The sequence below is a fragment of the Camellia sinensis genome, chromosome 6 (assembly GCF_055761805.1).
Source record: "Camellia sinensis isolate YWXY chromosome 6, ASM5576180v1, whole genome shotgun sequence".
In the NCBI taxonomy this organism is placed as follows: domain Eukaryota; kingdom Viridiplantae; phylum Streptophyta; class Magnoliopsida; order Ericales; family Theaceae; genus Camellia; species Camellia sinensis.
Genome location: NC_138966.1, coordinates 163,853,778 through 163,925,866, shown reverse-complemented (window position 1 = coordinate 163,925,866; position 72,089 = coordinate 163,853,778). Strand labels below are relative to the sequence as shown.

General features: G+C 35.5%; 6 protein-coding genes across 6 annotated transcripts; 4 read left to right on the top strand and 2 right to left on the bottom strand.

Annotated features, from left to right (window-relative positions):
• Nucleotides 1-8,097: 8,097 nt before the first annotated feature.
• On the top strand, nucleotides 8,098-17,391 carry LOC114300705 (protein NRT1/ PTR FAMILY 5.6-like). The gene is made up of 6 exons (XM_082876645.1): nucleotides 8,098-8,180; nucleotides 14,390-14,529; nucleotides 14,866-15,080; nucleotides 15,881-16,520; nucleotides 16,826-17,118; nucleotides 17,266-17,391. The coding sequence occupies exons 1-6, from the start codon at nucleotides 8,098-8,100 to the stop codon at nucleotides 17,389-17,391; spliced, it is 1,497 nt and encodes a 498-aa protein (XP_082732771.1).
• A 9,036-nt stretch (nucleotides 17,392-26,427) lies between these two features.
• LOC114300707 (F-box/kelch-repeat protein At3g23880-like) lies at nucleotides 26,428-26,892 on the top strand. Its single transcript, XM_028245562.2, has one exon. It carries the CDS (start codon nucleotides 26,428-26,430, stop codon nucleotides 26,890-26,892), a length of 465 nt encoding a protein of 154 aa, XP_028101363.2.
• A 5,419-nt stretch (nucleotides 26,893-32,311) lies between these two features.
• On the top strand, nucleotides 32,312-34,025 carry LOC114300688 (F-box/kelch-repeat protein At3g23880). The gene has a single exon (XM_028245546.2). The coding sequence runs from the start codon at nucleotides 32,647-32,649 to the stop codon at nucleotides 33,841-33,843; it is 1,197 nt and encodes a 398-aa protein (XP_028101347.2). The 5' UTR covers nucleotides 32,312-32,646; the 3' UTR covers nucleotides 33,844-34,025.
• A 1,578-nt stretch (nucleotides 34,026-35,603) lies between these two features.
• LOC145793773 (cytosolic sulfotransferase 12-like) lies at nucleotides 35,604-36,122 on the bottom strand. The gene has a single exon (XM_082876644.1). The coding sequence runs from the start codon at nucleotides 36,120-36,122 to the stop codon at nucleotides 35,604-35,606; it is 519 nt and encodes a 172-aa protein (XP_082732770.1).
• Nucleotides 36,123-36,618: 496 nt separating this feature from the next.
• LOC114300689 (cytosolic sulfotransferase 5) lies at nucleotides 36,619-38,275 on the bottom strand. Its single transcript, XM_028245547.2, has one exon. The coding sequence runs from the start codon at nucleotides 37,728-37,730 to the stop codon at nucleotides 36,738-36,740; it is 993 nt and encodes a 330-aa protein (XP_028101348.2). The 5' UTR covers nucleotides 37,731-38,275; the 3' UTR covers nucleotides 36,619-36,737.
• A 22,514-nt stretch (nucleotides 38,276-60,789) lies between these two features.
• LOC114300692 (RNA-binding protein) lies at nucleotides 60,790-64,880 on the top strand. Its single transcript, XM_028245550.2, has 5 exons — nucleotides 60,790-60,984; nucleotides 61,091-61,211; nucleotides 63,377-63,608; nucleotides 64,206-64,346; nucleotides 64,480-64,880. The coding sequence occupies exons 1-5, from the start codon at nucleotides 60,899-60,901 to the stop codon at nucleotides 64,599-64,601; spliced, it is 702 nt and encodes a 233-aa protein (XP_028101351.1). The 5' UTR covers nucleotides 60,790-60,898; the 3' UTR covers nucleotides 64,602-64,880.
• The last annotated feature ends 7,209 nt before the right edge of the window (nucleotides 64,881-72,089 follow it).

Below are 72,089 nucleotides of genomic sequence, written 5' to 3'. Positions count from 1 at the left end.
TACCCTCCCCAACCTCCATTTATATCACCTCCACCATCCTAATCCCCTCCCCAACTCTACAAACAAACACAACATTAAATAATACCTCCACCATCCTAATCCCCTCCCATCTACTTAACCCAAAACAAACGGGCCCTTATCTTCTAAAATTGTAATATTAGAGACCTTAAAAAAAATCCTAAAAAATTTCAAAATGCAATTCAAAATTATTTTCAAAACTCATAACCAAACAAGTTTTTCTTTTCAAAACTCATTTTAAAAATTTATCTTTTAAAACAAAACTCAAAACTTAAAACTCATTTCAAAAATTAAACTTAAAGGAAGCCAATCTTTTTTCTTACAAACTCTTATCCTTAAAAAATTAAGAAAATATTAAATATATGTATATTATTAAACCGTTATGTCAACATAGGTGACTACACTAAACCATTGTCCGCGGTGAATCAAAAAATAATAATAATAAATAAATAGACAGACCGCGTTTGACAAGTTCTTTTTATATTTTTTATGAACATCTTTTTATTTGGAAGAGATGAATTAGAGAATGTTGGGAAGTTATTACAAATTGAGCATAAGTATAAATAAAATTATTGGAATTGACTTGCAACTAAGCAAAGCAAAACAAAAATTTCACAGAGGCGGTCGTCCCGGATGACTGGGTGAGGAAAAATTATTTTTCAGAGAGAAACAAAGCAACAAAACACAATGATACTTCAAACAAAGAATTATGCAAGAAGATTATTCTTAATAATAAATCGGAAATTGTAACACAAAACAATACAATACCATCGAGACTTGTGTTGGACACAATTTCCTTAAGGTTTAATTTGCCCCTACCAAGGTGCTCAGCCAACCTCCTAAGATACAACAATTAAAAACCAAGACCGCAACACAACGATCTCAGATATAGCGAATCAAACTTGTGTTGCACTCTCTCTGACTCATAGACTCTGAAATGAACAATTATGAAGAAAACAGAGTAGAAATTCTGGAAAAATCGACGCGACCGTGTCTAATTTAGATTGTAATTTGATATGAATTTTCTTCTCTACAACAACTTAGGAAGAGTGGGGTATTTATAGACTTGAGATGGTTGTGTGAACAACCTCAAATCTATTCTAATTTCGACGATCTGACTTCTCGAAGTCATTGGAAACGCAGTGAGAAGCACAGTGTCCTGTACAAATTTCGGCCATGAAGTTACCAGAATTTTGCCTATACCAGATCAAACCTCCATCTAGAATTCTCAAGAAGAAGAGAGAATCCAAATCACAATTGAAATTGAATTTCAATTAGAACACTTCGGAGTTTCTGGACGAAACCAAAGATGAATTCAAATTTGAATTCGTTCAACTACCGTGTTGCCAAAGCCTTTTTTGGATTCAATTTCGCATTCACTCAGAAAATGGTTTGAACAACCATATATACGAAATGAATCACCACCCGGCAAAGAATGCGTTTCCACCCAAACACAGCTCAATCGGTGTCTGGAGCCCATATCATGGTTTCACAAAACATTTTTCCAACGATCCCCCATATGAATGGAATTGACGACGACGGACATGCAATAACATGCAGACTAAGATAGAATATATAAAGGTAACACACCGCATCGAGATAGGTAGTTTTTGGCTTTGAACCTTCCCTAGTGAAAAGCCTATTAGACATACTAACTAACCAGTAGATGCGATGCCTTGAACTGTTCAGCTGTTTTTGTATGCCAAGACAATAGACTACACACAGTGTATCACCAACACAGGTTGATTCTCACGGTTGTATTCATTATGGCCCTGAACAATGCCTAGTATTCATGAGTGCTCTAGAGAATTTAGCCTTATGAATTCTCATAGAACTGACCTAGTTCACACTTATATAGGTGACCTCGCTTATAAAGAGTATCTTGTTATACCCCAACTTGAATATTCAAGTTATAAAAGTCATTAAGAGCAAAGCTTACCATACAAACGCTGTAGGTATCACTTTTCTCATCATAAAAATGGGTAGGAGATAATCTCTAGGTAAAAGATAATTTCCTTTAGTGATATGGGAGTCATCCATAATTCGGTTGTCCCTTTGAACTTAGATCTTTAGATCTCCAGTCAACTAAGTTGGGTTGTCATTATGGTGACTTTAAATAATAGGCTTAAATGATAAATAATACAACTACTTTATGGCTAACCTTTTAGTCAATGGATTCTCTAACTTTATACACTCAATGAAAATAATTCCATGTGAAAGCAATTGTCTAATGGTATTGTGTCTTCAACGAATATATCTAGACTTTCCGTTATATATCACACTTTGTGCCTATCCTATTTTTGCTTAACTATTATAGTGAAATCATATAGTTAGCACAATTTTAGGTCACCTTGGAATTACTTCTAAGACATTTCGAAGCCACTCTACTTCTTCTCTAGTTTTATCCAACACGATAAACTCAAATTCTACTATAGACTTTTCTATGCATGTTTGTTTGGATAATTTCCAAGAGATTGCATCGCCTCCCAAGGTAAAGACATATCCACTCATGGATTTTTAGTCTTTCATATCCAATATCCTATTTGCATCACTATACCCTTCTAGTACTGCTAGATATCAAGTATACTGTAAGCCATATCTTTTGGTTTGTCTTAGATATCTAAGCTCCCTCACTATAGCTTGCTAGTGCTCTTTCCTTAGATTACTTGTATACCTACTCAACTTGCTTACGGCACCAAGCTTTCAATAATATGAGAGTACTCTAATTGTGATATACTTTCACTTGTATTTTTCAATAAATGAAGTCCAATCTCAACAGGTGTTTTGGCAAGATGATTGTCATGCTTACCAAATTTCTTCAAAATCTTCTCAACATAGTGAGACTGAGATAAAGCATATCTGTCAGAAGTTTTTTGTAATCTTCATTCCAAGAATTACATTTGCAATTCCTAAGTTCTTCATGTGAAACCTTTTGTTTAACATCTTCTTTGTGGACTGTATCATGTCATTATTACTCCCAATAATAAGCATGTCATCATAAAGATAAACTATGGCATAGTCTCTGTCTATTTTTTCATATAGACACACTTGTCACATTCGTTGATCTTAAACCCATCTGAAATCATGGCTTCATCAAATTTCTCATGCCATTGCTTTGGCGCTTGTTTCAACCCATAAAAAGATTTTACATGCTTACAAACTTTCTTCTCTTGGCCTGGAACTACAAACCCGTCGGGTTGTTCAATATAGATCTTTTCATCTAAGTTGCCATTTAAGAAAATTGTCTTAACAACCATTTGATGTATCTCAGAATTATACAACGTCGCAATTGCTATTAGCATGCGAATGGATGTTATTCTTGTAACAAGGGAATATATATCAAAATAATCTTTTGTCGATACCCCTTGACTACAAGTCTCGCTTTATACTTGTCAATTGAACCATCTGTTTTCATTTTTCTCTTGAATGTCTATTTATATCCAAGTGGTTTACATCCTAGAAGGAGATCAATCAATTCCCAAGTATGATTTCTTATAATGGATTCAATTTCACTATCAACAGCCTCTTTCTACAAAGGTACTTCAGGACCTGATATCGCTTCCTTAAAGCTTTAAGGCTCATTTTCTAATAAATACATTAGAAAATCAAGACCAAAGGATTTTGAAGTTCTAGCCCTCTTACTCCGTCTAGGTTCATTTTACTCTTGATGTTCTTGGTATTCACCGTTACTCATAACAGCGTCATAAGTCCTCTTGATAGAACTTATGTTTTCAGCTTTCGGAGTCATAGACTCTACAACTATCTTGAAAGGAAATATATGTTCAAAGAACATTACATTCCTTGACTCAATAATAGTATTCTCATACATATCAGGATTTTCAAATTTATAAATCCGAAATCGATATGCACTACTATTATTCACATAACCGATGAATACACAATCAACAGTTTTTTATCCAATCTTAGTCATCTTTGGACTAGGGATCACCACTTTTGCCAAACACCCCCACATTTTGTAGGTAGGCTTCCAACATTTCCACAACTCATATGGTATTTGACTTGTCTTCTTGTGGGGTATTCTATTTAAAATAAAATTTGTTGATAAAATTGCCTCCCCCCACAAGTTCTAGGGTAAACCTGAACTTATCAACATGGCATTCATCATCTCTTTTAGAGTTCGGTTCTTTCTCTCAACCACTCCATTTGATTGAGGAGAATAAGGTGCAGTGGTTTGATGAATAATTTCGAATTGAAAACACACTTTCTCAAATGGACCATTATATTCATCACTTCCGTCACTTCTGACAACCTTAATTCTCTTGCAAAGTTGGTTCTCAATCTCAACTTTGTATTGCTTGAAAGCCTCTAAGGCTTCATTTTTTACTTTTTAGCAAGTAAACATAATAATACCGCTTGCTATCGTCAATAAAAATAATGAAATACTTTTTACCTCCTCTTGTTTGAACAGATTTTAGATCACAAATATCTGTATGAATCAAACTCAAAGGTTCAGTACTTCTCTCTACTTTAGTGAATGATGCCTTAGTAAGTTTTGCCTCAGCGCAAACTTCACACTTGTCCCAATAATTTTGTCTCACAGACAATTGTACCAACCTATCTGAAAGGTTGTCAACTTCGGTCACAAGTGCTTGTGCAAGTCTCTTGCTAGAACCTCCATTGTTCTTGCGCTGATGGAAATTCATCACTCGATATCCATCTTTGCCGCACAAAAAACACTTGGCTTTAAACTTTTTGTTGTTCAACTCTTGGAAGCCCTGCTTGGGACTCTTTTCAGCATACTTCCTCTTTCTATTGTTGGATTTAGAACATTGTCCTTGTTCCACAACATTCGCTTTGGCTTGCATGATGTGATTGTATGCCTTCTTGTCAGAACTACGGTTATCTTTCTCAATAAAGAGCCGCACTATCAATTCCTCCAATTTCATCTCCTTGCACGTATGCCTAAGAAAATTCTTAAAATCTTTCCACGTCGGCGACAACTTCTCAATAATTGTCACAAATTGAAAAGATTCATTAAGAATCATTCCTTCAGCATGAATCTCATGGAGAATTAACTGAAAGTCTTGCACTTGACTACTAATAGTCTTGGAATCATCTATCTTATAATCTAAAAAATGTCCAATAACAAATTTCTTTACACCAACGTTTTCTGTCCTATATTTCAATTCTAAAGATTCCCACACTTCTCTAGTAGTCTCTTGCACGCAATATACATTATAAAGTGTGTTTGCGAGACTATTGAGAATATAATTCCAACACAGGAAGTCTACATGCTTTCCATGCTTCCACTGTAGCCACAATTTGTCGATCAGTTTCTCCATCTCTCAATACTAGTACAATTTCATGGGAATCTCGAACCAGAATTAAAATAGTAAGAAAAAATAAAATTTTTTGTTGTCATATTTAAAATCAATTCTTTCAAATTTTTCTGGTTTTTTTTTTTTTTTTTTTCCCTTTCTCCATGATTGGCCAATACTAACGAAGTCACTGTTGGCATCACAATTGTTAGGACAATAACAAGGGTAGGACGAGTCTCAACACTCTCCTTTTTAGTTATCATAATTTTAAACATTATAACTGTCACGACCCCAAACCGCCCCTAGTAGAATGGCGCCGTGATGGCCAGTAATCCGAGATTACCGAAGGCCAACTGACAAGGATCACACACAATCAGAGTATAAAATATGGGGCTTACAAGTGCGGAAGCAATATATATTGAATCTAAGTAGTCCATGAGAGCCGTGCATAAGTCTAATGAAATGACATACATGTTTACAAGCCTTACAACTTAGATACAATAAGGAAATGAGATACAAAATACATCTTGACCAAAAGGCTTCTCAAGCCGACATATACAAATACACATGAAATATGAGCTAAGAAGCATGATCTTTAAGATGTTACAAAATGCGAATCCAAAACACGTCGGCAATGCACCCAAAAACATATCGGCAACACATCTAGGCCTCATTGCCTTCTTGCTCGTCACCTACATATATATAGAGAGGGTGAGCTTGGATACTCAGTGAATGATATTAGAAATAAAGGTTTTGCATGATTGATATTCAAGATCTCTTCCAAAGCAATACATAGCATAACTTTACAATCAAGGGGGAAATCAAGTTCGTTTGCCGATCTTTCAAGTTCCTTGGATGTTAATAACATCTACATAATACATGAGGTGATGACATTCCAAGACAAGGGTGCAGTTGCATTATAGTCCCCTGGCACTAAGGACTTTCAAGACAAGAGTGCAGTTGCATTATAGTCCCTTGGCACTAAGGACTTTCAAGACAAGAGTGCAGTTGCATTATAGTCCCCTGGCACTAAGGACTTTCAAGAAATGTCATCAAAACAAGATAGTGTTTGATATACAAATAAGGATAATCATTCATGCTAAATCAAATACTTTTCGAAAACAAAGCAAAGCAAAGCTTATCAAAACGTATAACATAACTTTACTAAAATTACCACTCACATAGTTCTTCAAACGTCGGGGTCGAGACAAGCCCAAGTCCTACAAACACATGGCAAAGCCTATTGAATGCACTTTCAAACCAGCTTCATATGTATACAAATGATCTCGGAAAACATGTTAGGCACCAACCAGGTCTAGGCCGAGGTTCCACACCTCCTCCCCGAGGTGTCTTCCCGAGGGCCACATTCAAGGAAAAGAAGTCGGGGAAAATCTGGGTTTCCCTCTGTTGATGAACATGAACACGAAGAACATGAAAATACGAATGCTCAATCACAACCTATTATCACAAAATCTGGGATTTTTCATGCTACGAGTTCGAAAACATGGACCCAGGTACCCATACTTGAAGTTCTTGCGGAAACAAACACAAAAACATGATTCTCAATGCAAACTTTCGGATCAAAAAAAGACTTTTTCTTCAAGAATACATGAATACTATTTTCTCTTTCTAAAAACCAGCTTCAAATCAATGCATGTCGTGCAGAACAGGTTCGATCGTGCAATGCAGCTAGATAAACACAAAGAACAACAAGAGTAAGCCAAGGATCTAACCTCAATACACGAATCTAACGGCTCGATCTCTTGGAATCAAGCTCGAAGATTTACTTTCTCACTCTAAAACTTCTTCTTCCTCCTAGAGCTTCTCTCTCTAAAAGGCAAGGATATGATACCAAATGATAGGTTCTCTCGCTCGGTTCTGGGCTTAACCCTCTGCTGGGACACGTGGCGGCGACTGGTTGGGTCTTCCCTCAAAAGGTGGCTGACAGACCAGACAAAAGCATGGTGAAAGGGTGTTCAACAAGTAAAGCGGTATGGGCTCTCTGGCAAGGCAATGACATTGGCTAAGAACAAGGCGTCGGCAAGTAGGGTGACAGTGATCTCGGCTAGGAAGGACAACACTTGACCTAGCTGTGCCACACCTTGGCCTAGATGTGCCACACCTCGGTCTAGGTCGTACCAATCTAGGAATAAGATCACTTGGGTTCAAGGATAACATCTCGGCCTGGATGATACACATCTCGGCCTTGGTGATGCACACCTCAGCCTAGATAATGACATCTCGGCCAATATGTCAAAACAAAGGTAGAGGTCAACCAAAGTGGTTCCATGGTGGTTCTAGGCTTAGGATGACCTCGGCTTGGAATAACCTAGGCTTAACATGACTCAGGCTTGAGACGGCAAGGAAGAAACAAAGCATGCACATAACACTTAGGCAAAACAAGACAAGGTTCATGAATGTAAACTTAATAAGACAAGGTTATGCAAGTGCACATGAACATGACCAAGACATGAATGTGGGTTGTTACAATAACACAATATAATAGCATATTTTGCAAATAATGAAAAACTATATTTCAAAAAAGAAATAATTTTTCCAGTCTATTACACTAGTAATGGTGGTGGTGGCAGCAATGGGCATGGTGGTGGTGGTAGCAGCAGCAATAGCAATGGTAGTGGTGATAGTGGTAAAGGTAGCGGTGGCGGTGGCATCATGGTGGTGGTGACAGTGGCGGCAACGGTAGCGGTGGTAGTGGTGGCGGCAGCATGGTAGTGGTAATAACAGTAGTGATGGCACTGGTAGTAGTAGTGGTAGTGACATGATGATGGTGGTAGCGGTAATGGTGGTGGCGACGGGGACGGTAGTGATGGTGGCAGGTAGTGGTGGCGATGGTGGGGTGATAGTAGTAGCAGCGGCGGCAATGTTGGTAGTGAATTTAAAATAGTGTATACTGATACTTATGTTTAGTACTTATAAATTCAGCCAAAATAAAGTAAGTTTCATATGACTTAAAATTTTTTAAAGTTTTGGCCTACATTTTAAGAGACACCTAAATTTTTAAGTGATATCAATTGTGATTATCAAACACACTTAATTGATTGTCACTTACTATGTAACAACCACAGATTTTTAATTATTCTGTAAAATTTATACTAATATTATTTAATCTCAGTTAGGAAAATATATCATTTATTATATATTATTATGTGTAATTTTGTAAAATAATATAATTATTATGAATCTAGGGGTCAAAATATAAATAATAATAATAATAATATTGATAATAATAATAATAATAATAATAATAATAATAATAATAATAATGGGTGCAGTAGCAAAGTAAATAATTAATTTTCTGTTAGTATACAATAGAGTGTAATTTAATTAAGAATTAATTAATTTATATAGTTATATTAAAATATTTGGTCAAAATGTAATTATCTTAAATATTTATTAAAAGATAAGTATAAATCTATAAATTAATGAACGAATCTGCGGAATGATTTGGGCCTAGCCACGTGTTGGCGAGAGAATGGTTTCTCCTCCCTATTTAAGGAGAAGCGGGTTCACCTGGGCAAGAGAAAAAGAAAGAAAGAAAGAAAAAATGATGGAAGTTGAAAAGATTTTTGGTAGTGGAAAGAAAGAGTAAGGTATTAAAATTAAGGTGAGTTATATTATACCTTGAGTTACCATAATATATTTTAACTTATCATAGTTTATTTTATACAAGTTATGTTTTATAAATTATTATAAACTATATTAATATTTCAGTTACGTGGATTATTTTCTGAACCCTATTTGTTAAAAGGAAACCCATGGATATGTTTGTTTTATATTTTAAGAATATTTGACTATAACCTTATAAACAATTATATTTTGTAAATACCACAACGGGAGTCCCACGCCTTGGAGGACTTAAATAACCATTGGCCTCTAATTGATCACCTTGTGGTCCTCTATATGTCATGGATCCATTGACCTCTGTTCTATGCGGAGCAAAGTGCTGTACGGAGATAAGTGCTACACTATTGTGGCAACCACCTCTATAGTCCGTACGAGCCACCTCTTGGGTCCGTACCTCTGTTCTGTGCAGAGCAAAGTGCTGTGCGGAGATAAGTGCTACACTATTGTGGGAACCACCTCTATAGTTCGTACGAGCCACCTCTTAGGTCCGTACCTCTGTTCTGATTGTCACTTCGGTGACTTCTGTTCTGTTCTGTACCGTGGTTATGGTCATTTACTTACATAATTTCTATATTTCAGTTTCTGCCACTTAAATGATCTGTTTACCAAATTACTGTGGTTATGGTTATTTATCTACATAATCTCAGTTCTGCTACTTAAATAATTATTTGTTCCGACTAAATTATCTTAAATGTTTTGGCTGCATAACTATCCATGGTTATTTCGTGTCCCTTATACTCTTGGTATAATATTTCTCACTCTGCCATGTGCTTATAGCTGTTTACCAATTTTCAGGAAACATGCAATTCAGAAATAGCTTTTGGAAAGTCTTTGACGCGGGGCTACGGAATAGACACACACACAACACTTTTATTGATATTTTTCTATGTAAATATCGGCCTTTTTGGTCAGTATAATTTTGTAATAAAAATAGAACCTCTAATGATTATTTTGGTACCCTCATTTAAATATTACTTCCGCCCGCGTTTATTGATTTGTTTAAGAATTGGCCGGAGGTAACCTCAGTTACTGGCCATCACGATGCTTAACCCTTGGGTACGGGGAGCGGGTCGTGACATACTATATTCAATTTTAAGTGCTGAATCATGTTATCAAACACCCCCTTCATTGTCGATCTTGAACTCTGGTCTCTCGTCTCTCGTCATCGTTTCAAATTCATCAAATTAGTCATGTTCATAAATACAGAGTTGAACAAACTTAATGTGTTTAAAAATTTATATCTAAACACTGAATAAAAGCTTAATTTATTTTAACGAACTAATTTAGAATGTTCAATTTTTTATGTATAAACATTTAATATTTGGTCAATCTTAATAATTTGAACAAAATTATTTTGTTCAAATATAAATAATCGAACATTGTATAAAAGTTCAACTCTGATTATCCGAACACGACAAACAAACTCATCTTTCCAACATACGAACGAGATAAATAAAAAAAAAAAAAAAAAACTATAATAAACTAACATTTCAATGTTCAAATCAATGTTTTCAATGTTTATACGAAACCAACCATCTCAATGTCATCCATGGTATGCAAATATTCAAAACTAATTCATTTCAATATTCTTAAAACTTAAATTTTCAAAAACAATAATGTTTTAAGTTTGAAAAATAAGTACAATGGAGAAAAGAATGAAATGAGCTAATTGATAATGAATGATATCATAAGTATATGTCAATGGTGAAGATGATAAACAAATATAATATTTATATGTTAAAACCCTAAACCCTATAGGAATGATGGCGTATGAAGAGTATTTTATATTTTTAAATATGAAATTTTTGAATGAATAGAATACACTTCATGTTGTCCTTAATGGTCATTTCATTATAAGATATTATTAGAATATAAATTTAATCTATTAATGATATATACTAAAAGTATTAATGATGTATAAATAGAATCAATCTCAAATTTTTAGTCTCATATCTTACCACATATTAAAAACTTGTATAAAAATCAAAAATCAACTTTTAACCAACTTAAAATAACCTTAAAACATAGAAATTGTGCCAACGTGTGATCGCTAAACCACGGTAAATCAAAAAATAATAATAATAAACTAATAGACAAACCGCGTTCGACGAGTTTCTTTATTTTATAAACATCTTCAAATTTGGGAGAGATGAATTAGAGTGGAGAGAGAATATGGAGTTAATGAGGAGGATTCAGAGATGGTTCAAAGATCAAGAACGTCAAGCTCTGATCGTTCTAGGTAAATATATACTAGCTACAGCTTTCTTGTGGAGCTTACACTATGATTCAATACTATAGCAACTAGTTTCATCTTATACTCTTTTTTATTTTTAAATTTGCATTTCATTTCAAGGTTCTGATATAAATATCATCGGCTACTGCAACTACTGGCATATTATAATTTACAAGAGCGGTCTGCCCTATTTGCCGTAAATTCATTAAAAAAGCTCCATCATACTATAGTAATACTTTCTATCTAAAGAGTTACATATTAATATTTTCTATCTAAAGAGTTATAATTTAAATCCAGTTATTTGTTGCCTTTCCAAGTTCCCAACGCATTTGAATCATCTTATCTTATCTTATCTTATCTTAGTTGATAAGTAATATGGTAAATTATAAATACGTTCTTAAAGTTTGATTAAAATATAAATTAATTTAAAAAATTATAAATATCTTATTGTTAGAAGTTTTTATTTAACAAAATTAACTGAAAAAAAAATTAATTATTTTTTTATATAATAATAAAATTGTCTGAATTATTAATTGAAATAAAATTTTGACATTATTAAAAACTGTTAATTAAATTGATTATTTATTAATAAAGAGAACCATTTGTTATGAAATTAAAATTTTCAATAAATAAATTTAATTTTTAAAATTACATAAAATAATTTATATTTAAAATATATATTTATAATTTACCTTAAGAGTCATGATAGAGACCCCCTCTAATCAGCACCCCCACAACCCCCAACAAACACGTAGCGGGTGGTAATTGGAGGAGCAGGAAAAAAAAGAAAAAAAAATGTAACCAATGAGAGAGAGAGGGGGGGTCAAAGGAGGTGGGGGGAAAAGGGGGCATGAAACATTTTTGTTACCTTAAATAATAAGAGGATTCAACTTCATCCACCACTAACATGTCATTGATTCAAGCAATTTCAGACTAGGCCAAGAGAGGAGAAAATAATATTTTAAAAAATATTATAGACCTTAAATAAATTATTAAATTTTTTACTAAACTTTTCAGATGAATGTAGGACCCACACAAATTACATATGTATGAATCTTACACCTACATAAGAGATTTAGGGATTGTTTGGGATGACCTAAATAAGTGTATTTTTTTATCTTTTTACGAAAATATGTGTAAAAAAATAAAAAGATGATGTGATAAAAAAAATAAAAAAATAAATTATTTTTAAATTACCAAATTTGACCTTAATAAAAAATTTGATAATTTATTTAGATCCGTAATATAGCTCTAATATTTTTACTTCTACACATCTCAAAGTTTGGACACTTTTTCCTCTAGTATGAATTATTTATTTATTTTTTTAAGGCATCAAGTTCTTTCCTATATCTTCTTGGGCGGCGCGGAGTATTGTATTTGAGTGTTTCAAGGTCATTTCAAAATAAATAAATAAATCATTTACACATTAGCCAATTATTTTATTTTATTTTATTTTGAGTTACTTACATGTAGGTCCTAATAAGTGAATTTATTATTTAATAAGTTCTATAAAAAATTTATTATAAAAAAAAGTCACTAATTGTAAGTTTTAGTGACAATTTATAAAAATCATGACAAAAAAAGTTCACTAATTGTCAATTTTTAACGACATATATAAAAAATTGTCACAAAAAGATTACTTTACAATTTTACTAAGACTTATCTTCAATAGAATTTGACGAAAATTAAGGTCTCGTTTGGGAACAGGCTAATTTAGTAACTTTTTGGCTATTTGGCTAAAATATGAGCTAAAAAAAAGTAGTATGTTTGGGATGACTTTTTGACTTTTTATGAAAAGATGTGCAAAAAATAGAGAGAAAAGAGAATCTTTAACTTTTTGGTATGGGTTGTTAGCTTTTTGGCTAATTTAGTAACTTTTTAACTTTTTGACTAAAAAGGAGACTTCCCAAACGAGGCCTAAGTCCAACTATTAGGACCTATTGGTAGTTTATCCTTTTATGTTATTTTTTCCTAATCCATTCAACACCCATGATAATTAGGGGTGTAAAAATGGCCTGCGACCCAAGATGGGCCCGGTCCCGTTTAGGCCCGTTTGAGCCCGTGCTCGAACCCAGCCCGAGCCCCTAGGCTAGGGCCTGAGCCATTGTTTTGAAGCCCGGCCTAGCCCGTGGCCTAGACCATCGGCCCACTTAGGTCTGGCCCAAAGCCCAGCCCGCCCAAGGCCCAGTGTATTTTTTAATAGAAAATAATAAAATTTTGGTAGAAAAAAAATTAAAAAATATTTTTAAAAAAATGGTTAGGCCCACACAAGCCCGGCCCGAACCCGAGGCCAGGCCCAAGCCCATTAGGCCAGCCCAAGGCCCGGCACGCTGGCCCTGCACAAGGCCCGAATACCCCTGGGCTTAGGCCTGGGTCTAGCCTTATTTTTTTGGCCCGTGGGCCTGAATTTTGGCTGGAGCCCGCGAGGCCTGACATGGGCCCAGCCCGGCCCGAGCCCGGATGGGCCAAATCAGGCCTGGCCGAGCCAGATTTACACCCCTAATGATAATATAGATTGTCTCAAATCCGTCACTGTTTATTTCAATATTATGATTAAGACTATCTTTGTATAAATGATTCATTCAATTCATATTTTCAATTGAAATGAGCAATCAATCAAAAAAATGTAATTCAAGTGGTTACAAAGAGACCTTAGTAATGTTAAAATTTTATTTCATACTTGATTCAAAGTGCTACTAACCTACTGTGTTGTTACAAAAATAAAAAATCAAATTGTTCAATCACTCTTTAAATTTTCAAAAACAAAAATTCTAACTTATACCACTTGTGATAAATAATTCTGGAGAGGGTTATCTATTTTTCACCCGAATTTCCAAATTACCCTTCTTATTCTTTGTTGGAACACCTTATTCCTATTCCATTTTATTTTTATTTTTGTTTTTATTTTTTTAAACTAGTTATTCCTATTCCTAGCTAATTCCACACAATTACAAAATCAAGCAAGCCACGAAATTCCCATCTTATTCTTATCCTCGACAAACCCATCGACACTGAATCCAAGCCCCGACCCGACCCGCAATTCGCAGTCCCCTCTTTCTTTCTACCGCCGCCAATGCCATAGCTCGTCGCCACCCCTGCAGTTCCCTGACGTCAACCGTTGGGATATGGTGGGTTTCAGACAACGATGAGCAGGGGAGGTGGGGCTTCGGGTGACGATCCAAGGGGTTGATTTTACTGGTGATGGGTGGGTCAGTTTTGGTAGTGATTTGTTGTTGGATTTGGATGATGGTGGTGGTTGGGTACTTTGGAGTTGGTGGTGGTGGATTGCCGGAGTGAAGAGAGATGATAATTGTTGTGGCGGTGCTGCTTGTGGCGATGTGATGGTTTGTGGAAGTGAGACCGTGGCGGGGTGTGTGGAGGGATGGGAAAAAAATGGTTGATGATGGTGGTGTATGTCAAATTACTCAACTGTAGTTTTGCCAATTATCAAGGAAGGTCCGTGTAATTTATCCAGAACTATTTTATATGTTTCTCAAATTATGTTGTAAAAGCACATTTGATAATAACTTCCCTAGATTTTTCTATGTTAGTTTTAACCTAGAAAAGGGAAATTATGCCGATTCCCTACTTTGTCAATGTAATCGCATTGAATTGAATATTTAACACTAAATGTTATTATAAAATAAGATCTGAATCTTTGTGCTAAAAACCGAAGTGTCTATGTTGCAGGTCTGATTTACAGCAAATGTGTGGCCACGTATGTCTTGACTACCTTGGTGACCTTCTTGACTTACGTTTGGAAGTTAAAGCTCAAGCATGCTGTTGCAATCATGAACATTAGAGGTGGAGCGGAAGGTATCATGGGGTTAGTGGAGGCCGCTCTCATAGATGCTTATCTTGGCCCCGCTTGGATGTTGCTCATCACAAGTGTTCTTTACAGCATTGTAAGTCACCGGAATTCTACACACCCCTTGCATTCGTGGCATAGCATTGCTAATTTGCTAGTAGTAGTAGTAGTGAAGATATAAATAAACTACTCTGTTCTGACTGGGAATCGACAACCAAAACTAAACTAGGCTACTCGTGCATTTGCTGAGGTAGATAGGTAGAAATTGGGTCTTTCCTTGCATTTTTCATAGGGAATTATACTTCTTAATTGATTCTTACCGATAGAATAAAACAACTCATAATTTAGCCTTTCTACAAGCCCTTCGCACGTTTTCACTTGCTTTCTCAGACAAATTTAGTCATGGTCTTTGGTGTACATCTAAGTGCGAAGCCAAAGCTCTTACATTAGGCCAAAAAAAAAAAAACACTACTGGAGCATTAATGAATGAAATTTAATATTTCATGGCTTTTCAATTGGTGTATTTATATAAATGATGCATGTAAACAATAACCCTTCCTTACTTAAATACTTTGAATATGCCAATGAATCAAATTGAACTCAAGAACTCAAATCTTGGAACAATACAATGTAAACCTAACTTTCTTAATTTTTTGATCCAAAATGCAATTAAATCTTTGATCAAACACCTCGACCATTTCTTCAGACTATGTTAACCACTAACCTAGGGTGGCCAAACCACCCATAGTGATTCTTTGGTTGGAAACCACTCAAATCTTGCATCAAAATTAGAGTCAAGATGCATACACACTTATTTTACATCAAAGCTGGTCCACATTAATTTAAAATATTTTCAAAATTGTCTCTCACTAATGAATAGGAGATGATTTGATGCAGGGATTGGGGTTGCTAGTAATGTCAGTTCCTGATCGGTTATTTTCCAAGGGTGTAAAGTCATGTCCAGCAGGGGAGAAATTATGCTCTTCAAAGCTAACTGCTTCACCATTCTATTGGGGATTAGCTTTGATTGTTCTTGGCAAGGCTGGTCAGGGAATATGTTTGAAAGCCCTATCCTTTGGTAAAATAAAGTTCAAAAGAGATCCACCCGAAACGAAGGTAATCAAATTTGGTTTCTTGAAGTATGAAGTTCGCCGAAGAAAGATTCAAGACAAAAGGAAACGTCCGAAGAATATTATTCGAAGTACCTGCCTCATAGTTGGAAATGTAGGTGGCATCACATGGGTTTTTTTGGCTCCTGATTGGTCTTATCGGTTTTTGATATCTGCATGTGTAATGGCAATTGGGATTGCTATATTTTTTATTGGATACGCATTCATTTCCCCCCCTCAACTGCGAGCAAGTCCCCTCATAAACATGTTGCGGGTCCTTCTGGCTGCATTCTTAAAGAGGCATCTTGACTTTACTAAGCAGGGTACAGAATTTAACTATGGGGATGAAGATCAGACACCTCATGGTCAAGGTCACAACCAAAAGACACCTCGAGGTCCCAAGAAAAAGACGACGCTCACTGATCACTGTCGGTGAGTACACAATGATCATAAAGTTTATGTATACATTTTTATGTTACCTTTATAGAAATTCAAAAACTATAAATCAAAACTTGGTTGGCATCTGTTTTTGTTTTCAAAAAATACTGAAATAATTTACAAAATGTACTAAATTATCATGGCATTATATTTGAAGTAAAGTTGGAAATGGTATTGGTGTAAAATTTATGTTGTTTTTAACATCTTTTACACTTGCGCAAGTGGCTCAACAATGCTGCAATAAATGTGCCACGCAATTTCCCCTGCTTTCCCATTGGATGGATTAATTGCACAGTGGATGAGGTTGAGGAGACAAAGCTTCTGTTAAGAATGGTTCCAATCTCAGCTACCTTTCTTTTGTATGGGGTGATCAAATCCAATAGTAGTACCTTTTTCATTGTGCAAGTATATGCAATGAAAAGGTCATTTCATTTCGTACTACAAGAAAAGCAGCATCAAATTCAACTCCCCATTCAAATCTTCCATATTATAGTAGTATTCGCAACATCTGCAGTGAAACCTCTGTATAGGATAGTATTTAAACGACGAATAGAGCAAATGAATTGGAGATACTCAGCTGGAATGAAGGTTGGTTTAGGAATGCTTGCCGCTTTGGCTTGTTGTAAAGTTGCTTGGTGAGTGGAGTATAAGAGGCTAAAATCTTTGAAAGAACACGGCTTGTTAGGTAATCTCGATGCCATAGCACCAATATCTGTATTTTGGCTCTCTCCACAGTTTGTACTGATGGGAATCATGGATGGATTAGCTCGTGATGGTATGGTGGATTTCTTCAAGTATCAGGTTCCAAAGTCAATGAGGAAGAGATATGCACTCATACTCACTGAAGTTGTGATCGGATAGGGAAAAATACTGAACATAGGGTTTATTATGATATTAGATGTGGTGGTCAAGAAGTTGAGAGTTGAAGACGGAAGTTGGATTGCAAACACTGTGAATCAGAGCCGTTTGGATCTTTTTTACGCTGCATTAGTGGTGGTGAGCATAGCCAATCTATTTATCTTTGCATATGTTGCTAGTTTCTACACTTACCGTGATTTTCCAGAAGAGGAAGACGACGAAGAAAAAGATCCACATGAAGAAATTTAAACTGGAAAGAAACAAGACAAGATGGAATCAACACCTGATAAAGAAACTGAAAGAACAATAAGAACTACCTGATGATGAAGAAAACTTGAAGACAAGAGTAGTGGTAGAGTTATGTAATAGCTAGGGAAAAAGAAACAAAAATATAGAGAAAGAAAGTAGCATGTCTGTATATTATTCTTAGAAAATTGCATACCCTTCATATGGGAGTTCCTCAATTATTTATAACTACTACCTTGCATACCTCACACCTCTAACTAACTAACTAACTTCTTCTCAACTGCCTTCCTCTAACTAACTAACTAATTAATTAACTCGTTCTCAACTGACTCACAATTCCTTATATAATATTCCCTGCTGCTTGAAAATTAACCTTGGCCTTAAGGCTGAAAGTGGGGGTACTTTGCTTCTATTGCAGAATGGTCAACCCAGGTAGCATCCTCTGGAAAAGAATTCACCCATTGGACTAACCACTGAACCACAACCTTATTACCACGCTTAACCATCCTCCTATCCAAGACAAACATTGGTTCCAATTGCAAAGTTCACTCAAGACCTATTGGGGGAAGAGTAGTGTGAGCTAACACATTGGTCCCAATTTTCTTTTTGAGCAATGAGACATGAAAAACAGGGTGAATTTTAGCAGTTGCTAGTAATTGCAACTTATAAGCCACTGAACCAACCTTTTCCAAGACTTGATATGGACCATAAAACCTCGAAGATTGCTTCATATTCCTCTGCAAAGCCATTGTAGTCTGTTTATAAGGTTGTAACCTGAGGAACACCCAGTCTCCAACTCCAAATTCCCTTTCAGCCCTACCCTTATTAGCATAATGTTTCATTCTTTGTTGTGCCTCAGACAAATGCTCCTTTAAGGTCTTGATAATAACAGCTCTCTCCTTGACCCAATTATCCACCACTGCTACTGAAGAAGGTTTGGAAAGGCGAAAAGTATGATCAAGAGACTCTTGTCCATAGACTGCAAAATAAGGAGTAGTTTTGGTGGCAGCATGATAGGTGGTATTATACCACCACTTAGCTAAAGAGAGCCACTTAGCCTACTGCCTAGGACAGTCCCCAGACATACACCTGAGGTAGTTCTCCAAGCATTTGTTCAAAATTTCAGTTTGACCATCTGTTTGAGGGTGATAAGCAGTGCTAAGGCACAGCTTACAACCCTGTAAAGTGAAGAGTTCATGCCAGAAATGGCTAGTAAACACAGCATCTCTATCTGAAACAATGATAGAAGGAAGACCATGCAACTTAAACACTTGATCAAAGAATACTTTGGCCACATCTTTAGATGTATATGGATGTGATAAAGCCATGAAATGGCCATATTTTGACAATCTATCTACTACTCCAAAGATCACAATCTTGCCTTGAGAATTTGGTAGACCTTTTATGAAATCCATGGAAATGTCAGACCATACCCTATTAAGAATGGGAAGGGGCTGCAATAGGCCTGGATACTTGACATTTTCACTTTTGTACCTTTGACATGTACCACATTTAGAAATGAAATGAGCCACATCCTGCTGTAGGCCCTTCTAATAAAAATTCCTGTACAATCTTTTTGTGGTTTTGATTATCCCTGAGTGTCCTTCCAAAGGTGAATAATGGAAGTCTTGAATAAGTTGCTTCCTGAGGATTGAGTTCCCAACTACCAACCTGCCATAGTAGGTTAAAATATCATGGTCCCAAGCATAACCAGCAGGAGCGTGATCTTGCTGCAGGTCTAGTATCAACTGTTGAATATCAGTATCTTCACTCTAACTACGCTTTACTTCAGCCAACCAACTGGTAGGGACACAAGATAAAGCATGAATCATAGCTATTGAATCAGCAGTATTGGACAACTCCCCTTTCCGGGACAAACCATCAGCAGCTTGGTTATCTTTCCCACGCTTGGTTATCTTTCCCACACTTGTATATGACAGTATAGTCAAAACCCAACAGCTTGGTCACCCATTTTTGCTGGAAAGGAGTTCTCACTCTCTGCTCCAAAAGGTATTTTAGACTTTGGTGGTCAGTCCTAATAAAGAAATGCCTACCTAGAAGGTAATGCCTCTATTTGAGGATTGCCAGCACTACTGCCATTAATTCCTTTTCATAAGTAGAGAGAGCTTGGTCTCTTGCTGAAATGCCCTTATTCTAATAGGCAATGGGATGCCCATCTTGCATGAGAATAGCCCAAGGCCTGTGCCAGAAGCATTTGATTCTAAAACAAAGGCTTTACTATAATCAGGTAAGGAAAGTACTGGTGTTGAAATCATTGTAGCTTTGAGTTGAAGAAAAGCTGTTGTAGCTACAGAGGACCGGACAAAGGAATCTTTCTTAAGCAAACAATGAAGTGGAGAGCAAATTCGACCATAATGTTGGATAAATCTTCTATAATAACCAATGAGACCCAAAAAACCCCTCAATTCCTTGATAGTAAAAGGTATTGGCCAAGATTTTATAGCTTGTAACTTTGTTGGTTCTGCAGAAACACCTTGAGCTAAAACTAAATGTCCCAAATATTCCACCCCAGCCTTCCCAAAAACACATTTGGTCATTTTTGCAAACAAATGATGTTGCCTAAGCAACTGTAAAGTGAGCTGCAAATGCTGCAAATGGTCTCCCCAAGACCCACTATAGACCAGGATATCATCAAAAAATACCAAAATAAATTTCCTTAAGAAAGGTCTAAAGACTTCATTCATGAGACTCTGAAATGTAGAAAGGGCATTAGTGAGTCCAAAGGGCATCTCTAAAAACTCATAGTGCCTGTCACGGGTTCTAAAAGTTGTTTTGTCAATGTTAGAGGAATGAACCCTTATTTGGTGGTAGCCCCACTTGAGATCCAATTTAGAAAAATACTTTGCCCCACATAATTTATCCAAAAGTTCATCTATTATTGGTATAGGAAACTTATCTTTGACAGTGGCATTGTTAAGAGCTCTATAATCCACACACATTCTCCAAGTGCCATCTTTTTTCTTAACCAACAATATTGGTGAAGAATATGGACTGACAGTAGGCCTTATTATACCAGAGGTAAGCATGTCCTTTACTTGTTTCTCAATCTCAGTTTTTTGAAAGTAAAGATACCTGTAAGGTCTCACATTTGTGGGTTCAGTCCCTGGTTTGAGAGGGATGCAATGGTCATGAGATCTAGAAGGTGGTAAGTCCTTTAGTTCTTGAAATACACCCACAAAGTCATAAAGCAAAGCCTCCAAATATGGTGGAGTCTCCTCTTCCCTCACATGACAATCAGCTTGCAACAAATAGAGTTGGGCTATAGATCTATATGGTTTTTTGTGCAACAACTTCTGCATTTTTTCTGGGCTTAAAACCTTCAAGTCATCACTCTTTCCCCCTCTTACAACATGTCTTCTGCCATTGAGATGAAACTCCATGCTAAGATGCTTAAAATCCCACTTAACTGGACCTAAAGTTGCCAACCATTGGATACCCAAAACCATATCACACCCTTTTAGTTGCAAGACCCTCATGTCAGCCTGAAAAGTTGTGCCTTGCATTTCTCGCTGAAAAATTTTGCACATGGTTGTACTCAACATTCTTGTCCCATCAGCAACTGATACTGGTAAGGAATCAGTATTTTTAGTCTCGATATTAGCTCTTTTGGCCACTGCTGGGCTTAGAAAATTATGTGTACTCCCTAAATCAATCAAGATGATGATGAGGTCTTTTTTAACATTACCTCGAACCCTCATTGTTTTGTAAGAGATTGTACCAGTTAAAGCATTCAAATAAATTTGTAGTTCCTCCCCAAATACTTGTTCTTCATCGTCCCTTTTATCTTCTTCAAGAACTGGTAGTTGATCATCATCCTCTCCATCTTCTTCTCCTTCCATAACATACAATTGCTTCTTTTTACACACATGCCCTTTAGTATACCTCTCATTGCACTTAAAACATAACCCTTTGGCCTTCTTTTCCTCCAATTCCTTAGATAACTCTTTTCAAACATATCCTTCATTACCCACTTGTAACCTGTTTAAAGAGAAATGAGGGATGCCTTTTGATTTGGTTCTCAACCTAGTCTTCTTAGTAATAGCTTCAATACTTGTTTCTTGAAGTTTTGCTAACCCTATAGCCTGAGTGATAGAGGTTGGTTTAAACATTAACACCCCTAGTTGAATTTCATCCTTAAGACCACTTATGAAACAACTAATAAAGAAAGTTTCAAGGAGGTTTTGAGTTTTATTCGCCAAAATCTCAAACTATTCTTGGTAAGCTCTCACAGTAGTGGTCTGCTTCAATTTGGTTAGGTTACCCATTCCATCTTCATATGAATTTGGGCCAAATCTTGATAGAAGTCCTTGTGTAAACAAATCCCAAGTAATATGATGATAGCATCTTTCAAACCATTGAAACCACTGTAGGGATGAGTCCTCCAAATGAAGAGACGCCAATTTCACTTTATCAAGATTGTCAACAACATTATACTCAAAAAATCTTTCACATTTATAAATCCAACCATTTGGATTATCACCATAAAAGCGAGGAAATTCAATCTTCACACATCGTTGTTGATGAGATTGGTGTTCTGCCCTTAATGGAAAATCCCCTCGAGCTTGAAAATCCCCACGAGCTTGAACTCCTACTAGAGAAACCCCTAATTGTTCTTGGCGGAGCATTCTAGAATTGTCGCTTCGATCTGCATGTTGTTTCCCATAGATGTGTCCTATCATTTGATCATACTTCATACTCATGGCAGCAATCAATTCCTTGATATCCGCCAAATCTTTGAGAGAACTCCTGATTTCCCCGATTCCCTTTGCATTTCTCTTATTACCCTCCTTTAATGATTGCAGTGTCTCCTCAATTTTTTTAGCTTCTTAGGCTGCTCTAGTTCTATCGGCCATGGTGGTTACAGAGAACGAACAGGCCAAGAACTTGAGTGCTCTGATACCAATGTAATAACTAGGGAAGAAGAAATAGAAATATAGAGAAAGAAAGTAGCAAGTCTGTATATTATTCTTAGAAAATTACATACCCTTCATATGGGAGTTCCTCAATTATTTATAACTACCGCCTTGCATACCTCACACCTCTAACTAACTAACTAACTTCTTCTCAACTGCCTTCCTCTAACTAACTAACTTCTTCTCAACTAACTCACAATTCTTGATATAACAGTTGGTCTAAGTAGCAATTTGATTTCTTGTGAATGATCTTTTGAGTTGTTTAGGTTATTGATTCTTTTGGCTAATTAATTGTAGGATTATATTATACAAATTTGTGAGCACTTTATATAAGATTTCATGTAAAGACTTGAAATTTATTCTTGTATTATTATCATTTTTACTATGTTGATGAATATGATGTTTGATTAATTGTGTATAGATGTGGGTATTTTTTTATTTCAAGTTTTCAAAATCTCTCCGAATAAATTACGTGTTAATTTTTTTTTTTAATTACAAATTTAATAATGTAAAGTTTAATATTTTATTTCATTTGAGAATTGAAATTTTAAATTTCTGGTATTCCTGTTCTTGACTCAAATTATTCAAGATATAAGTTGATAAAACAAAACTTGGGAGTATTTTCAAAGCCCATACAATTTTAATTCGTATTTTCAAAAACTCAAAGCAGTTTAAAATTAATTTTTCATATTCAAAATTGGTTTGTGAAGTTTTAAGAGGAATCTCAAAACTCTAGTACACACACCATGATAGGCACAGCACCACTAATCATGGTGGTCGAAAGCAATTCGAATCATAGAGAACTCGAGGAGAGGATCAAGAAGACCCAGAAAAGCGCAGTGCTAGCCGAAGAACATTCACAACCATTACTACCGAACCTCCCGAAGGAAATCATCGAAGACGAGATACTCTCGAGACTGCCCGTTAAGTCTCTACTGCAGTTCAGGTGCGCTTCCAAATCATGGCGTTCTTCAATTTCAAGTTCCCAATTCGTGAAAACCCATCTCGGTATGTCATTTAGAACCGATGATGATGATTATATATAACAAAGACTGATACTGAGATATATTCCCGAATTTGATTTGAAGTCATGTTCTCTTTACTCTGTATTCAATAATAAATAACTTGAACCTGATGAATGCTGAAGAAACCGCCATTGAGCTTGATTGTCCATTTCAAGTAGATGGTAATGCAGTTTTTATTTTAGGTTCATGTAATGGGTTGGTGTAGGCTGGTTGCAGTCGACATGTTATAGTTTTATCATTATGGAACCCATCTACTAGGAAACACAAGATATTGCCAAATTTGGATGCTAAAAATGGGTTTACAAGAGCATGTGGGTTTGGTTATGATAAGTATACCGATGACTACAAGTCGGTCAGTATCTTTAGTGAGGGTCAGAACCAAAGTGGGGTGGGGGTGGGGGTTGGGGTAGGGGTGGTGTGGTGTGGTGTTAGGAACTCACCCTTCCTAACCAAGATCGGTGAGACACGAAATAACAAACAAGGAAGAAAAACGAATCAAACAAATCACACACACACACACAAGAACACAAGGATTTACGTGATTCACCCCAGAATAGGGCTACATCCATAGCTGCTGCGGTTTTCACTATGATTAGAAAAATACAACTCTCTTAACCTAAAAGAGGGGCCCCTTCATCTATTTATAAGTATAGAATTAGGGTTACATGGAAGCACATGCGAATTACGAAAGTACCCAAAATTTCCGCAGGGGGTAAACCCCCCCCCCCGGAACCCCCCTCCCTCTTGGGGGGAGGCCCCCTCAAACCCCCAATTAGACCCAATGTTTGAGTAAACAGTAGAGTTGAGTGAACAGTACTTATCAAGGTCCACCGACCCAACAATCTCCCACTTAGAACTTGATAACACAAGCTCTTCATCATCTTCATCACATAAAGGAACGCCACAACAACTCGATCTTCTTTCATCAATCTTGAAAGCCAACTGAAGTTACACACAACTTCAGTTTGTCAACGGTGACTGTCTTGGTCAACATATCTGCTGGATTCTTACTGCCTTGGATCTTCTCAAGAGACAAGACTCCATTATCTACAAGTGAACGAATGAAATGGTATCGCAGCTGAATGTGTTTTGTCCTAGAATGAAAAGCCAGATTCTTTGCAAGATGAATAGCACTCTGACTGTCACTATGCAAAATACTCATCTCTTGCGTCTTACTCAACTCTGCTAGGAAATTCTATAACCAAATCATCTTTTTCCCAGCTTCAGTAATAGCAACATACTCAGCCTCTGTTGTAAAAAGGGCCATAGTCTTTTGTAACTGTGAAATCCAACTCACTGATGTACCACTCAATGTGTAAACATAACCAGTAGCACTCTTTCTGTTATCCAGATCACCAGCCAAGTTTGCATCAACATAACCATGTAACCCGATGCCGGTTCGTCTGAAACAAAGTGACATGTTTGTAGTACCACTCAAGTATCTAAGGACCCACTTCACTGCCTCCCAATGTTGTTTGCTTGGATTACTCAAGTACCTACTAACCACTCCCACTGCATATGTAATGTCTAGTCTAGTACAAACCATAGCATACATTATGTTACCGATAGTTGAAGCATATGGAACACGTTCCATGTAAGCCTGCTCTTCTTTAGTCTTCAGAGATTGCTCTTTGGTAAGTTTGAAGTGGCTAGCCAATGGAGTGCTCACTAGTTTTGTACCATCCATGCTAAACGTCTTGAGAACTTTCTTGACATATTCAGCCTGTGACAACTTCAAAGTAACATTTGCTTTGTCCCTGTAAATCCTCATACTAAGGATTTTGTTTGCAACTCCAAGATCCTTCATCTCAAATTGGTTGGACAAAAGTTTCTTCAATCTTTTTATCTCTTCAATGCTAGATCTTGCAATAAGCATATCATCAACATATAAGTGCAAAATAATATAACTTTTGTCAAACGTCTTGAAATAACAACAATGATCTGCTTGACATCTTGTAAAACCGCTGCTATACATAAACCCATCAAATTTCTTGTACCACTGCCTAGGGGCCTGTTTCAAACCATACAAACTCTTTCAAAGTTTGCATACAAACTCCTCTTTGCCACGTGCCAAGAAACCTTGTGGTTGCTTTATGTAAATTTCCTCCTCCAAATCACCATGGAGAAAAGTCATCTTCACATCTATTTGCTCAAGATGCAAATCTTCAGCAGCCACAATTCCCAACACCAATCTAATAGTGGTCAACTTCACAACTGGAGAGAAAATTTCAGTGTAGTCAACCCCTTCCTTTTGCTGAAATCCCTTTGCAACCAATTTGGCCTTGTAGCGTTTACTCCCATCATGTTCCTGTTTGACCTTGTAAACCCACTTGTTGTGCAAAGCTTTCTTACCCACTAGTAATTCAGTCAACTCCCATGTCTGGTTTGCCATGAGTGAATCAAGATCGATGAGACACAAAATAACAAACAAGGAAGAAAAATGAATCAAACAAATCACACACACACAAGAACACAAGGATTTATGTGGTTCACCCCAGAATAGGGTTACGTCTACGGCTGTTGCGGTTTTCACTATGATCAGAAAAATATAACTCTCTTTTAACTTAAAAGAGGCACCCTTTCATCTATTTATAAGTATGAAATTAGGGTTACACGGATTCATATGGGAATTACGAAAGTACTCAAAAATTTCGGCCAAGAGAGGTAAACCCCCCTCTCCCTCGGGCCCCATTGGACCCAGTGTTTGAGTGAACAGTACTTATTAGGGTCCACCGACCCAACAGTTTATTTATTGAGGAGGAGTTTATGGAGGAGGATCGGAGACTTTCCTTATGGTATTCCTTCGCATCCATTTATTTCAAGATAATTTGCAAATGAGGCTCTCCATTGGGTCACATGTTGATACGGATTCGAGTTACTCTTCTTGGGTAATTGTTTCTCTTGATTTGGAGAAGGAAACATATGGAGCAATTGTGCCACCTAATTATGGGGATGGTGTTATTGATTTGACATTGTGTGGTTTAAAAGGATGCCTCAATGTGCTCTGCAACTTCCCTACTTGTGTTGATGTATGGGTAATGAGCGAGAATGGCGAGAGAGAACGTTGGACTAAGTTGTTCACAATACCATATTCTATAGTGTCAAGAATTTGCCACTACACATTATTGTGCATTTCGAAGAATGGTGAAATTTTATTGAAATTTGAGAATCGATTAGTTCTTTACAATCTGAAAGATTGTAAATTTAGGAATCCTGGAATACCTAACATGTGCAATTGTCTTCCGGTGGATACCTATGTTGAGAGCTTAGTCTCACTTGATGGAAATAATTTGGGTTAGAAGCAACAACAGTGTCAAAAGTTTAAGAAAGGTAAAATTAATATATCTTGTTATTCCTTCAACACTATATGTTTAATGCACAAAGATTTCTTTTCTTTACATTGACACCCTTGCTTTTATGTCTATATGTTAAAACACAAATCAAATAAAAATAAGACACCCAAAAGATCAAATGAGTTATAGTTCTCTCCACTTTTGAGGCTTTTACAATTGTAACATATTCATTTTCTCTCCCGAAGGTTGTCTCTTTTACGTAAGCATACTGCACCATTCTTGTTATTTTGTCAATATCCATGCCCAATTTCTATCTATCCAGCTTTACCAGATTAGGGTTTTTTAGGGTGTCATATACTTCATGATTTGATTTTGAACTGTGAAGGCCGTTGAAATGGCCTCAATTAGCGTGTGTTGTTACACAAAATAATGCATGCAAGAGAGAGAGAGAGAGAAGGGGCTGTTTTTGTTATTTTTTCTTTTGTATCTGTCTGAAACTTCAATGGAGGTAATTGTAATTTACATTTAATTTTACTTCTATCTTTGTATGCTTAAAAAATGGTCACCATTTCTTGTGTGAAAGTTGATGCCTAAACTTGTTTTTATCTTTTTGAATAGATACAAAAAAAAAAAAAAAAAAAAAAAAAAAAAAAAAAACTACCTGGCATTTTTGTGTTTGTGTTTCGAAGAGGTGTTTTTTGAATCTGACTTTGGATTCTCGGAAATTGGACGCCATTGTTTAGGGCCTATTCTCATCCATTGTTGAGGTTGTCGTAGAAGGGCAGCTCCAGCAGAAAATAATATTTCAAAGTAATACATATTTTGTATCCCCTTCCTCTTGATGTATACATATGTTCATTTTCATTTTGTTGACATCGCAACTACTATATTTGAGGTGCAATTTTAGAGCCATTGCTCTTGTGGATATTCGAGGTTTATTTTTGGGTCTTAATTGTATAAGCGTCTGTTTTAATGACAGTCAAGTAATGAGTTGTCTTTTTCTTCTTTTTTAAGCTTATACTTCATCAAGTATAATCAGAAACTTAAAATAGACGCTAAAAAATTATTGGGTGATTAGATTCTTCAAACTTCTTGTGGGTCTATGTTAAAGAAAGCACTTTATTATTCTTGTGCTTATTTATTTAACAAAATAGATGTACAAAATAAATTATTCAAATTACCCTCAAACAAGGGGAAAAGCCTTACCCAAAAGAAAAATAGAGAAGGGGTTAATGAAGTAATAGTAACATGTAGAGTTAACTCCTTGACATTGAACATCAATTTTGAGCCCTGACCTGTGTTTGAATTTATTTTGGGTAAATTATACTTTACTCCTTTTATGTTTGGTCGCTTTCCTACTTTGATTCCTAAAGTTTTTTTTTTTCATTTTGGCCTTTTATGATTTAAATTTTTTCCAATTTACTCTTAAAGCTAACTTATGTTCAAAATTAAGCAAAAAAATATCATAATAACTGTCACATAACATAAAAATATATATTATTATATTGAGATTTAAGTTTATTTTAGAGATGTGAGTTATATATAATAAAATATTTTTATACCACATGACTATCAATGTATTATTTTTTATCTAATTTTTAATAGAAATTTATTTTAGAAGTAGAAAATTTGAAATATGAAGAGCTAAAGTGAGAAAAAATAAATTTTAAGCGTTAAAGTGAGAAAATAGCCAAACATAAATGGGACAAAGTGTAATTTATCCATTTATTTTATTGTTTTGGTGGTTAAATCTCTTGTTTTATACAAACTTGTAGAGAGACAAGGGAGAAAAAAAGAAAAAGAAAAGAAAAGAAAGGCCAGTAATAGTATATATAAAATTAGATAAAATTACATAAACATGAAATGAATTAAAAATATTAGTAAATCAATGAAATATCTCTCAAATTGTAAAATTAATGAAAGCTTTGAAGGTAATTATGAAGAGGTTAAATCTGGAATTTTTAGGACAAACCTACCCTCCAACCTCTTTTCTTCCTATTTCTTTATTGTATATTTGGTTACTGTCGCTAGGAATAGGGCTAAATACGGAATCCGTAAAATTTGTAAATCGAATCAGTCCAGTCTAATCCGGTATGTCTGGACTGGATTTTTGAATCCTTGGTCCAATTTTGGATTGGAAAATTGAGGAACCGTTTCCCACGGATCATTTTCGAATTTCACTTCACAGTTCTGGATTGTAACCGATCCAGACCATATGCAACTTAGATTATATTCACATATCCCTAATACATACTATCCTATCTCTTATATATAAAACCAAATCCCTAATTTATAACATTTCATGCTCTTCTTTTCTCTTTGTGTGCAACAGTTGCTTTGTTACTATTGTTATGTTATTTTATAGTTTTAGTTTTGTAATGGTGTAATGGTAGAACCAGTTTTAGTTTTTTTTTGAAATTTGGTGATGGCTACTACTATTGTTGCTGTGGAACTGGATATTATATTTGTCTAAATTAATTGTGGAACAATATGCATGTTTATGTTTTGAAAAATTATGGACAAATTAATGTTGAAATGAAAATGTTATATAATTTTTCTTTATTAATAGATTATGTGAATCCATGGTTCCAAACCGAGCTGGACCGTGTTTAAATGGTCTGATTCATATTGATTCCATGATTTAAATGGATTGGACTAGTTTCAATTTTTATGGAACTGTAGATAACAGATTGGTTCTGGTTTTATCCCAAACCGAACCAATATGAGCCATGCTCATCCCTAGTTGACAATGATTGTCATAACTTCTCCCGCCATCCCTAACCCTTTCTTACTATCCCCCAACCCTCTTCAGTCACTTTCTTCCCTCACAACTCTTTCATTGTCATGGCTTCCACCTCTCATCACTCCAATCACCATAAACCTCCTCTAGCACTTCTTTGTCATGACCCAAAACTTCCAACCCACATTCTTGCAAAAAATAATTTGGCACATGTGTAATTTGTATCTATCAAAAGTGGCACTTGCATAAAACTTTATTTTGCGAAAATGGTGATTGGAAGTTTCAGGTCATCATGAACACTATGTTTGGGAATCTAGGAGAAAAAATAAAAGAAAGGATTACTTGAGTTATAAGAGAAAAGAAAAGAAATGATTGTGATTTCTCTCCTTTTTGTTTGGATAAGGAAGAAATAAAAGAAAAGAAATGACTGTGATTTCTCTCATTCTTGTTTGGTTAGATTTCATTAAGAGAAAAGAAAAGAAAAGAAAAGAAAAGAAATTATTTTATGTTATATTACCAAAATAACCTTTTTATATTTTCAATCATTTTATTTCTTTTATTTTTATAAGGATAAAATTGATATTATGAAAATAGTGATTTCTTTTCTCTCCCAATCTCTTCACTTTTGGGAAGATTGGAAATGAGGCTCATAAGAGAAATGAGTTTCTCTCCATTTCTCTCCATTTCTTCCCATTTCTCTCCACTTAGGTTATCTAAACAAGTAAGAGAAATACATATCTCTCCATTTCTTTTCTTTTCTCTCCAAATCATTCAATCCAAACATAGCTGAAGAGATGTTAGGGGGTTTATTGCAACTCCAATGGATAAGTTTTGGTTGAAAATAGATTGTTGAATGGAAGAGATGGGGATTTAAAATGGTGGGAGAGTAATAGAGGGTGATAATAGTGGTAGCCATGTGGGCACGAGGTGGGGATGGTGGGAAAGGACATGATAGTAGTGGTTAACTATCACAAAGTGTTGTAAAGACAAACGCAAAAGGGAGGAGCATGATGTGAAGAAAAAGGGGAGTTTGGTAAATTCAAAGAAAATGAAGGGACTTTTTGGTTCAATTTTGAATAAATTAGATTTTGTGGATGTTTGGAAAGTGGCTATTTTTTAGGCTTTTTGGTTTTTTGACTATTTTAGTAGGCTATTTTAGATTTTGTGTTTGGAAAGATGGGATGAATTTTTATTTGAGTTGTTGTATTGAAAAATGTGTTTGAAATGGTGATGTAATGTAAAATGACCAAACTGCCCATACAAAAAACAATAAAATACAAAAGGCAGCAATACACGTGGCAGTAAGGATATTGCCACCATCCAACCTTTGTTGACCTAGGTTCACAAATTTATTTGTAATAAATGAATTCAATTGATGTCAATTGTCACTCTCTGTTTTCTGGATATGAACTACACAAAGGGTAAAAATGTCTTTTTACCAACATAGTGACATCTAACTGTAGAGAAGCTTGGTAGCTCAGGAAATTCTATTTCGAGACACCAAACTATCTCTGTGTACATCTTTTCTCAATCCACACATTTAGTAATTTGATTTTTACTTCTTTATCTCAGTCCACATACTTTGCATTCCAAATATACCCTCACATTCTCTATGCACATCCTCTCCTTCCATCCTTTAATGTCCTTTTGCCTTTTTCTTCTTTCACTTGGCCTTCTCTCTCCTCCTTCCCTCTTCAAAATATTCAGAGCCGCTAGGTTTGCTTCAATGGCGGACCAAACCCACTTCGAATCTCAGAAAACCCAATTACAAAATGAGACATGGACAGTAGACAGAAGCATGTAACACCATAGCATGCCTAAGCAACAAAGAGACATAGCTAAATTACCGATTACCTAAGTTACTTCCTCAAGTTTCCTCAAGCACTCCAATCAAACATGTTATGCACAATAGAGTATTTAAATATATACAAGAACAAATATTATGTACAGATATAGATTATAAGAAAAAAGATTATACTCTAAAAAGATTTATGCCTAACTGAACCTACATTATGTATACTCTGATCTTCTGGAGCAAACATAAACACAACAGAACAGAACAGAACAATGAAATCAGACGCTATTTACAATTTTACACAAAACCAACAGCCTGATTCCAATTCCTACACACTGTCATCTTACAATTGGTGAACACAAGAATTAAATGACGCATTTGGTTTAGGAGAACAACCATCATATGTACCCCATAGTAGAAGAAACTATGTAATGTCAAAACAGTTCTACAAGATCGATCATTTTGGTGTTGTTTGGTAAATTTACAGTCTACTTTTTTTTTATTATTATTTTACAAGATCGATCAATCTGGTGTTGTTCTCTGCTTTGTATGGTTGAGATTTGGGCATGGAAGGCGATGGCCGGAGGTGAAGTGGCTGGTGAGATGGTGGTGGGTAAAATGTATATGGAGAAATTGTGAGATGTGTGGATGAGAGGGTGGTAGGTGAGATGGTAATTTTATTAAAAAATAAAATTATAATTCTAAAAAAATTCATTAAGTGTGTGGAGTATGAAAACTTGGTGGTTGGAAATAGAATTTCCTTGATACCTCAGCTACAATCAAGCTACATGAATTTTTCATAAAAGAGACTAAAGTAACCTAACCAACAAGTTGCCAAACACCGTCGATGTTGACAATTTACAATATTTTATTTTGTTACCTTCCATGTCTATTGCATCCATCCACCATGTCTATTGCAACCAATTTTTATTTCCTTATTTCTTCACAATTTTCTTAGATGTTGCTATTTATTTGCAATTTATCCACAAAATCGATTTTCAATTTTTAATTTCTGAATTACAAAATTTTATCACTCCTATTTATACCATCTCCTATCCAAAAAAATAAAATAAAAAATTAAAATCTCCAATTTTTATTTTCATTTTCCAACAATTATTCGGCTTTTGTCAGGACAAATCAAACTGTACATAGCATTAAAAGCTTGTACCAATCTGGGAGAATCTCATTTCAGCCGAAACGAAACCCTAGAATCTCAGCTCCATCCATGGCGATCGAAAGCGAATTGACTTATCGAGAAACCAAAAGGATCAAGACGACTCACCAAAGCCCCATCCCAGCCGAAGAAGATTCACAGCCGTTGCCGAACCTTCCTCATGAAATCATCGTCGAGTTTCTCTCTAGATTGCCCGTCAAGTCTCTGCTTCAATTCAGGTCCGTTTGCAAATCATGGCTTTCTTTGATTTCAAATCCCCAATTCGTGAAAACCCATCTTAGTATAGCATCTAAGATCGATGATTGTACCAACCAGAGACTCTTATTGAGCTCTATTTGTCCCCATTTTGATCTCAAGTCATGTTCTCTTTATTCTGTATTGTATGAACAATCTGATAATGCTGTTGAACTTGATTATCCATTGAAAGACCCTCATCATTCGGTTTGGATTGTGGGTTCATGTAATGGGTTGGTTTGTATTGCTATTGAAGAAGATTCTATATTTCTATGGAACCCATCTACTAGGAAATCGAAGAAATTGCCGAATTCGGGTATTAGAATGAGGTATGGTTGTTTTATAATATATGGGTTTGGTTATGATGAATCCATAGATGATTACAAGGTGGTGGGGATCTTCTGTGTTTTTGGCAGTGGGGGTTCGTATGAGAATGAGGTGAAAGTTTATGCATTGAGGACCGATTCTTGGAGGAGGATTCAAGACTTTCCTTGTGGTATTCCTTTGGATGATTCGGGGAAATTTGCAAATGGGGCGCTCCATTGGGCTGCTAGTGGCGATACTGGTTCGAGTCACTCTTGGGTTATTGTTTCTCTTGATTTGGCAAAGGAGACGTATGGGGAGGTTGTGCAACCTAATTATGGTGATGGTGGTTTTGATTTGACATTGGGTGTTTTAAAAGGGTGCCTTTGTGTGCTCTGTAACTTCCAAGGAACTCGTGCTGATGTATGGGTAATGAATGAGTATGGCATCAGAGAGTCTTGGATTAAATTGTTCGCAATACCATATGTGACAGATCCAGGGAATTATGAGTACTCCCCTCCGTTGTGCATTTCAAAGAATGGTGAAATTTTATTGGAATTTGGATCAGGTTTGGTTCTGTTCAATCCAAAGGATGGTACATTTAGGAATGCTGCAATTCATAACTTGTGTGCCTGTCTTGAAGCGGATATCTATGTTGAGAGCCTAGTTTCACCCAATCCTAACAATGTGCTTCAAGGGCAACAGCAATGACAAAAGGTCAAGCAAGGAAAAATTACTCTCATTATTGTGTCAGCTTTTTCCTTCCAGACTACATTTAATCCACAAGGTGTTTGTACCATTCTTTATCTTTATATATGCATTTGTGATATACTCAATTTTGATCTTGAAACCATAAAAATGTTTGCCATACAATGCTTATTAACGTTTGTTTTTGTCTTTTGCACTTTGGATGTTTTGTTGCAGACAAAAAATAATTTCTGAAATAATTTAAGATTTGCTGAAGTAATTAACAAAAACCTTTGGGCTGTAAATGCCTTTTTGCCGCAACACATTAATTGTTAATGGCGGTAATTAAATTGTTTAAAAAATATGGTTCAACCTGAATATGGAATCATGGTTAATAGAGTTGATTTTAGAACACACTGTTGTAGATATTGTGGTTAATAGAGTTGATTTTGGGGGTTTGGCCTCATCATCGAATTAATCAAAAACTGATGATGATGATGATGATGATGATGGCCACTACTAGGTTGTCGTGTTAGGTGCATAAGGCTCTGGCTTATAGTAGAGTCTGGGAGAGGTAGTAGGCTCTGGCTTATGCACATGTTGGTTATGACTCGTAGTGGTATTTTTAATTATGACTCAAAGTGGTATGTTTGGTTATGACACAATGTGGTGTTAATTTCGACCCATAGTGGTGTTTGGGTTACGACTCATTGTTGTGTTTTGACTGACACAATGTGGTGTTAGTTACGACCTATAGTGGTGTTTTAGTTATGACTAAGTTTGGTTATCAGACAAAAGTGGTGTTTTGACTATTTAGTTGATTCCTGATTCATTTATGTACGGATTTTGGGAATTATTGGCAGTGGAAGAATAGAAGTATTCAAGTAAAGCAAGTTGCAAGAAATTTAAGTCATGTTTGACGATCAGTATGGATTTTCTGGCACGATTGGAAATTTGTAGTACCACATTTAGAATACACAAGATAAGAGATGAAATTGTATATATATATATATATTGTGGTTGTAACGACCCCATCCCACATAAACTTGAGTACCACATCAAAAGTTTATGCAAGGATCTTGGGTATATATGTGCATGTAAGAACAATAAATCTAAATGACATTCATGGTATGTAAGGATATAAAAGGGGGGGAGTTTGTATTGCGCCCCTTGCAAAGACGTAAGCCTATAAAAGGGGAGTGTTTCCATTGCTCTTATATGTTACAAGATCCTGCCATTTTACTGGCATGGATATTACACAAATAAAAGGCAAAAAACGAACATCAAACTTGAGAAAACTTAAGAAAACTTGAACATCAAAGCATATAACTATAACAAACCAAGAAAAACTTAAGAGAGCTTGAAAGTCAAACCAGATCCTACTAGTTTTTCTTCCATGATCGTCTTCGTGTTCAGCCATGGTAGGAGTAAGATAATTGGCTTAATTAGGCACTATTTGGATACCCTACAAAGTTTGTGCTAATCTTGTTGACCTCCAAATCTTTTAAGTTGTCAAAACTGCTTTGATACTTCTTTGATTATCCCTTCGCTCTCTTCTTCCACAGAGAAAGGAAAATCCATGAACTTAGCCATCTCTTTCAACTGAGAAATGGTGTCTTCTTTCATATCTTCATATTTCAAAAACAACACTGTCTGGTCTCTCTTGGCTCACCTTCTCGTACCTCGACTCATGATCCCAGAATGGCCCATATCCACATATACCCATGCAAAACATCTAGAAAGCTTCCTCTATCAGACTTGAATTGAAAGGTCTACCCAAAATCTTAGAAGTGAAGTGGCTGAAGGACATAAATTGGTCCAAAGGGTTTCGACAAACATAAACAACACGACAGTTGGAGTCTCTGATGGAACCAGGCAGTGCAGAGTATGGCACATGGGTAGCTAAACTTCTCCTGCTGGGAATGTCTTCGAGCTTGAGGATTGGGTTCTTGGCCATAGAAATCAATTTCGAGGAAAGGAACGAGGATGTGAGGGTTGGTGGTGAGCAATGGGCTTTCGCTAAGGGGATAATTGTTGCGGTTTTCAATGGTGAAGGCGAGGGCTTTCAACCATGTTGTCCCTGATTTTGGGAGGGTGACTATTATCAGATCAGTGTCTTGTGCTATGATGCGTTGCTGAAATAAGATGATACCTTGAATGAATTGAGATGGATACCAATGCCTTTCATACAAATAGAGATCTATCCCATCTGGGATTTTTTCTTTTGGAAGGGTTTTAAACAGTTCTTCCATTTCACTGCCCATCCTCTCTTCTTCTCCACAAATTTGAGGAGCTTCTTTCATTTTCTTCATGAGAGAGAGAGAGAGTAATCTCGATAAACAAGTGAAGAGTTGTATAATAGAAAATTAAAAAAGGTATCAACTAGCTAACACAGTGTCATGTTGTGCTTATAAACATTTGCATATATAGTAGGAACGAGCAGCGATATATATAATTTTATTTCTCAAAATCCACTCGCTTGTGTCTAGGAATAAGAAAAAAAGATTAAAAAAAATACAATTATATGTAGCATTTTCCTAGAAAGAATAGAACCACGTGAAGAGCATGAAGACTACTACTTTTAACTAGGGGTGTTCACAGATCGGTTTTGGACGGTTTGGTTTGTGGCTTAGACCCGGTTTGGTTTGTGGCTTAGACCCGCCCGCATATGTGTGGTTTAGGAAAAATTGAACCCGTAACCGCCCGCAACCCGCAATAAAAATTAAACCCAACAGAGCCATTATCTTGATATTAGATATGGCTCAATCAAGAAAATCTAAAAAATTTCAGATGTTCAACTTGAAGTCTCCAAAGACTTTAGGTCATTATTGCATTAAACAAACGAAATTACAAGGGATAGTAAATAAATTATACTAAATAGAAAGTAATCATCCAACATTATGAAACAACTCAAATATTTAAGAGAACTTGAAATCCAGACCAGAGCCAGCAAATTTTTCTTCCATGAGCTTGTTCATGCGTTCAACCATGGAAGGAGTAAGATAATTTGCCCAGTCTCCTACCTCACCTTTCCTAAAGAAAACACTATACGGATGTCCCATTCTATTTTTTTCATTCTTGTTCACCTCTAAATCTTTCAAGTTGTCAAAACTACACAACTTTAATACTTCCTCAATCACCCCTTGGCTCTCTTCTTCCACAGAGAAAGGTAAACCCATGAACTTAGCCAACACTTTCAGGTGAGAAATGGGGTCTTCTTTCATATCTTCGTATTTCAAAAACAACACCTTGCCTGGTCTCTCTCGGCTTGCCTTCCAGTACTCCAACACATGATCCCAGAATGGCCCATATGCGGACACACCACGACAGAACATGTCGAAACTTTCCTCTATGAAGCTTGGATTGAAAGGTCTATTTGAAAGCTTACAAGCAAAGTGGCTGAATGAGATGAACTGATCTAGAGGGTTTCGACAGAGATAGACAACGCGGCAATCAGAGTCCTTAATGGAAGTAGGCAAAGCAGAGTGTGGCACATGGGTTGCTAAGATTCTAGGGCTAGGAAAGTCTTCAAGCTTGAGGAATGGGTTCTTGCCGTAGAAGGCATCGCTGAGGAAAGGGACGAGGACGTGAGGGTTGGTGGCCAGCAATGGGCTTTCGTTGAGAGGGTAGTTGTTAAGATTTGCTATGGCGAATGCCAGAGCTTTCAACCATGTTGTGCCTGATTTTGGGAAGCTGACTAGTATCAGATCAGTGTCTTGTGCTTTGAACTGTTGCTGAAATGGGATGATGCAATGGATGAACATAGATGGATACCAATGCCCTTCATAGAAATAGAGATCTATACCTTCTGGGAGTTTCTCCATGGGAAGGGTTTTGAGTAGTTCTTCCATTTCCTCACTTATTCTCTCTTCATCTCCACAAGTTTGGCATGTTTCTTTTAGTTTCTCCATGATTGAGAAAGAGAGTGTGTGAGCGAATGAGTGAGAAACGTGTAAACAGGGAGAAGAGTTGTTATAGGCAAAATTTGAGTATACACGAGGCAGGAATATGAAACCACGTGTTGAGTATGAAGATACTACTTAGAGAGAGAGAGAGAGAGAGAGAGAGAGAGAGAGAGAGAGAGAGAGAATGAATGGATGGATGGGTGAGTGAATGAGAGAGAGAGAGAGAGAATGAATGGATGGGTGAGTGAGTGAATGAGAGAGAGAGAGAGAGAGAGAGAGAATGAATGGATGGATGGGTGAGTGAGTGAGTGAATGAGAGAGAGAGAGAGAGAGAGAGAGAGAATGAATGGATGGATGGATGGGTGAGTGAGTGAATGAGAGAGAGAGAGAGAGAGAATGAATGGATGGGTGAGTGAGTGAATGAGAGAGAGAGAGAGAGAGAGAATGAATGGGTGAGTGAGTGAGTGAGTGAGTGAGTGAGTGAGTGAGTGAATGAGAGAGAGAGAGAGAGAGAGAGAGAATGAATGGATGGGTGAGGGAGTGAATGAGTGAGTACGAAACGTGTAAACAGGGAGAAGAGTTCTTATATGCAAAATTTGAGTATACACGAGGAAGGAATATGAAACCACGTGTTGAGTATGAAGACATTACTTGTAGGCCATGTTTGGTTAAGAGATTTTAAAAAAAATTAAAAAGAAAATAAGAAAAAATAAGTGAAATATAAATAAAATAAATTATATTTTATTTAATTTTACATATTTTTTTTTTTCTAAATTTTTTCTCAAATTTTCTAATCAAATACAGTAAAATGATATATATATATATACATAAAGTTTTCATTGATACTATCGACAATTAATACGCATCTGATAATTTTCCATTTCAAGGGAACAGGCATTGATTGATTGATAGTACTACCATTTTATTTTTTTTTAGAAGGGAGAGTTTTCTCCTGTCCACGTAGTAGATTAGAGCTTATTGTTAGATTTGTAGTATAGATTTGGTTTTGATGATTTGAACCGTTTAATATGTAGAGCTGGTTAAATATTTTATACTTGCAAAAAATAGCATTGATCAAATATTAGTAGTCCCTTTATTAGAACACATTTTTGTTAATAATTTATTTTTAAAATCATATCTATCATTGATAAAAATAATATATTCTGATCAAGGGACTATCAATATCTAATCAATATAACTTTTTACAAATATAAAATACCCAATAAATTTTACGCATTAAACGGGTCGAATTATTAAAACCAAATCTATTACAGGATGCTCCATCTCCTTTTTGGAATAAGTCTATACATTTTTCATTGGATAACTCGGTAATAAACATCACTTTCTGATAATTTCCCATTTCAAGTGAACCGTGCAAAAGACATGGATTGATTGATAGTATTACCATTTTCTTTTCTTTTCTTTTTTAGAATAAAGAATCCAAACTTAGGGGCAATTTGAGAAGATTGGCATTTTAATTTTTTTTTTTTAAATTTTCAACTTTTTTGGGTCATATCACAATTTGAGAACTTTATAAAAAAATCAACTTTTTGACTTTTTACTAAGATCTCTCCAAAGAGACACAAAAAGTCGGTTTTTTTGTCAAAAAAATCATTAAAAAAGTCAAAAAATCAAAAAGTCAATTTTTTACTAATTTTTCAAAACATCCCATAATCTCTCTATTTTTTTACACACAAAATTTAAAAAAGTTAGATTTTTACCATCTTCTCAAAACACTACTTATTTACTCACATTTTTTTGGTTGAATAGTTGAAATTAAATTTGTATAGGGTTCATTTGGAAAGAAAAAGCCCGGGGCTTTTTGACTATTTTAGTTACAAAAAAATAAAATAAGTTTTTTAATCCAATAAGATAAAACATCACATCTAATTCATAATCATTATATTTTTTTTCTCACAAAAGTCAAAAGATCTATCCCAAACGAGGCTCAAGTTAAAATAGTCAAAAAAATTAAAAATTCAACTCACATTTCAAACGAACCCATAGTGTGTGGTCTCTATATAAAATTAATCATAATTGTAAAATAATAATTTTGAATAATTTCTAAATTAATAAGGGTAAATACGTAGGTGCCGTTTGGTAACACTTACGTTTTCAGTTTCCTGTTTATATTTACAAAAAATTAAAAAACTCAAATAAAAACTTGTTTGGTAATTTTTTGATTTATAAATCAGTGGTCTCAGTTTATAAATTTAGCCAAAAAATTTAAACTCAAAAAATGAGTTTTCGTTTTGAGTTGAGTTTTTTTTTTTTTAACCACCCAACACTAGCCACTATCCGCCACCATTTTCCACCACTGTCTTCTACTACCACCACCCACCCCCCACCACCAACTGCCACCACCACTCACCACCCACCTGCCACCACCACCCACCACCCGCCACCACCACCCAACTGCCACCCACCATCCACTACTCACCTGCCATTCACTTGCCATCACCACCCACTCCTCGCCACCGCCGCCACCACCACCACCACCACCCACTACCCATCTGCCACCCACCTGCCACTACCCACCACCCGCTACTACCATCCACCGCCCACAACCACCATCTACCACCACCACTCACCACCCACGTGCCACCACCATCCACCACCCGCCACCACCAGCCACCTGCCACCCACCCGTTACCACCACCCACCACTACCATCACCCATTACCCACTCCTCACCCACCTACCACCACCATCCACCACCCACCACCACCACCACCACCACCACCCACTCGTTACCACGCACCATCCGCCATTGTCACCCACCCACCCACCACCACCACCCGTCACCTACTCGCCACCACCACCCACCCGTCACCACCACCCACTCGCTACCACCCGCCACCACTCGCCATCTGCCACCCACCTGCCACCACCACCCGCCACCACCACCCACTCGCTACCACCCACCACCCGCCACCGTCACCCACCCACCCACCATAACCACCCGCCACCACCCGCTATCCACCACCTACCTGCCACTACCACCCACCGCCACCACCACCGCCACCACCCACTCGCTACCACCCATCACCTGTCACCATTACCCACCCACCCACCACTACCGCCCACCACCTATCTGCCACCACCACCCACCCGCCACCACCCACCGCCACTTGCCATCCGCCACCCACCTGCCACCACCACCCACCACCTGCCGCAACTACCACCACCACCACCAACTCACTACCACCCGCCACCCGCCACCGTCACCCACCCACCCACCCACCACCACTCGCTACCCACCACCCACCGTCACCACTTTCTACCACCGTCTTCCACCGCTACTTGCCACCACTTGCCATTTCTCACTCTTTTTTATATTTTTAAATTTTTTTAAACATATTGTCAATTACCAGACGCGTTTGTAGTTTATGTTTTTTTAAAAATAAACAAAAATCAGTTTATAAAATTTTTGTAAATATAAATTGAAAACGTAAACGTTACCAAACAGACCTGTAGTATTATAGTTTTTTTTTTCACATGCTAAGGTTGAATAGATGTTTAATTTATTTTTATGTATTAATTTAATGTTAAATTTTAGTTTAGTTTCATTTTAAATTGAAATATAGTAGTTGATATCAATTAATAAAACCCAAATGCATTCATGTCCTGTTCCCATTAGTTGAAATTTTGGTTCTGCCATTGTGGGTACCATTTGGTACGATGTTTATATGATTCATCAACCCTACCTATATAATCCTTGAACCGACTTTAAAATATGAAGGTTTAGGTTCGAACTTAGAGCAGTAGATTAATAGTTAAAAATGTCATTTTTGAGTACGTGAAATATACTTGATGATTTAGGAATTATTTAGAATGATCTAAATAAATATAATTTTTAATTTTTTATGAAAAAATATATAAAAAAATAAAGAAATAATATAATTTAAAAAAATATAAAAAATTGCACTTATATAGTGTACCTTAAACAATGCGTTAGTCGAAACAAAATTTTGAATAGCCCATGAGCAAAAACAAATAATAATAATAATAGAGTATAAATTCACCTTGGAATGTGCAAAAGGCATTAGAACTAAGGATTGAAAATTACATACAAAAATCATGGAACATAAACGAGTGGCGTATATCGTGAGCTCCATTAATGTTTTGGTGGTGTGTTCCTTATTTGGTAAGAGATTAATTTTTGACTGGCAACCGGTTATCCCGAGGTCAGAGCCCACAGAGGCCGTGATGACACCTCAGAGCCCCTTTTTTTCTTGTTCAAAAAAAAAAAAAAAAAAAAAAAGAGGTGCTATCTCTCCCAAATTATTTTAAGGTAATGTTGGCTTATTTTTCCTACAAAGGGAAATACCATAAATGTTAGCGTGCCAGTAAGGATTGACAAATTCTTACGGATTAAATTCAAGCCAATTATCAAGTGATTGTGTTGACGGTTCTTTTTCCTCAATGAAAAAGATTTCAAAATTGCCAAGTGTAGAAAAAATAAAAATTAAAAAAACGAGGGAGACGGACAAATATGATTGAGTGAACAATCGGGGTGATTGAGTGAATAATCAAAGTAACAATTAATTACCTCTACTCCTATGCTTTGAAAAGGAAGTGCATAAAATTACCTCTATTCCTATACTTCGAAAAATAAGTGTTGAAAATAAAGTGCAGGAAATATAAACGACGAGAAAAAAATAAAAATCAATTATCTTTTATTTGAGTTGGATCCATCACAATGTAGCCATGAATGGTTATTTATAGGCAAAAAATTTATAGGAAAAAACTACCTAATAACTATTATATTCTTTCATCTCCTATACTTCACACTCCATGATTATAGCGACCCTGACTTTCTCCCATTTGATTATTGTATCCGGACTTAGGTTCCGTAGATTCTGTAATTGTATAATTGTTGTTGTCGTCCTTTATTTTCTCATTTGGAGTTATAAGATGTGTTGGGCAGGTTTGTTTCAGGTTGGTTGGGTTTGGAAACCAAGTGTTGCTGTCCAGTTTTTGGGTTGGTCGCTCGAGCGAGGACATTGTCGCTCGAGCGAGCGGTTTCGTCTAGTATAGACCTGAGAGCAGTGTTTCTTCACTCGATCGAGTTTTTCTTCGATCGAGCGAGCGAGGTGTGGTTCTTTGCTCGAGCGAGAATTTAGTCGCTCAAGCGAGCTTCTGGGTTGTAAACCTGAAGCATCGAGTTTTTGACTCGAGCGAGGGTTTCGTGTGTCTGGTAGCTCGAGCGACCAAGTGTTCGCTCGAGCGAGCCTGTCGGGTTTATATACGCAGCAGCGGTTTTTAAAACGTTTTTTCACATTTTTTTGATCCTAAAACCCTAGTTCCGAGTTCTCTCTCCCTCTACTCACCTTCTTTCTTAGGTTTCATCACCTTTTAGGGTGTTTCTACCCTAGTTGCTTTATTAAAAAGATAGAGTGAGTCGAGAGCTTCGTTTTAATCTGAGAGTTTGTAGTTTCGGAGCACTTTGGTTTTGGGTCATCATCTCCGTCTTCTCCATTCGGGTTATTTTCTTCGAGGTAGGGATTTCCTACTCCACCTTATAAGTTTTGTTCTAAGTTTTGGTATTTTGATATGTTGGGGGTACTTTGGTAATTTTGGGAAAAACCCTAGTTGTATTAATAAATTAATTTGTATAATTAATTTAAGGAAATTGGGGAATTTTATTAAATTCATGAAATTGAGGAATTCATTGATTAAATGGTGTAGTTGGATAATTTAAATCACTCGCCTATTGAATTATTGATATATTTATTTCCAGCCTAGAAATAACTGTTTTGGGCTATCGGTGGAGGATAGTCGTGTTTGTTGTAGACATTGCATGTGGATTAGGGAAAATTGAAACTAATCAATTTGTTTAAGTCATAAATTTAGACTATTGAATTAATACAGAAAATACATGTATTGATTGAGCATTGCATATGCATATTGTTTGGGAGGAGATAGGGGATGTACTCCACGGTTTAGGGGAAGATAGGAGATGGACCTCTAAACCGGATTTTTGTTTGGGAGGAGATAGGGGATGAACTCCATTAGCATCACTATTATGTGTGCTTATTATATTGAAGTGTTTTTACATGTTATTGATACAGCACTAAAATGTGTATCAAACGGGAAGTATGAAGTGTTTTGATATGAGCCTGAGTCTCATCTGTGTTGTTGATATTGGAAGTAATGTGAATATGTTATATAGTTCACTGTGGTAAGTTTGGCCAGGTTCTGAGCCTTATTGATAATAATGGGAATTGAAACATGTCATAGACGTTAGTGTCATGAGACTGTATTAAGTTATAATTGATTATCTTGGTTAACCATGTATTGAATGCTATAGCTTTATTCAATGCTTATATTTGGTTTAGTATTTTTCTACTGGGCTGTGGCTCACCCTTTATGGGAACATCATTTTCAGGTTCAGGTGATAAGCTACCTCCAAGGACTTAGCTTGGGAGGATTTGGCTTTTGGATTTGAAGAAGACTATCTTTAGTTAATTGTTTCTATTTGTTAGTACATGTAAACATTCAAGGCTTGGGCTTTACTTGTATTGAGTTAGAACTCATATTTTTGTGTCCAAGTGTTGGCTTGGAAAGATGTTAGCCCGTAGGGCATTTAATTTGATGTTACATGTAATACTTTTATTTAGTAATATTCTGATGAATGAATTAATAAATTGTTTTCTTTAAATAATGCATGTCAATGATATATATATAATGGGTTTATTTTGAGGGCGTGACAATGATCTTCCACTTCATCTCTATGTCTCCATAACTTCTTTTAACCTCCAATTCATGCTTCACGTTCCCCACTTTGTCCTCTATCATCTTTCTACATGTGTTTGATACTTTATAATTTTTCATAACATCCAAATGAGTAGGAGCATGGACGGAACTAGGAGAAGACTATAGGGGGCCATGACCCTCCGTAAACATTATTGTTTGCCATAAAACTTTAAAAATATATATATTATTTTATATATAAAATGCCCTTCAGTATAAAAAAAAATGTCATTCTTCTTCCATTTTGAATTCTCTTTTTATTTTACATTGAAAAAAACTTATTCATCCTATTTGAAATTGTTTCTATGATATTTAATTTTTCTTAATGTATATATAATTTATATATCATATATACATACATGTGTGTTTTGTGTATATGGTGAAAAAAAATTAATTTTCTTTTGGCCATTCCGATAATCAAATCCTAGTTCCGTCCCTGAGTAGGAGAGTGCCACATGTCCTGCAATAATAACTATTAAAAAAAATTATTTATTTATGGTGCCAACATTATCCCCCGCAACTCTTTCAGAATGAGTAACATCGAATTCATGAATAGTTGAACATCAATTTAGACTATTCTTGGCAATTAATTAATGTATTCAAAGGGAGACACACATTCGAAGGCTCTTTAATCATACAACATGATTCAATGTTGTTAAAAAAGAACCAAAACCTTGCTTCGAATGTGCTCACGGCATATTTTAGAAGCTTTAAAAGCTTTAAATGCATAATAGTTACTTGCTTGGAGAGTTTATAAAGTTTCAAAACATAATTAAAATAAGTTCACATGCTTTGAATTTTAATGTGTATTTCGAAGTTGGATTACTTTGCATGTGTAGACACCCCATTTTTGACTGTCCTCAAGACTTGGACGTCACCGTTTGAACACCCGGTGATCATCCATGTTTGTGTTCGTTTGGAGTTCCCGGAGGTCTCGGCTCGCGCGCCATGCCTCAGGATCCCCGAATTCGACCGTTTAGTGTCTGGTTTTGCACCAAACACTTGCATCTTGCCTTTGAGAGGCAGGGTGGGGCTTGTAGACCATCCCCACCCATCACCGGCAGTGGCTAGATGCCACCGGCTGGTTTTTGCTGCTACCGGCAAAATAGTCTGCCGGTCGGCACTTTGTTTGGCCAAGATGGCATTTTTTGCCGGCCGATTGCTGTTCATCTGCTTTTGTAGATATTTTGGGACAGCTGTATAACTTTTGCTCCCCTCCATACACGTGTATGGAGGGATCTCCCTCTTGCAAAGCTTGTTTGATAAGCTTTACAAGAGGCATATAGGGAGAGGCTCTCTCTAAGGCAAGGAGAGGGCTTTAGACATTTTTGAGAGAGAAAAGATAGAGGAGAGCTCTGGTTTTCTAGGGTTAGGGTTAGACATACACAATCTATCTCTCTTTCTCTTCCATTTTGTTCACTAGGTGTTTTGTGCCTTACTATTGCACACAAACACCTAGTGTTTCACCTTCCTCTAGGAGCTGAGGTTCTAAAGAGTGTGTTTTGAAGTTTTTGTCTTGGATTCAAGCTCAAGGAGGCCATTGGAGCATCTTTGTTGAAGAAGGCTACAAGGGTGAGAAACTAGTCCCTTTTTCCCCCTTTTTTGCATTGATTTTTCATCTATCTTAGAGCTGTTTTTGTGATTATTGTATAACATAAAAAAGTTCTATTTTTAAGCCCTCTTTATTGTTTATTAAGAGTGTTTTGTTGTTTGAGGGTTGTTGACCACCCTTAGGCCTCAAAAGGCCTCATTTTGAGCCATTTTGTGCTAGCTCCGGGATTTTGGTGTTGAGGTCTCTTCACCACTGAAATCTTGAGGGATTTCAGTGGTGAAGATGATGCTTTGAAGTCCCAAGAAGGAGAGGGCCACCCCCTCTCCTTGTTGTCCTTGAAAAGGGCACATTTTGGCCTCTTAAAGAAGCCTATGCTTGAGTGTGTGTTGAGCATGTTTGGTTTGTTTTTCATGCTTATATATCCATGATATAACATGATTTAAAGTTGGTTTTGGAACTCCATGCATGTTTAGCATAGTTGCCTTGTAATGCCATGTTTATGCCTTAATGTGCCTTAGGTTGTTAGCCTTAGTTGGAGCATGTTTTAGGCTTGTATTTGTGAAGTTTATATGCTTATTTTGCCATGTTTTAGCTCTGTCCATAGTCGTTTGGATTGATCTTTGCATGCATTATATAGCTCCTTTGTATTTGGGCTTGTTGGCCTTGAATATATGCATGTGTAGCATGCCATCTTCGCATTGTTTTGGAGATTTGGGATCATTCTATATGCCATTTCAGTCCCATTTCCATGCTTGTTTGATTGCCTTGCATGCCTTTTTTTAATGCCTCATAAGCTTGTGTAGCAATGCTCCATGTTTTGGTGCTTATTCATGCTTTTGTTTTAAGTCATTTGAATGCCATTTAAGTGATCATTGAGGGTTGTATTAGCATGATTTCAATGCTTATGTTGCATGCTAATTGCTCTTGTTTGCCCCTTTCAAGTGTGCTTGAATGTTGTTTGGTTTGTGCTTAAGTGTTGGTCCTTATGTGCATGTGTGTGTGCATGCCATTTAGCTCTCACTCTTTAGCACTTTTGGCTACTGTTTTAGGCCTATTTTAGAGCTGCCTAATTCATGTATAAGTCCATCTTGCCATCCATTTGCATTGCCCTATGTATGCTTGCATGATTGCATAAGTGCATTGCCATGTCATGTTGCATTCCTAGCTTGTATGCCTAGGTTGCATTGCATCTTGCATGCATGCCTTGTTCCTTGAATTGGTGATAGGAATTGGGCCTAATTTGTTTGATTGGTTTGCATGCATTTGAAACCAAAGTTGCATACTTGGTTCCTTGGGCCATCATGCATGGAAATGCGTGATTGGTGGTCCGAGAACCGAGGCACATGTCCCTTTGAGTCATTACAATGATAAGAGACATGGTTGATGCATACATACCTTGAATTGTGCTGCCATGCCTTGTTTGCCCTCTGTTGCTGTGAGTTGCAGGTTCTGCAGGAATACTCTGCCGACCGGCAGTTTAATGTGCCGACCGGCACAATTTTCTCTGCCGACAGACCCTATTTTGTGCCGATGGACATACTACACTGCCGGTGGAAGTTTCATTCAGCCGGTGATGATCCCCTCTGTCCAAGGATGCAGTCCTGAGGCTTTGACAGCCTCCAGAGGAGGAAAGGAAGGAAAACAGAGGCAGCTTGCGCATGGTGGCGCGTTTCCCGAGACGCTTTCCTGCTTTAATTAATTTAATTTAATTTGTTAATTAAATTAGTTAATTTGTAATATTTAAATTAGCTTGCGTAGTTAATTAATTTGTAACATTTATTCGGTCCCTCCGAGCGAGGGCAAATCTGTAATAAGTGTGTGTGGGTGTGTGAATGTCTTCCAATCCCCACTTCTTTCTTCCCTTTTACTTACCTGCTTTGATGGTTAGTATTAGGTCACGTCTAATTTAGCATACCTTATGCTATGCATGTGTGCATCCATGCATTTGTATTGCATGCATTAGGCTCGGAACATCATGCTAATTGCATCAATGCTTCAATTCCAAACTGAATATGTGATAACTGTGCATTTTCACATGACATGTTTAGGATAGCCGAGCTTATTCTAGTAACATTTTGTATGCGATGCATTAGGCACTTCACATGGACTTGGATCATGCATGTTTGCTAACAAGTTCTTTGTTTTGGCACGGAGTACTATGTAAGTATTTCCGCTTTAGGATATCACATGAGTGTGAATGTTACCATGACAGCATGCTTAACATGTGGCTAGATGCTTATATGTTATAATTGCTTGAATGCCTGTGGGTGAAGGTTGGATTTGTTTGAGTTGGAAGAACTCATTGAAATCCGTGTTTTAGCCTACTTGCGAGTAGCAAATTCCAAAGCATTTTCAAACCGAACGGATATGCAATGTTTATTTCCAAATTAGGCAATCTAGTCTATACTTGTTTGCTGCGCGCATAACATAGTAATTCTAGGCTAATAAATGGAATAAGAACACATAAAGTTTTCAAATACGGATATCACGGTTAGTAGAGGCCGGTCTTCGGACCGGGCGAAAGGGGGTGCTCATAGCTGACCTTCCCCGATCGTACCCAAGCTCCCGAGCCGAGACAACTCCGGTGATGACGGACATGTGGCCTTCGGCACCGAGTCAGGGTTTCCTAAATTCCCCCATTTTAAAATATTTAGGTGGCGACTCTGTATCTGGCAAAGCAGTCCATGTTTGGCACTTCTTTTCAAAAAAAATCTGTTTCTCAAAACGATTTGCCAGATTTGGACTCTTTGGTTCAAGATTAAGAACCGTGACACAAATCGAGTCCGAACTGTAGCACGAGGCCCACGCGGGCGCCGTTACAGCATGTATTTGAAATGGTGAATTCTTAGCAAAACATCATCAATTTGATTTTGTCACAATGCATGCTAATGTTATTTTCTTTGAACTATTAGTAACAGTTGGCCCTTCTATGCTTTACTTCGAGACCAAAACCACTCCATAAAATTAATTATGGTGTTACGTGGTTGTTCATAAAGCGTAAAGATTTCAGAAATTGAAAATAAAATAAAATAAAGTTTTGTGGCTAGTGCTTCTAACAAATTGGCCATTCTTAGCCGAGTTCTACATTTCAAACGGTTAATTTATTTTTCAGTGCATCAAACTCATCAGAACAATGCTTAAAGGTGATTGTTTTGTTAGTCATTCCATCAAAATTAAATTTTGATGCAACCCACAAATCCAAAATAAATTTTGAACATCGAAAGTCATGTCATAATATAACCTTGAAAATTCAAATACTTTGACATTTTCAACAATGTCAAATATTTTAATTCTGTCAATAGTGGGTTGATCATCATCTTTAATCATTTTTGGTCTAAGAACATGTTATTTGGCTAAATAACTTTCATCATTCATTGACAAATGGGGTTTTTTTAATTTTTTATTTTAACCATTAACGGCTTATGAAAATCCTCCATGTGAGTTTCATCATTTCTTGGCCTAATTGATTATTCTATTTTAGCCATTAATGTCTTATGAAAATCCTTCATAGGCATATTGTTTCCATGATTTGACTTTTTAAGAATGAGTTTTTCAACCTTTCGAGCCTTATATGGAACATCATTTGTAACCATGCTTGGCTCAACGATATGCTTTTCAGCCATGTTGTTTTCATAACTTGGCTCTTTAAAAATGAATTTTTTAACCCATGAGCCATTGATGAAATCAACTTTTCTATTTTGCTAATTTCAACAATGAAAAATTCTAAAAAATACCAATTCCAGCCATTAAAGGCTCGGTTAAAGACTTGGCAGTGATAGTTGACAACTCATCGTTCCATTGACCAACTTTCATATCAAGTTCATGAATTTCTCCAATTAAATTATGTATTTTTTCTACCACCAAATAATATTGTAATGGATGGAAGTTTATTTCATTAAGAAAATAGATCTCTTCTTAAAGATCCAAAATTTTTTGTTTACGCCAAAAAATTTCATCTAAGCTATTTGGAATGGACGAATCTAATTTATTTTTCATTTCTTACACTTGACGTCTCATTAGGTGTGCCAAAAAATTATTGGCTTATTTTTCTTACGAAGGAAAATATCATAAATGCGAGCGTGCCAGTAATGATTGAAAAATCTTTACAGATTAAATTCAAATCAATTATCAAACGATTGTGTTGACAGTTCTTTTGCCTCTATGAAGAGGACTTCAAAATTACATAAAAATTAAAAGAAGATGAAGAAGAAGAAGGGAGACGGAGGAAGATGATTGAGTGAATAATCGGGGTGATTAAGTGAACAATCAAAGTAACAATTAATTACCTCTACTCATATGCTTTAAAAATAATATGCATAAAATTACCTCTACTCCTATGCTTCAAAAAGGAAGTGTTGAAAATAAAGTACAAGAAATATAAATGACAAGAAAAAATAGAAATCAATTATCTTTGATTTGAGTTAGATCCATTACAATGTAGCCATGCATAGTTATTTACAAGCAAAAAACTTATAGGAAAAAACTACCTAATAACTACCATATTCTTTCATCTCCAACACGTCACACTCCATGATCTTCCATTTCATCTTTATGTCTCCATAATTTTCTTTAACTTCCAATTCATACTCTTTGTTTTCTACTTTGTCCTCTATCATCTTTCTACATGTGTTTAATTCTTTATAACATCTCATAACCTCCAAATAAGTAAAAGAATGCCACATGTCCTACAATAACAATTATTAAAAAAAATTATTTATTTATGGTGCCAACAGGTAATTAAAAATTAGAAAATTAAGACATTTGAATGTCAAACCAGACCCCTCAAATTTCTCTTGGATAAGTTTCTTCATGTGTTCTGCCATAGGAGGAGATAGATAATTGGACCAATCTCCCACCTCTGCTTATTGCCGTGGCCACAAGTGTGCTTGCCACGCCTGTTAACCTCCAAATCTTTCAAGTTCTCAAAACTACACAACCTCACAACTTCTTCCACAACTCCTCTCTATTCCTCCATAGAAAATGAAAATCCCAAGAACTGGGGCAACAACTTAATCTGAAACACAATGTCTCCATATCTTCATACTTCAAGAACAACACTTTGTTTGGCTTCTCTTGGCTCGCCTTCCAGAACCCTAAAACATGATCTCAAAAAAGTTCGAAAAAGCTAACCCCATGACAAAACATATCGAAACACTTATCAAGGGAAACCGTATTGGTCTGTTGTGACCAAAGTTTGGTTGCAAAATGCCAGTACCATATAAACTGATCAGTAGGGTTTTAGGATACGTAGACAACCCTACATTCAGAACTCTTTACAGAGTTCGGCAGAGTAGCATACAGCATGTGGGTAGACAAAATCTGTGGTGAAGGAAAGTCTTCGAGGCAGATAGATGGGTTCTTCTTGTTGGATATAACCATCACCCCATGTGATGAGTGATCAATGGAGGAACCACTTGGAGAGCCCACTAAAGAGAGTGGGGGTGGCACCTCCCCATTAATGGGTGGGGGTGGCAACTGCCCCACTACCATGGTCTTCTCTTCTTCCTGATTATGTATAAATAGAGGAAGAGAGGGTTGAAAAGAATAGAGAGAGTAAGAGAGCAAACAAAAGAGAGTGAGAGATGTAAGGCAGAAAGACTATCTCTCTCGGTATGAGCGAGGGAGACGGGTGAGTGGGTGAGTGAGGAGAGTGTGAGCTCCTTCTCTATTGTAATCTCTCCATTATTATAGTAATAACCGGTTACTCTCCTGTGGACGTAGGCTTTAAGGCCGAAGCACGTTAAATATGGTGTCTCCATCTGTGTAGGTGTGTTTTTCTGCTTGGTATGATTTTTATAAGGTCTTGGGCGGGATCCCCGATCCCTAACAAGTGGTATCAGAGCCTCGTCGGTCATTTTCGAAACAAAAACAAATTATTTTTCGAAACTGTCCAGAAATTATATTGCTCGAAATCTGGTTTTGAACATACTAGGAGCAAATTCTCGACGAGAGGAGTCTAGAAATACAAAGCAGAGCTCAGAAGAAGCACGGACGCGCCCTCACGCGCCCTTTGAATTTGGCGCGTGAGGCTCACTCTCAGCACACGGCTCCATGTGCCGTGAAGAGTGCTGGCGCGTCGAACCTAGTCTCAGCACGCGCCTCACGCGTGGCTGGAAGAGGAAGACGAGTGCGTGCGCATGTTCATTGCGTCACACGCCACGTCACTGACCATGTGGCTGCCACGTCAGCGCCATGCGATCGCTACGTCAGCAGAGGGACTGCCGCGTGCCTGCCACGTCATCTCGCCACATCATCGACACGTGGCACCACATCAGCCAGAATTGCCACGTGGCGGCCACGTCATCAGTCTAGTCATCACCACGTGGCAGCCCAATCGCTACCATGTCAGCACACGGAGGAGTGATCCAGTCCTTCACGGCTAAGGTGTAGCCGTAGAGGAGTGATCCAGTACTACACGGCTAGGGTGTCGCCGCAGATCTGAAGCGTCTAAACTATTTTGGCTTGATGTCAGCCATTCGGAGTCCGTTTCTGATGATTCAATAGTGATTTCCAACTATTTGGAGTATTCTGGACCCATCTGTACGGTCAGATGTTTAAATTGGCGCTTCTGAAAATTACAAGTTAGCCCAGAGATTTCAAGAAATTGCATATTGGCCCTTGGTAGTTTGGTAAATTACAATTTGGTCCCTAAAGTTTTCAAAAATTATAATTTGGTCACTGAATTTTTGAAAAATTTCATTTTGGCCATTGTAGCTTATGAAATTACAGTTTGGTCCCGGTGTTTGGGAAATTTGTAATTTTATCCCAATTTTGGAGAAATTTTTCAGTGAGGTCCCTGGAAGTGCAGCGAAGGTTGGTTCTAGCTAATCGGACCGTTCCGGATGCAATCGTGAGGTCAAAATGGTAAAATTCTGAACGATTTTTAAAGACTATCAAAACATGGGAGTTTGTCATCTTTAATAGTCGAAGAAAGGTTGCCGGATATTGTAGAACGCTGCGAATTCACTGAAGAGGTTAGAATGGGCAAATTCTGACTAGATTGGACAACCAGATATAGATCGAGATAGATCATTGAAGACCAAAGGAGATCAGGCTTGATCAAATGGAAAATCAAGGGAGATCAGGATTGGTCAGGGCGCGATTAGGAGAATTGATCATGATCATCTCAAAATCAACAATGTCTAGGAAAGTTCTGTCAAAAAGACACTGTTTAAGGAGATTGGTTCTTAAGTGGGACCGGTTGTGACCCCACCAGTCTTTCCTGGGAACTTTGTTGGTTGTTGAGGTGATCGGAAGATCTGGTTCAATCAAAAGTCCACTTCATCGGTAAATAGATGATTTGGCAACCAGTACAGGCTCAGGGGAATGTTGTGGCAGTTAAAGCTATTGTCAAACATAATACAAGAAGTATTGGTAGTATGTGAATGTGGAAGGGCAACAGCTACAGTAGTACACATAAGGTGTAGGAGCACGTACCTACAATAGCACAGATAAGTACGCATGAATGTCATACAAGGTGCTGGCGTGCAACAGTGCAAGAGTACGCAGCAGAGTCGTACAAAGGTACAGTATGCAACAACAACTAATTCACAAAAGAAAGCTCCAGATAGAGTAATTGAAAGGGATAAGACGCTGTAGTGCGCACCTAGTGAGAGACAGATTTTTTCTTTGTCCTGAATCTGGTTCGTGGCAGTGAAGTCGCGACGAGCACCCAGAGAGTTTGGGTGGAGTCACCTCAACAAGGAAAGTATAAGCATTCCTGATGATAGAGGTGCGAGCCATACAGAATGATGTGTGGCGGTTGAAGACATTCCAAGTAGGAGGTGCAGATTCACTCCGAATGCTCAGTGGAATGGAGACATATTTGTACAATGGTATTTTATCATCCATGTGGGTGATGGGGGTGAAAAATTTTGTTCACCCTGTTGAAGCCAATTGAAGACCTTTCAGAGTTAGTTACAGAAGTTATCAGTTCATTTGGAGACTCTTAGGTTAGTTACAAAACTTCAGAGTTCATTGGGTTTTTCTCTAGGGGGTAGAGAGAACCAGCATTGGCAGAGTGTACTATGAAGATTTGGCATATGTAATAAGTCCAAATAGTAGTACTTTATTGGCATTGGCCTCTGTGGAGGCGTTGGAGATCCTTCATGGATCATTGTTGGAAGATTTGCATCTGGTAAAGCCTTGGTATCCACATTTTTCGATTTGAAAGAGAAGTTATGGCAATCTACTTCAAATCTTGGTGGAGTTTTGGCATTCTCTTCAAATGTCTACTGGAGGCATTGTTGCTGGCAGTCTTTTATGGATTATTGGCGACTTCTTTGAAGTCGTGGGTTATTGAGATTCATTATCACAGTTGGGATCGATGATCGTGTCTAATTAGATCCAGGGGTGTCTCTGGTTTGTGAGACTTGATCGTTTCTTCTTCCTGTGGATTTTTTATTTTCGCAATCTGTTCCATATTCGAAGACATCAGCTATTGGTAGTCTGGGTGACGATTCAGACTCCGGGTGTTTGCTTCTATAGAAGCAGTAAGACCGTTGGTGTTCATTGAAGATTAGAAGAGATTGTTGCGGACAAGCGTGAAGATGGTGATTTTGTGAATCTCATGTATTGGGATCCATTCCTTAATCTGCCGTTGGATTTGAAAGGGATAGATCGTTTGCAGACTCAATGGAGTCAGCGGGCACTATTGGAGTTGTGCATTTACGATGCACGCACCTTTTGTGCGGTTTTTGGCAACTGTGAAAATGGTGCATCATCTTGTGTTTGCAGGTTGAAATGGCGGTTGGAGGAATCTGGAGTTTGCTCGACACTTCAGAATTTTGGGCTCTTGGTATTTTGTAAGTTCATTTGAAGTTTGTTCCGATACTTCTGAACTGGTTAGAGCCTAACTGCGTCCACGGTCCAGTTTTGTTTGGTGGAGAACTTGCCTCTGTTCTTAGAGAATTTTGTTTGGCTCTCTTGATTAATTCGAGCTTGAAGAGAGAAGTATTGTGTTCGATGGTTAATCGGATATGATGTTTTTGGTACCACTTTTGAAGTTACTCTGACAGAGAATTTGAAACGTCTCTTGTTTAGTCTCCTCAGCATTGGTTCAAGCAGGTTGCTCACCATGTTTTGTTTGGAGTTGTCAAGGACAACTTGTTTGGCGCCTATGAAAATTGGAACTTGGCACTATGGTGGAGCTTGAGTTGCAGAAAATCGAAGAGCTAGCTCGATTGGTTCTGTATGTTCTTTGCATTGGCTCAATGTGATTTTGAGCAATGGAATTTGCTGTGTTTTTGGGAAGAACGCTTGTGTTTTGTACAGCAGATGGCATTCAATTTTGACTGAATGGTTGGATACCTGGGTTATGGTATCAGTCTTGATTCTTTGGCAGCGCACGCACCTCTTAATGAAACAGAGTAGTTGCGGATCTCTCAGGCGAGCTCAAGCGCAGGAGGAGAGATAGAGCCACGATGAGCACTCAAGAAGTATGGGTGCGGGTACTATGCTAGGTGTTGCATAGTTGGTGATGAACAGATCTGTTGAAGTTGTTTTAGAAGAAAGAGCTACTGTCAACCATCATCTAGCAGTACAAATGATAGATACGCAGGTAATGCGTATCGCTGAACTGGAGATCAGGGATTGCAAAAGGCATGAACAACAAGTGTGTGGAAACGCTAGGAAGTTGTTCAGGAGTGCAAAGGGCAAATGCTGATAGTTCAGGATAGTTCAAGGGAAACTTCGAGCAAAGAAAACCAGGAGCATTGACTAGGCAAATGAAGAGTTTTATGTTGCTCCAGTTTTGGCCGTGCAAGGAGATACATGGCAGGATAGTGGCATTTCAGGGAAGAGTTGTAGTGTCACAGAGCACTCAAAGGAGTGCAAGGCATCCTGGGCAGGGGGTGTTGGGCATCTCACTCAGGAGGTGCAGGACATCCAATCAGGGGGTGTCGGATATCTTAGTTACGCAAGTTCAAGCATAGCAAGTAAAGACATCCGAGACAGGATGCGTGTAAGAGATCTGTGGGAGATAGGAGCAGAGGCTCTCTCCAAATCAGAGAGTGGTGTGAGTTGAGTTAAGGATGTAGGATTTCCTCCTCCTCTTGTATCTCTAGTGTATTATCTCTAGCTTCAGGGGATGCAGCGTCTCAGTGAGGAGATGAAGATTCTGTTGGTTTTTGGGTGTGACAAGATTAGCAGCAGTGTGTGCAGTGGATCACCTTACTTGGGTTGAGGGGGTGATTTATTGGATATAACCATCACCCCATGTGACGAGTGATCAATGGAGGAACCACTTGGAGAGCCCACTAAAGAGAGTGGGGCGGCACCTCCCCATTAATGGGTGGGGGTGGCAACCGCCCCACTACCATGGTCTTCTCTCCTTCCTGATTATGTATAAATAGAGGAAGAGAGGGTTGAGGAGAATAGAGAGAGCAAGAGAGCAAACAAAAGAGAGTGAGAGATGTAAGGCAGAAAAGATCGTCTCTTTCGGTGTGAGCGAGGGAGACGGGTGAGTAGGTGAGTGAGGAGAGCGTGAGCTCCTCCCTTATTGTAATCTTTCTGTAATCTCTCCATTGTTATAGTGATAATCGGTTACTCTCTCGTAGACGTAGGCTTTAAGGCCGAACCACGTTAAATATGGTGTCTCCTTATGTGTGGGTGTGTTTTCCTGCTTGGTATGATTTCTACAAGGTCTTGGGCGGAATCCCCGATCCCCAACACTTCTTGTAGATTTGAAACTCGAGCGAAGGGACAAGGTCGTGAGGGTTGGAGAACAGCAATGGGCTTTGTGTAAGTGATTGTTTTATTCAATTGACTATGGCAATAGCGAGGGCTTTCAACCATGTTGTGCTTGATTTTGGGAACAAGGCTAATATTAGATCGCTGTCGTGTGCTTGGAAATGTTTTTGAAAGGTGACCACGATTGATGTTGTTGGACCCCAGAAACCTTGATAGAAAGAGTGATAATTCCATCAAAGTGTCTTTGTTTGGGAAGGTTTGGAAAGAGATTTTGGATTTCTGTGTCTTCTTTATTTTTCTCTTGGTCTGTTTTAGAAAGGTTTGTTGTCTTTTCTGATTTCTCTACTATGTTTGGTTCTTGAATTTAGAAAGAAATTTGGAAAGAAAAAAGAAAGTATAAAATATAGATGAAATGTAATTATATTTCACTTATTTTTTTTTATTTCTATTATTAAATACTTGAACTAAACACAACCTAAAAAAAGATAGAGAGGGAAAGAGAAATGGGAATCTAACAATTTTGAGTTAAAAGGGTTTGATGAGAAAAGGTGCCAATAAATAAATAAGTAGGTTGTTCGGACAATAGCTACGTATTGAATATAACCTTCAATCAAAGACATGTGCCAAGTTTCGTGCATGCAAAAGTTGACACAGAATGTATATTTAGGGTGAACTTGGAATCAGCATAAAAAAAATCAATTTTTTTTTATATAATATTTGAAAATTATTTCATGTTATTTTTATTAAAAAAAAAATTAATTTTCAAATCTGTCATGTAAAAGAATTTAGAAAGTAAAATATCTATATTGAAAAAATCCAAAAAGGAACCAACTTTTTTTTGTTTTTAGTGGATTTTTAAATTTTTTTTTTTATCCTTTTGGTCCATCTTTAGAACTTAAAAAAGCATAAATATTTTTGAATTTAAAAAAAAAAAAATTTACTGATAGAAATTGTTATTGAATAAGAAAAATGATATCGACTCAAAATCTGTGTATAAAAAAATGCTCCGAAAAAATAAAGTGCAGTTCAAATTCATTTTATGTTTTGGTCCTAGTATATTTAGAGCAATTTAAGTCACGTTTATGTTTTGAATAAATTTTGGTATATACGGAATGATAGGGCTATATTGAAACTTATTATTATAAATATAAATAAAAAATAAAAAAGAAGAAGAAGAAATGCTCATTAAAAGATATTTAATTATTGACAAAAAATATTTAATTATAAATATGTCATTGTTATATCATTCTATTTAATTATAAAAATAATATTTTACTTCAATTAATATAAAAAAAAATACAAGAATATGAAAAAATATATTAAATCATACTCATAATTTTATCCAATCAAACAAATATGACCCCAGAGACAAAACAACAGTGATTTTTTTAGAAAAGGGGAGGTGGGAGATTCGTCCAATTATCTAACTTCTCCAATGGCAGAATGTGCAAAGAAACTCAACCATGAAAAATTTGAAGGGTCTGGTTTGACATTCAAAATGTGCTTATTTTGAATTTTTAAGTTAAAATAATATGGGTGTTATAGATTGCACCTCTTTATTTTTATTCTTTGAGATTTGTCTGTGATTTGCAGTTTTTTTTTTTTTTTTTTTTTTAAACTTTTTGAATGAGTGATTTCAATGCAAATAAGGGTTGGGGTTTGGGAAGTGGGTTGACTTTTTAGTTTTTTGACTTTTTTGACTATTTTAGCCTAGGCTAAAAAGCTTGATTTGGGATAAGGGTGTACACGGTCCGAATTGGTTCGGTTATGAGAAAATCTAAGAACCGAACCGATCCTAACGGTTCTGTGATTTTGAGAACCAGACCAGACCGTTACACTTGTAAAATCGGACCAGAACCAAACCGAAAAAACAGTTCGGTTTCGGTTTGGTTTACGGTTCCAAAAATTTCTATTTATAAGAATAAATTGTTAATATTAGCAAAATAATTACTTAAACTAATTACATTTAACTCATGATAAAAACTAATAATATTGAGGCAGTACTTAATATTACATATCTATACCATCCTAATATTATTAAAATTATAAAAAAACCAATTAATAAAAAAAAACTTTATATTATATATATATCTTTTAAAATTCGGTTCGGTTCGGTTTGAACCACGGTTTTTTCATAAAATCCATTAACCGAACCGTTTTTACGGTTCTCATATTTCTTAATCCGAAACCGAACCAATTCTTAATAGAACCGAACCAAATCGAATGATTCGGTCTGGTTCGGTCCGGATTACCGGTTTGAACGGATTTTTGAACGGCCCTAGTTTGGGAAGAGTTTTTTGGCTTTTTTTGCGAGAAAAGAGTGTAATGATTATGGGTTAAATGTGATATTTTATTTTTTTGTAGTTAAAATAGTTTATTTTATCTTTTATGACTAAAATAGCCAAAAAAATCCCTTACCTAACTTGCCAAACGGAGGCAAACCTTTTCTTCACTTCATTCTCTGCATCGGCATGACTTTAAAGAGAATTTGTGATCAAAAGAAAAACTAGATTTTGAGCGGGGGTTGTGAGGGTTGGGAGTTGTATTTTTTGGGAGTTTGTAGCATTTTTGAGGAAAATATTCATAATCAAGTCATCAAAACTTTCATGGAAACATCAAAACTACAAAATATATATATATATATATAATATAAATAATGTTTCAATAATGTTTGACAAAAAAAATTGAATAAAAAAATTTATTTCATATGAAATACTGCAACCGTACCATCAAATTTTTTATAATTTTTTTCTATTATCCCTAATTTTACTTTTCATCAATTTGACAGGAAAAAATAATAATTTCTAATGATTTATCTTTCTTTTTAAATTTTCAATGAGTTTTCAATTTGGTATTAAAAAAAAAATGTCTTTTAATTTGATGAACAATTGATAAAAGGAATATTTTTTATCAAATTTAAATTTGATGAAAAAAAATAAAGAATTGGAGAATTCTTGTAGTTTAAATTATAAGAAGCTGTTTGGGAGCATAGAATTTTTTTTTTTTTTTTGTCTTTAGTGACTTTTTTTAAACATTATGTCAATTTTTTTTTTACTTTTATGTATGTCTTGCGTAAACGAATTTAAAAAATAATTCTCAACAAAATTGAAAAGGCCAAAATAGGAATTAAAAATTCATTACTTTTGACTTACTTTTTTATTTTTCTGAATTTTTTAAAATATTTTATAAATTTTCGATTGATCTCATCTCATCGAATATAATTTAAAATTTTTAAATTTTTTTTATAAAATTTCATTAATGAAACCCCCTCAAAAAAACATAATAGTGTATTTATTTTATATTTTTTTGAGGGGGGAATTAGCATCCAGTGGCAACTTTTAAAAAATATTACATAAACATAAAAAAAGTTTAAGATTTTTATTATTAATATTAATTAAAAAAATTCACTAATTTTTAAAATAAATTATAAATATATTTTTTGAAATTTATTTAAATTATAAATTATTTCAAAATATAAATTAAAATACTACTTAAGAGAAGTTTTTTTTTTTTTTTCCCCGTTAAATAAACCAAAGTGGGTTGACACTTTCCAATCAACAATGCTACATTCCTTACTTTACTACCTGTAAGTGATTCTTAATAGTGTGGCACTTGTTTTAGAAAAATGATTAAAAATTAATTTTTTAACTTTTTTTTAAAAAATGTGTAAAAATATGAGAAATGATATGATTTAAAATGAATTAAAAGGTAAAAAATGATTTTTTATCATCTTTCTAAAATAGTCCTAAATTCAAATCTTATATTATAGAATATTTAACAAATTAAAATTTAATATTTGTCAACCACATCATTAAAAATAATTTTTAAAGTGATAAATTAAGGCATAGTGTAGGAAGACTAAATAAGTGTACTTCTTGATTTTTATGAAATATGGGTTAGGTTTGGATTGGGTTTGAAGTGATGTGTTAGAGACGTGATGTGACTTAAATAGGATAGTGACTTTTTAACTTTTTGTCTTTTTTCAATCATACCAAACTTGACCTAAATGTCTTAAATATTTTTCGAATCCGGTTAAAAAAAACATTTTTCGAATCCAATAAAAAGTCCCTCTTTCTTTCTTCGCGCAAAACTTTTTGAACTTTTGGCGCCAAAATTCCTGAAATAAATCCATAGGTAAAAAGAAATAGAGAGAGAAATTGGAAACGAATTAAAAAGAAATGAATTCAAAACATCCTCCAGTTAGGGTTTTGGGGCAGCGATCTATTGCTTCCACATTCCTCTTTCGATCTTCCAAGCCCAACCCGTAAGCCTAAAACTGGTATTTTCACTTCTTTGAGTCCACAATCTTTGGTTTCTTGATATTTGATGCTCTACTCTTTCTGGGTTTTCTATATTTGTGCCTCAATTAGGTCCACTGATTGTAAAGGAGATGTGAAGATCAAAACCCTTAAGAGGGATTCGCCTGTTTCGCTCTCCGATTTCCTCAACCGAAAGCTGCACAGAAGTTCTGTTTTGCCAAGTTCAGCTCAGGTATGTTGCATTCCCTTGCTGTTTGGTTGCCTGGAAAATGGGGGGAAAGGACAGAAATTTGAATTTAGGATCTCATGTTTTATGGGTTTCCGATGAATTGTGAAAACTCGACTATATCTTGAGTAAAATAGGAAATAGTTGGAGTGGGTTCACTTTAGTGGAGGTTTTAAATATTCTGACATTTTCTCAGCTGCCAAACAGAGAATCGGAGGTAAGAGCATCTCAAATCCTTAAAGATTTTTTTTTATCAAATTTAAATTTGATTAAAAAATATTAAAAAATCATTTTCAAATATTTATCAAATCAACAGATAAACGTTTTTTTTTTTTTCCCCATCAAATTGAGAATTTATCATATTGTTCTGAATTTTTTTCTTTTTCAGCATTGGGGATAATTTTTTTTCTCATCGAATTTGATGACACAGGAAATTTGGGATAGGAGGTGAATTTTTAAAAAGATTTTGATGAAAATTTTATGAAAAGATTGGAGCAGTTCATATCAAATCAAACTTTTTACTTAGAGCATCTCCAACGGTTCATTACTTTTTTCACCAAATTTGAGTAAAAAATATCCGTTTTTCTCAATATAATACGGTTAGACCATCTCCAACGTTGTATCAGATTCAGTATCAAATTTGAATTTGATGAAAAAAGTTACTTTTTTTGCTCTAATGGTTTCACCAAACTGATATCAAACTGGGAACAGAGCAAATTTTTCATCAAACTGAGAATCTGCGTGAACCTTCACCAATTCACTGTGTTGTAACGTTGCAAGTGGGCCCACCGGTCAACCTGCCGAACGTCTGGCCGGTCGACCCACTGGTCGACTGGAAAAAGGTTCAAACAGTTCAAATAGGTAGGTTCAAACAAGTTCAAAAAGAAAAAATATATATATTTTTTTGCCTTACCGGTCGATCCACCGGATGTCCCCTACCTTTGATGACAATCATTGGAGCAGCTCATATCAGATTGAGAAAACGGTCTTTTTTTTTATTCAGATTTGATGAAAAAAAAAGTGAACCATTGGAGATGCTCTTAGCTCCAACAGTTCATTACTTTTTTACCAAATCTGAGTAAAAAATAGCTATTTTTCTCAATATGATACAGTTAGCTCAAACGGTGTGCACCAAAAGGGAAAGGGTCGTCCAGTTGGTCGACCGGTAAGGCTTATGAATTTTTTTTTTCTTTTTCCTCTTGATTATTCCTGTCAAAACCTTTTATTTGTTAGTAGACATTGCTAAGTTGTGAACTGAGTGTAAAACTCATCCCTTGCAAATCTAGCAAGCAAGTTTGATTTCCCAACAGCTGAATCACCGATCAAAACAATCTTGAAAAGGTAATCCTCAGTTAACTCCTCAGAATAAAATGCCATTTTGAACTAGGGTACTATGTCACAAACAACTAGACAACCATATTTTCTGATATAAGGTCTTCAACTCCGTAGGACTTTTGTACAGGAACAAAATAATGAAGAAAAGATCAAACATTCCCTATTTCATGACAATGAGCTGAAATTAAAAAATATAATGACAAAAACAGTGGCAATAAGAGCTTTGGAAAGCAGCCTAGGTATAAAACTCAAAAGCAAGAGTCCCTCAATTACTTAGAAGCAGCAAGAAAAGAATACAATAAATGCCAATACTTACAATGGGGAAGGTAACGCAGTCTAATCAGGAACCTTCAAGAAGATCTGCATATTAAGATCACACGGGTATTGAAATTTCAAGCTTTGATTCAAATTTCAAGCTTGAGGGTCATCCGGGGGGTCGACCCCGGGGTCGTCCGGTTGGTCGACCTCCTGGTGTAAAATCTATACAAAATTTTGAGAAAATTGGATAGTGAAAATACAACGGTAATGAATAGTGTTTTGGTGAAAGACCCAACACATTCTCATTTTGGTGAAATTTTTGGTGAATTTTCATTTTGATATCAATTTGGTAAAACCATTGGAGTGAGAAAAAGTGAGTTTTTCAGCAAATTTCAAATTTGATGCAGCGTTTGATGCACCGTTGGAGATGACCTTAAATTTGGAATCAAATTAGATGAAAAAAGTAGTGAAGGGTTGGAGATGCTTTAACATATACATATTAACAAAACTATTTATAATTTGTTTATATATAAACATAAAATGTTGAGTTTAAAGGGGAATTTTTTTACTCTTGGCAGGGAAAGGATAGGCCATTCTTCCCACCTGTGGGCAAGAAGGATGTGACTGGGTCAAATGAAGGACAGAATGGAGTTAAGGAGGTGAAACCAGTTCATGATCTAGTTTTTGAACAGTTAAAGTGGACTAGAAAAGAGAATGAAGATTGTCTTGGTTCATGTGCTGATGGTGAGGGTGGGAGTTCTTGCACAGAAAATATGCATGAATCTAGAAAAAGGAAAATCCCATTTGCAGGTTTGTCATACAACTCAATTGATTACTGCAAGTTGTTCTTCCTATTGTAATTTTGTTTTGGGGCTATTATATGAACATTTCTCAACTATCGCTGAATATCACTTTATCCACCCAACTTCAAAGTTGTACTTTAGACAACTGAACTATAAAAAAATAAATAAATAAATAAACTGTACAAATGCTCTCTTCTGGAAGGCTGAAACTGTGAAAGTGATGCAATTTTATAGTTAAGGGGGTCAACTGTGTGATTTTGAAGTTAAGAAGGTAAAGTGAGGGGTACCCGTTTAATTCACTTTAGTTTAACCTCAATTTCTACTTACATTTTATGTAGAAAAATAGTATAAATCATCTAGAAAAAAAAAAATTGATTATTGGAAAGGTGTGCTTTCTAATTATTAGCGTTCTTAGATACACCAAACAGGGCCTTCTTATAACTATTCTAGCTTGAAACACAGTACCAGAACTAGTAGAAAAATTGAACTTGAACAATGGCATATGGTCACTAGAGATTTCTTGTGAGAGATCAGATGTTACCCTTTTTGTCATATTTATCTTTTCATTCATTAAAAATAATGAATTTTTCCATGTAATACAAAGGTGAAGATGGGGAACAATCTGCTCAAAAGCATTTGGTTGTTCTTGGAGATTGCCCAAGACCCATTCATCCAATACCCAAGAAAAATGGAGAGGAACAGAGTTTTACTGCAAGCAAGAAACCAAGACGTCTCTTTAATCACTGTAAGTATGCTATCCCACAAATGCCAAGCCACTGCAATAAATTCTTCCATTGAATTCTCTAAACATTTTTTTTTTAATTTCTTAATTTGTGCTGAAGAATAATTTTTTTTTGGTTTTGTGGTCTGCTTAACAGATGCAAATGGGAGTGGCTGGTGGGACTACAATATGGAAGGTGTTGACAATGAAGAAGTAGGCTGCAATGAAGCCTGGGAAGGGATAGGTTCTGCCACATTGGGGGGATTGGATTGGCATTGACTTGAAACCACCTTTCACAAGTATGTTCAAATCCAAGAAAATTACCTTTTCTGTTTTCCTCCTAATGTTGGTGCTAATCAAGTCTTTAAATTAACTGGAAGGCAAAGATAATCAAAACCAAAAAAAAAAAAAAAGATCTTGGCAACCTATGTTAGTGACTTTGGTTGAATGTAAAGATTTTACCTCAATAGGTATTTTGTGCCTTCGTTGTGGCTTGTTCAAGACTAGTCTGTTGGCTATTTATTTATGCATTTGATGCAGTTGGCTGATGGTTAAAAATATTTTTCGGAGGCTTCTAAATGCAATGAGGTTAGGAATAAATGATTATCGGCTAACACGTTATAATAGTATTGTTGCTATTCTGAAAATGGTGCCAATCCATAGTATTTTCCAATGGTGTCCCAAAAAAATTTAAAAATTTTGTGAAATAAACAGTAAAAGCTGCATAATAATAACCAGTTTAGCTTCAGCAGTTCAGCTTGTGGTGATGTGTGATAGAGTGTTTTAGACAAAAAGTAAATGATGGGTTGAGAGAGGCTCAATGCCTTGGGTAATTTAGTTTGGGCTTACAGACGTTTGATATAAGCATCAAGGCCCATTGTCTTGGGGTTTTCAGCTTGGGCTGCGTTCAGTGTTAATAGTTTATTCATGCTGTTACAACTAGGGGTGGGTTGAGTTTATGTGTTGTTGTCTCGAGTTCGTGTCAAATTCCTAGCAACATTAAAATGTGATTGAGTTATTAATTGATTTATTCTCGTTAATTTCATATTATGTAAATGACATTAAATTGATTTATTTATTTATTTATCGTATTATCATATTGTGCTAAAATTATGTTGATATTGAAAACTGATCAACCATAATATAGCTAATTTGGTGTATAATATTAATGTATCGAGTCAACATTTGGAGTCAAGTGCCCCCTGTTTTGCAGGGCTGGCTTTTGGTTGCCTAACGAGACTTCATCTAGAAGTCCCCCATAGACCCAAAAAACTTGTCAAAAATAGTCCTTTAATAAGTGTATTAAAAAATGTATAAAAATGGTAATTTCACCTAACGGTAAAACTTGTCAATTGATAACATTATTGGTGGTATGGGTTTGACTTGATAAAATATCTCTGCAAATAGGATAGAATCATATACATCTTATTTTTTGTAAATTCTATTTTAATACTACTAAGTTATTTATTTATTTATATTTTTAGTTACATCAAATTAGGGGTGGGCGCGGTCAGTTGCGGTCACGAAACCTCCAATCTGTCATCCGTTCGTCAGATTGGCGAATTAGAGAAAATCAATTCGCATTCGTCTGTCAATACGGCGGATGTGGATTGAGCGGATTGGCAGTTTGGCAGATGGATGTGAATCAGGTTGGTGGTTTGAAATTTTATAAATTTTCAACATAATTCAACTTGTGCACTTTCTCAAAAAAAAAAAAAAAAAAAAAGAGTATTACAGTCAATGATTTAAAAAAGTGTTACAATTATTGCATGCATCATCCAAAGAAAGAAAGTTTGAAACTTTAGACTATCACAATCATTGTATGCCTCATCCATATATTACAATCACAACATGCCTCATCCAAATAAAATATTACAATCTGTAGTTCTTAAAATATAAAAATAATTCAAATCACCAAAACCATGAACAGAGCAATAGTAGAGATTGTATGTCTCTGTATTGTTACATTTATATATGTTTTTGAAAACAAAAACCAATCAGCATATGTTATATTTTATATTTATTACCTTTAGAGTTAGATTTAAAAATAAAAAAATATGGATAAATAATACGTTTATTTTTTTCAATTCAAAAAATATATTCAAGTTGAAAACTTTTTTTCAACAGAATATTTGAACTTTTTTTTAATTTGAAACACAAACAAAATATTTAAACAAATTGAAAATGCAAATTTTATAAATTACTAAGGGTGTTCGCAGTTTGGCGGTTCGGTTGCGGCCAAAGGAATTTCAAATTCGTCATTCGTCTACCAAATTGACGGATTGGAGAAAATCAATTCACAATCGTCCGTTCGTCATGACGCATCCGTCCAAAAATGTGGCGGATCGGTTCAGTTCGGTCGGTTTTGACGGATCGGTATATCCGCTGCTCACCCCTACAGCAAACAACCATGAATGGCTTTCAACTTCTCACTTAGTGGAAAAATTATTAGATAATTTTTGAAGATCATATGGTGTTGTTTATGTGATATTGTTAATTAATTTTTGTTTCTCAAGTTACCTAACAAATGTGAGTCATTAAATCTTATTCGTAAAATTTTTATCACATTGTGTTTTGAGAAGATAATTAAAAGCTGTTTTTAAATTTTTTTTTTTTTTGTGACTTTTTTGTGAGAGAGAAAAATAGATTAAAAGTTAGAAAATAATTTTTAACTCACTTTTCAAAATAAGCTAAAATATCACATAAATAATATAATATCAATAATTAATAACCTCCAATATAGCCATGCATTTTCTTAGTCCTCGACTTACTTTTCTCATGTCATAAATTCTATTCATACCACCAAAATAGGTTTTTTTATTTTTATTCTTTATTACCAACGTAGGTTGCAATGGTCAAACTCGTCATCTTATTGGTTTTGATCAACTCCTCCTTTCATTTCATTCAAAGAGACAGCTAATTAAAGACACAACTATTCTTTGGATTGTAGTGATAAGTCGGTTGGGAACTACAACGAATTAGAGAACGACTCAAACCACATTGCCTCTATTTATAAGAAATTAGTTTGTCGATGAGCATGCTTTTAAATTTAAAAAATATAAATTTTGGTATTGATTAAAAAATATACGTTTGAGAAATTGGTTATTTTAGTAGGTTATTTTAATTTTTAACTATTTTAGTAGGTTAAAATATTTATGTTTGGAAAGAGGGTTAAATTTTTTTATAGTTAAATTTGATGTTTATATGAGAAAAAGTAAAATAATTATGGGTTTGATGTGATATTTTGTCTAATTGGTTATTTTAATCTATTTTATTTTTTTATGAATTTTAGCGAAAAAAATCAATTTTTAATTTTTCAAACATTCTCATTGTGTATTACTCAAGCGGTAAAGGTCTTGTTTATTAGACTAAAAATTGTAAATTTCAGTCTCAGTCTTATAACATATTGTGTTTAATATGATTGATATATAAATGCAAAATGACATTTTATCTAATAGATTCTAGGAACTTCAAAAAATTATTTTAATTATTGTAATTCAATCAATATCCAATGAATAATTTTTGAAATCAATTTTTCATCCACTCTTTAACAGTTTTAATCAAACCAAAGTTTGACATTCATCTACATATAAAGATGAACGCATTAAAATATAGACTTGCCTCAGTAGATGTGTAGAATCAATCTTAACTTTGACTTGAAAGAGAACTAAAAATTATGCTACAAATATATTTTCTAACAGATTATCTATAGATCTTTGAAGCGAACCCCATTATTTTAAATGAAAATTATTTTATTCACCTTATTAAAAACAAAATAAAAAACAATTTTGGAGCATTGTTTCGCTAAATTTGGTTTGACAAAAGTAGGAATTTTATCTGATGCTTCATACATTACAAAGAGTCCTGAGAGAGATGGTTATTGTCATTTTTCACAATTTCAGAAGCTGACCATTTCTGAATCTTGATGGATCCTTTTTTGATAGATAGTGTACTTTTCAGAACCACACAATTTCTAGAAGCCAAAAAAATATATTACCAAAAAAAAAAGAGGAGAGAAGAAGAGGAGGTGGCATAGAATTCATGTGCCCATATGGGTGAGACTAGCTTTCTTTGTGGGGGAGCATGTGAATCTATTCTAATGCTCATAAAGGACGTGGCATAGACAAGTTCTCTTGTCTTCTTCTTCTATTGGAGGACAAAGAAAGTTGTAAATCTTCCTTTCCACCCACAAAAAAGCAGTTCATACGCACATTATGGCTTCGTTTGGGAAGGGGTTAATTTTTTTACTTTTTGATTTTTTTGATTATTTTATTTTGGATTAAAAAGTTTGATTTGGAAAGGATTTTTTTGACTTTTTTTGTGAGAGAATAGTATAATCATTTTGAGTTAGATGTGATGTTTTGTTTTTTGTGACTAAAATAACTTAATTTGTCTTTTGTGACTAAAATAGCCAAAAAAAAATCCAAATCCATCTTCCCAAACGAAGTGGGTAAATTATTCATAGATCTTAATAGTTAAATTTAATTTTTATCAAGTTTTATTAAAAATAAATTTTAATAAAATTATCTTTAAAAATAATTTTTTGTGATAATTTTTCGTATATGTTGTTAAAAATTGATAATTAATAATTTTTTTGTCATGACTTTCATAAATTGTAGCTAAAATTTACAATTAGTGGCTTTTTTTGTGATGAATTTTTTAAATTGTAGTTAAAAGTTGAGAATTATTGAATTTTTTGTGACGATTTTTTTAAACTGTCACTGAAATTTATAATTAGTGACATTTTTGTGTTAAAATTTTAAACTGTCGTTGAAAATTAATAATTAGTGACATTTTTTAATAATATTTAATAAAAAATGCCATTAATTATCATAGGACTTATTAGATAATAAATTTACCTATTAAGACTCACACGTAAATTCTCCTATTATGTATTTATTTGTTTTTCTTTAGACTAAGCAAGCATTAATCTAGTATATAATTATGATATTTGGTTCGAGTCATACTTATAATTTGATACAACTTCGTCCTTCTACCTATTGTAAGGGGAAAAAAAAAATATATATATATATATATATATATTTGAAAAGTATTAAGGGTTCATTTGGCTCCTGCCTTAAGTGTGTGTGTTTTTTTTTTCTTCAATTTTGAATCAAAATTTTTGACTTGTTAGATTCTGTATACTAAATTAAAAAAATTCCACTATAGATTAAAAAATAAAAGTCAATTTTTTAGATTTTTTTAATAAAATTGGTTTTTTCTATCAAAATTTTGAATTTATTTTTTAGACTAGTCTAATTTAGATGAATCTAAAAAAACCTAAGCTTTTGACTCAAAATTTTATATTAAAAGAATAAAAAAAATGAACTCCAAAAGGAACCAAAATAAATAAATATATTTACAAGGGAAAAGTTATGAAATAATAATAATCTTCTCATATTAATTGGTTTTGTGGGTCCGGTCTAAAAGGAAATGTCTGCTAAACTTATAATTTTTTTTTTGAGTGATTATGTGTTAAAAATTAATTTGTACAATATGAGATCTATATAAAGTGTATTAAAAATTATTTTTAAATAATTTTTAAATTAATAAAGATAGATTTATAATATTACTCGTCCAAAAAATATGTGGACCTTTGGGTCCAACAATGAGGCTTACTCTTTACTGTATGGTTAACCATTTTAAAAGTATAACATCGAACCTTTGGAAAAACGTGCAAAAAGCACATTTTATATGCGAAAATTGTAAAGCAATTCAAAGTTCTTTGTCTTCGTTCTTCAATTTTAATGATCAATCTCACCTCCCGGAGAAAGTTATTCACAATTATTGCTCACAATTTGTTTTTGTTTTTTTCTTTTCTTTTTTACCATCTTTTTTACACTTAAATATAGTTTATCATTATAAATTTTATATTTATATACTATTTACATTAATTTTAATTACTTTAATCTTACTTAAAGCGAGATTAATATAATTATGTTGAATTTATAAAGTTATTGTATTTCTAAAAATGTTATTTATCCTATTTTTAAACATAGTTAAGATTATACGGTAAAGGGAAATTTATTAGAAAATTATGTTTTAAGTACTTGTATTCTAATTAATTCATAAGATATTCTTATATTTCAGTAAGTCCTGTTATTTTGGATATTTGATCTATCAAATTCTAATTATCATATTTAAGATATTTTATGGATAATTTTACTCTTACAAATATTTTTAAACCCTTAACAACTTAGTGATGTGAACATTTACATCAAATAAATTTGACAGTGTGAATGTTCACATTATGAAACATTCACACTGTTAATGTGAACACTAATACGCACTTCACTCTATTAGTATTATTAAAAGTATTTTGGTAATTTTATCATTCATAGGACTAATTGAAACATAAAAAAATAATTTTTACTAGTAGAACATAAGTAGGTGATGGGTCACTACACACACCAAAATTAAATCACTAAACTATATCAAATTTTTTTAGAATAATGGCAAATCTAGATATCGATCTACATGAACAATTGTGAAATTAAACTAATTTAATTGTTAAATTCATAAATTAATTTTGATGAAAAGATTGATTGTTCATAACCTAATTTAATAACAAATAAATTAAACTAAGTAATTAAATTATCAATTATAAATAAAATTGGATTTACTGATTTAGAAAAAAACCTAGGGCAATGAGTCCACCATAGTTACGTAAATAGGGTTTTAAATTGAAAAAAATTATGTTATGGTTCGAACGGAATAATGCTTCGCAACTATAAGTTCAAAGCATTTAACAAGAAAACCATCACGTTCAATGTACGAGCACGAACCATCTCAAGTAGTACGAATCGTTCACTCTAAACTAAGGTAGTGACACGACTCGTCTCTCGTAGTATGGTTCGTCTCATACCTTGAATGTGAAAGAATAGAAAACTCTTGTATGAAAAACATTCAATAATCACAGAAAGCCAAATATTTGAAGAAATAACGGAAAATATATATATGAAACTTCTAAAACACCATACAATTGTTCAAACATTTACATAATTGAAAATCAAAAAGAAAAACCTAATTATATAGCTAGGGTTTCATCAAAACCCCAAAAAAGAAGACTAGCCACTCATGGAGGAGTGGGAAGATGAAGAAGATGAGGAAGAAGACCCCATGGAAGTGTCCTTCAAGCTTTTTGGAGAAAATCACCTCTTGGAACCCTAGCCTCTCTTTCCTTGCTAAAACAATTTCAGAACCTTAATCCAGCCTTTTTCTTGCCTCTTTATACTTCTGCTGTCTTTCAAACGGGTTTAAAATATTGGGCCCGTTTTCCCAGAAAAGTCAACGCATGTGCGGGAATCTGTTTTCTTTTCAAATTCTGTCTTTTTGCCCATTTTATGCTCCGACTACGTACAACCTGATTAACATTAAGCACACATAAAATATACAGTTTGACAAGCAAGTAAAGTTAAGAGATCCTAATTAACGGCCTCAATGTTGCACAATTCAACCTTAATCACATCCCCCAACTTACAACTTGCTAGACCTCAAGCAAGTAATAAAAATAAAATTAAATTAAACAAAATCTACATATTTCCTCTTTCCTCTTTCGTGGGAAAACGGTTGCATTTAGCATATGCAACAAGCCTTTAAACCACAAAGTTACCCCAAGTGGACGAGTAAAGTCTCGTGAGGGTTTCTAGAAATGATACCCACAAACATTAGCATATTCATATATGCCCAACAATTAACCACACTACTTCACCTAACCATCAACTTATGTGCTACTACAGTGTGATATTAAGACATAATGAGTCATTA

What these genes read in the sequence shown, in the direction of transcription:
- LOC114300707 (XM_028245562.2), top strand. Translation starts at nt 26,428, where the DNA reads ATGAGGCTCTCCATTGGGTCACATGTTGATACGGATTCGAGTTACTCT.
- LOC114300692 (XM_028245550.2), top strand. Translation starts at nt 60,899, where the DNA reads ATGAATTCAAAACATCCTCCAGTTAGGGTTTTGGGGCAGCGATCTATT. An exon ending in CGATCTTCCAAGCCCAACCC is followed by an intron (nt 60,985 to 61,090) that starts GTAAGCCTAAAA and finishes TGCCTCAATTAG; the next exon opens with GTCCACTGATTGTAAAGGAG. An exon ending in AAGGAAAATCCCATTTGCAG is followed by an intron (nt 63,609 to 64,205) that starts GTTTGTCATACA and finishes TGTAATACAAAG; the next exon opens with GTGAAGATGGGGAACAATCT.
- LOC114300705 (XM_082876645.1), top strand. Translation starts at nt 8,098, where the DNA reads ATGGTGGTGGCGACGGGGACGGTAGTGATGGTGGCAGGTAGTGGTGGC. An exon ending in GTAGTAGCAGCGGCGGCAAT is followed by an intron (nt 8,181 to 14,389) that starts GTTGGTAGTGAA and finishes TGGGTGGGTCAG; the next exon opens with TTTTGGTAGTGATTTGTTGT. An exon ending in GATACTCAGCTGGAATGAAG is followed by an intron (nt 17,119 to 17,265) that starts GTTGGTTTAGGA and finishes CTCTCTCCACAG; the next exon opens with TTTGTACTGATGGGAATCAT.
- LOC114300688 (XM_028245546.2), top strand. Translation starts at nt 32,647, where the DNA reads ATGGCGATCGAAAGCGAATTGACTTATCGAGAAACCAAAAGGATCAAG.
- LOC145793773 (XM_082876644.1), bottom strand. Translation starts at nt 36,122, where the DNA reads ATGAAAGAAGCTCCTCAAATTTGTGGAGAAGAAGAGAGGATGGGCAGT.
- LOC114300689 (XM_028245547.2), bottom strand. Translation starts at nt 37,730, where the DNA reads ATGGAGAAACTAAAAGAAACATGCCAAACTTGTGGAGATGAAGAGAGA.